This window comes from Saccopteryx bilineata, chromosome 1 (genome assembly GCF_036850765.1).
Source record: "Saccopteryx bilineata isolate mSacBil1 chromosome 1, mSacBil1_pri_phased_curated, whole genome shotgun sequence".
Taxonomy (NCBI): Eukaryota; Metazoa; Chordata; class Mammalia; order Chiroptera; family Emballonuridae; genus Saccopteryx; species Saccopteryx bilineata.
Window position 1 is genome coordinate 365,738,128 of NC_089490.1, and position 72,089 is coordinate 365,810,216.

The following is a 72,089-nucleotide window of genomic DNA, read 5'->3' on the forward strand; positions in this document are numbered from 1 at the left end:
GCTCCTTACTCAGGAATGTCTTTTGAGGGTTATATTTACCCTCCTATGGTATGTGAATCTTGAATGCTGTTGGTCTTTTCATGGGTGGAGTTAACTCTTCAGGCTGGCTGGCTCTAAGAATCAACCTTAGTCACGTGTGTTAGACACTGTATAATGTCTGTCCTATGGGGTGTATTTATTCTCCATGTTGTCTGGTGTCTGCTGGACACCTCCTTTGGGTGTGCCACTTGTATAGCTAGTTGAATCTAGTGTTGGTGTAGTTTGCCACCCACTACTGTTTGTGTTGGCTCTGGGTCTTCTTGGGCAAAGTTCTGGTACAGGTTGGTGTCAGATGTTTGTAACCCACTGTGGGCTACCTGTCTGAAGCTACCACTCTGTTCAATGTTTGTGTCTGCATTTTCAGTGCCTGGATATGTGTCGGTGGGCCAACTTGTGTATAAAGGTCAGCTTTCTCCTGCTTAGATTTGACAGCAGCTCAATAAAAGGACTCAAGGTCTTTAACAATTTGAGTAGTACAAACTGTTGTCATGTATGTCCTCGTTCATGGGGTTAACAAAAACTCACTCATCAAAGGGTTAAGATTTGCCTTCAGTTTTTAGCAGCTCCACCTCCTCTTACAGCTAGCTGCCTAGTCTTCCAAAGAGTCTTCTGTAGAAAGACTGTAAAATGGGCTCTGACTTGTCTCATCGCACCAAACCCTCCACAGGATGCAAGGTTGGTGGATTAAAGCAGCTGAGGTTGAGATGAAATTTGTGGAATGTTCTACTACATGGGTCTCTTGGTCAGGAGTTCAGTATGGGAAAGTGGCCCCTACTTCAGAGCCTAAGCCCTAAGCTGCTGCTGGATAATCCAATTCTGATTCTCCCCCATGAGGTGACCAGCAGGTTCAGGTTGGGTGGGGCCAATAGTCTCCTCTGCAGAAGTTCTTTCATCTGGGAAGCCCTGGGTCAGGGAGGAAGATTGAGAGAGTCTTCCACTGGGGCTGATTGTGACCTCCAGAAGGTGGCTAACCCCCATGACCAGTACCAACAATAGGCTCCAAGGAACTCACACTTTGAATGTCTGTGCTCTAAGCCTCTCTTCCTTCCTCTTGTGGATCTTAGAATGGTTGGGCAGGATATATGGGAGTTGGGCTGAATTACTCTGAAGCTGGACCTCATTCAATGCATGTAAGCTGCTCTGCAGGTGTTGACCACAGAAAGTGGAATTTGTGTCAGCTGGGTTTGATGCCTGATGAACTCTCCCTTTGGATATGCTGCTACTAAGGATAATTGGGTCCTGCTCTGATGTTCCTTGTAGCTGGCCACTGGATGTGTTGGTTCTGGGCCTCTTAGAAAGGAACCTGGTGCAGACCAGTGTAAATCACTGGCTGTGACTGGTCCTCAGCAACCTTTTTGGAGTTATAAGCTATCCAGTGTTTGTGGTGGCCTCTCCTGGGCTTAGGTGCACATGGAAATGCCAAGCTTCACACTTAGGCTGGCTTTTACCAGTACTAGGTCTGGGGTCAAGTTGGCGAAAGGCCCAAGGTTTCCAGAGATTGCTTACTGCTCTTTCTGTCTGCTGGTTGTTTCTTAGGCTTGGCTCCTGAAAAAAACTCTGGTAGAGCCTATAGACTGGAGCAGAGATTAGGAAAGATGATGGATGTGGCTCCAACACCAGGACTCAGGTATCAGTTCGTCCTAAATTTTTTCACAGACCTCAGGAGGGTGTGACCTCTGGAACCCAGAGATTTGGTCTTTCCATAGTGCAGAAGGTTTCTACTGAATCTCCCATGAGGCAGAAGCACCAGTCATAGTCTCAGAATGGGGGTGGGGATCTCCAGCACTACTGAAATACACAGCTGGAAAAAAAAAAGAAGAAACAGAGGAAAGAAGTATGGAATACCACCACACAAAAACAACTAACAAGAAACACAAAAGAGAAGACCCAAACAAGACACAGAGCTAACAGAACATTGAACATAAAATAGCTGTAGGAAATCCTCAAGTGTCAATAATTACCCTAAATGTAAATGGACTAAATTGACCAATTAAGAGGCACAGATTAGCAGGTTGGATCAAAGAGCAAAACCCAATTGTATACTGCCTTCAGGAGACACATCTAAACTGCAAAGACAAAAGTACACTCAAAGTGAAAAGTTGGAAAATGATTCTCCAAGCAAATAATATCCCCCAAAAAGCAGGTGTAGCCATACTCATATCTGACAATGCTGACTTCAAGACAACAAAGGTAACCAGAGAGAAAAATAAGTATTTTATAATGATAAAGGGGACATTGTATCAAGAAGACATAACACTTCTTAATATATCAGCACTGAACCAGGGAATACAAAAATATATGACATCTACTAACTGATCTAGGAATAGAGGCAGACAAAAACATAATCATACTTGGAGATTTCACACCATTGATGGCTTCAGATAGATCATCCAAACAGAAAATCAATAAAGAAATATCGGCCTTAAATGACACACTGTATGAAATGGACATAATAAACATTTACAAGGTATTTCATCCCAAAACATCAGATTATACACCCTTTTCTAGTTTGCATGGAACATTCTCAAGGATAGACCATATGTTGGGCCACAAAACTAACATCAACAAATTCAGGAAGATTGAAATTATACCAAGCATATTTTCTGACCATAAGGCTTTGAACTTAGAATTTAACTGCAAAAAGGAAGTAATGAAACCCCCCCCAAATGTGGAAATTAACATAATTCTAAAAAATGGGTCAAAGAAGAAATAAAAGCAGAGATCAAAAGGTATATACTGACAAATGACAATAATGTGACCAATCGTCCCCCTTTAGGGAGGATAGTCCTTTTGTAAGTTTCATCCTCCCTCAAAAAATGTCCTACTACATGTTCTCCTTTTTGATATTGAAAGACTAATGTGTAAATATCCGTATTTGATCAATGCAGAGTCAATCCATTGAGTGTGATGTGATGTATTTGTATCTAAGTGAATACTTTTTTCTTACAATTATTATTAAAAATTAATAAGCATGTAAGCACAATTACGATATAAATATTACAAATGTTTTAATTATGCATTTGTCATATTATAGTGTATTATTGTTGCAATGAATAAAATGTTTCTTTTATTTTTATTTTATTTTATTATTAATTTTAATGGAGTGACATTGATCAATCAGGGTACATAGGTTCAGAGAAAACATCTCCAGGTTATTTTGACATTTGATTATGTTGCATACCCATCACCCAAAGTCAAATTGTCTTCTGTCATCTTCTATTTGGTTTTCTTTGTGCTCCTCTCCTCCCCCCTCCCCCACTCCCCCCTCCCCCCCAGTAACCACCACACTCTTGTCTATGTCCCTGAGTCTCATTTTTATGTCCCACCTATGTATAGTTCTTAGTTTTTTCTGATTTACTTACTTCACTCAGTATAATGTTATCAGGGTCCATCCATGTTGTTGTAAATGATCCAATATCATAATTTCTTATGGCTGAGTAGTATTCCATAGTATATATGTACCACATCTTCTTTATCCAGACATATTGAAGGGCTTTTTGGTTGTTTCCATGTCATGGCCATTGTGAACAATGCTGCAATGAACATGGGGCTGCATGTATCTTTATGTACCAGTGTTTTTGAGTTTTGTAGGTATATACCCAGTAGAGGGATTGCTGGGTCATATGGTAGTTCTATTTTTAACTTTTTGAGAACCCACCATACTTTCTTCCATAATGGTTGTACTACTTTACATTCCCACCAACAGTGGATGAGAATTCCTTTTTCTCCACAGCCTTTTCAACACTTGTTGTTACCTGTCTTGTTGATAATAGCTAATCTAACAGGTGTGAGGTAGTATCTCATTGTAGTTTTGATTTGCATTTCTCTAATAGCTAATGAAGATGAGCATCTTTTCATATATCTGTTGGCCATTTGTATTTCTTCCTGGGAGAAGTGTCTGTTCATGTCCTCTTCCCATTTTTTTACATTTTTTTTTTCTGAAGCTGGAAACAGGGAGAGACAGTCAGACAGACCCCCGCATGCGCCCGACCGGGATCCACCCGGCACGCCCACCATGGGGCAACGCTCTGCCCACCAGGGGGCGATGCTCTGCCCATCCTGGGCATCACCATGTTGCGACCAGAGCCACTCTAGCGCCTGGGGCAGAGGCCAAGGAGCCATCCCCAGCGCCCGGGCCATGTTTGCTCCAATGGAGCCTTGGCTGCGGGAGGGGAAGAGAGAGACAGAGAGGAAGGCGCGGCGGAGGGGTGGAGAAGCAAATGGGCGCTTTTCCTGTGTGCCCTGGCCGGGAATCGAACCCGGGTCCTCCGCACGCTAGGCCAACGCTCTACCGCTGAGCCAACCGGCCAGGGCCTCTCTTCCCATTTTTTTATTGGATTGTTTCTTTGTTTGTTGTTGAATTTTATGAGTTCTTTGTATATTTTAGAGATTAGGGCCTTATCTGAGCTGTTGTTTGCAAATATCATCTCCTATTTAGTTGACTGTTTTGTTGTCAGTTTCTCTTGCTGTGCAAAAGCTTCTTAGTCTGATGTGGTCCCATTCATTTATCTTTACCTTCACTTACCTTGTCTTTGGAGTCAAATTCATAAAGTGCACTTTATAACCAAGGTCCATGAGTTTAGTACCTATGCTTCATTCTATGTAATTTATTGTTTCAGGTCTTATATTTAGGTCTTTGATCCATTTTGAATTAATTTTAGTACAAGGGGATAAACTGTAGTCAAATTTCATTCTTTTGCAGGTGGCTTTCCAGTTTTCCCAGCACCATTTGTTGAGGAGGCTTTCTTTTCTCCATTGTGTGTTGTTGGCCCCTTTATCATAAATTATTTGACTATATATATGTGGTTTTATTTCTGGGCTTTCTATTCTGTTCCATTGGTGTGAATGTCTGTTTTTCTGCCAATATCATGCTGTTTTGATTGTCGTGGCTCTATAATATAATTTGAAGTCAGGTATTGTAATGCCCCCAGCTTTGTTCTTTTTCCTTAGGATTGCTTTGGCTATTCGGGCTTTTTTATAGTTCCATATAAACCTGATGGTTTTTTGTTCCATTTCTTTAAAAAATGACATTGGAATTTTGATGGAAATTGCATTAAATTTGTATATCACTTTGGGTAATATAGTCATTTTGACTATATTTATTCTTCCTATACAAGAACAAGGAATATTTTTCCATTTCATTGTATCTTTTTCGATTTCCATTAACAATGCTTTGCAGTTTTCATTATGTAGATCCTTTACATTCTTTATTATGTTTATTCCTAGGTATTTTATTTTTTTGTTGCAACCATGAAGGGGATTATTTTTTTGAGTTTGTTTTCTGATGTTTCATTGTTGGCATATAGGAAGGCAATGGACTTTTGTATATTAATTTTGTATCCTGTGACCTTACTGTATTGGTTTATTGTTTTTAGTAGTCTTTTTGTGGAGTCTTTAGGGTTTTCGGTGTATAAGATCATATCATCTGCAAAAAGTGAAACCTTTACTTCTTCTTTCCCAATATGAATGCCTTTTATTTCTTTTTCTTCTCTGATTGCTCTGGCTAGAACTTCCAGCACTACGTTGAATAAGAGTGGAGAGAGTGGACAACCTTGTCTTGTTCCTGATTTTAGGGGAAAAGTCCTCAGTTTTATGCCATTTAATATGATGTTAACTGATGGTTTATCATAAATGGCCTTTATTATGTTGAGATATTTCCTTCTATACCCATTTTGTTGATGTTTTAAACATAAAATGGTGTTTATTTTATCAAATGCCTTTTCTGCATCTATTGATAGGATCATATGCTTTTTGTTTTTTGTTTTGTTGATATGGTGTATTACGTTAACTGTTTTACATATGATGAACCATCCTTGTGATTCTGGGATGAATCCCACTTGATCATGATGAATTATTTTTTTTAATGTGTTGTTGCATTCGATTTGCTAGCATTTTGTTTAGTATTTTAGCATCTGTATTCATTAGAGATATTAGTCTGTAGTTGTTTTTTTTTGTCTTGTTCTTGCCAGGTTTAAGTATGAGGGTTATGTTGGCCTCATAAAATGTGTTTGGGAGTATTGTTTCTTCTTCAGTTTTTTGGAAGTCTTTGAGTAGAATAGGAACTAAGTCTTTGAATGTTTGATAGAATTCACTAGTATAGCTGTCTGGCCCTGGACTTTTATTTTTGGAGAGGTTTTGATAGTTGTTTCTATTTCTTCCCTGCTTATGGGTTTGTTTAGACTTTCTGCTTCTTCATGACTCAGTCTATGAAGATTGTATTGTTCTAGGAATTTATCCATTTCTTCCAGATTGTTAAATTTGGTGGCATATAATTTTTCATAGTATTCTACAATAATTCTTTGTATCAATATATCTATGATATCTGTGGTGATTTCTCCTCTTTCATTTTTGGATTTTGTTTATATGAGTCTTTCTATTTTATTCTTAGTAAGTCTTGCCAAGGGTTTGTCAATTTTGTTGGTCTTTTCAAAGAACCAGCTCCTTGTTTTATTAATTTTTTTCTATAGTTTTTCTGTTCTCTATTTTGTTTATTTCTGCTCTGATTTTTATTATTTCTTTTCTTCTGCTGGTTTTGGGTTGCCTTTGTTTTTCTTTTTCTAGTTCTTTAAGATGTGAATTTAAGTGGTTTACTTGGGATCTCTCTTGTTTGTTCATATAGGCCTGTAGTGATATGAACTTCCCTCTTATTACTGTTTTTGCTGTATTCCAGAGATTCTGATATGTTGTATTGTTATTTTCATTTGTCTGTATGTAACTTTTGATCTCTGTTTTTATTTCTTCTTTGACCCACTCATTTTTTAAAAGTGTGTTGTTTAGTTTCTACATTTTTGTGGGTTTGTTTACCTCTTTTTTGCAGTTGAATTCTAGTTTCAAGGCTTTATGATCAGAAAATATGCTTGGTATAATTTCAATCTTTCTGTATTTGTTGATGTTATTTTTGTGGCCCAACATATGGTCAATTCTTGAGAATGTTCCATGTACACTAGAGAAAAATGTATACTCTGGCACTTTAGGATGAAATGTCCTGTAGATGTCTATTATATCCAATTGTTCTTGTGTTTCGTTTAAGGCCAATATTTCTTTATTGATTTTCTGTTTGGATGAATGATCTTGAGCCTTCAGTGGTGTATTGAGGTCTCCAATTATGATTGTATTTTTGTTGTTTTTGTTTTTAGGTCAATCAGTAGCTGTCTTATATATTTTGGTGCTCCTTGGTTTGGTGCATATATATTAAGAAGTGTTATGTCTTTTTTTTTTTTTTTTTAGAGACAGAGCGAGAGTCAGAGAGAGGGATAGATAGGGACAGGCAGACAGGAACACAGAGAGATGAGAAGCATCAATCATTAGTTTTTTGTTGTGGCACTTTAGTTGTTCATTGATTGCTTTCTCTTATGTGTCTTGACTGTGGGGCTACAGAAGACCTAATAACCCCTTGCTCGAGCTAGTGACCTTGGGTTTAAGCTGGTGAGCTTTGCTCAAACCAGATTAGCCCATGCTCAAGCTGGCGACCTCGGGGTCTTAAACCTGGGTTCTCCACATCCCAGTTTGGTGCTCTATCCACTGCGCCACCACCTGGTCAGGCGTGTTTTGTCTTCTTGATTTAATGTCCCCTTTATCATTATGATATGGCCATTTTTATCCCTGATTACCTTTGGTGTCTTATAGTCAGCATTGTTAGATATGAGTATTGCTACACCTGCTTTTTTTTGGATGTTATTTGCTTGGATTATTTTTTTCCAACCTTTCACTTTGAATCTGTTTTTATCCTTGTAGCTTAGATGTGTTTCTTATAGGCAGTATACAGTTGGATTTTCTTTTTAATTCATTCTGCTACTCTGTGTCTTTTTATTGGTGAGTTCATTCCATTTACATTTAGTGTAATTATTGACACTTGAGGGTTTTCTATTGCCATTTTATATATTGCTTTCTGATAGTTTTGTATCTTGTTTGATTCTTCTCTTGTTTTTCTATAATTTGTTTTTGTTTGGTTGTAATCCATATTTCTTTCTGCTGTTACTTCTTTTTTCAAGCCATGTGCTTCTGTGGTGGTTTTTTCAGGAGTGGTTACCATTAAGTAATGGAAAGGATACATATCATGTTCATTGTAGCACATTATCTCATGAGTGCTTCTGCACTTCATTTTCCTTTGCTACTGTTAATCTTTGTCCTCTCCCCTTTTCTGTTTCTGTTGTCACAGATTAAACTTGTTTTTATTGTGATCTTGATGGAGCTTTTACTTGTAATTTTGTTTTGTTTTGCTCTTTGTATCTGGTCGGAAAACCCCTTTTAGTATTTCCTGAAGTGGGGGTTTTCTGGTGATATATTCTCTCATCTTTTCTGTATCTGTGAATGTTTTTATTTCTCGTTTGTATTTGAAGGATAGCTTTGATGGGTATAGTATTGTTGTCTGGAAGTTCCTCTCTTTCAGAACTTTAAATATTGGGCCTTCCTTTATAAGTTGTATTCTTTTCCCTGGCTGCCTTGAGAATTTTTCTTTGTCATTGGTTTGTGCCAATTTCATTATGATGTGCCTTGGAGTAGGTTTGTTGTGGTTAAGATAACTTGGCGTTCTGTTTGCTTCTTGAATTTGAGGCTTTAGTTCTTTCCACAGGCTTGGGAAGTTCTCATCTATTATTTGTCTAAATATGTCCTTCATTCCATTTTTTCTCTCTTTTCCTTCTGATATACTCATTATTCTTATGTTGCTCTTTTTGATGGAGTCAGACAATTCCTGTAGAGCTTTCTCATTTTTTAAAGTTGGTGAGTCCCTCTCCTCTTCTCTCTGCAGTGCCTCTGGTTGCCTGTCTTCTATGTCACTAATTCTCTCCTCTACCTGGCCTGTTCTATTAGCTAAGCTTGTTACCTCATTTTTCAGTTCATGAATTGAGTTTTTCATCTCTCTTTGATTCGTTTTCATAGTTTCAATTTCCTTGGTGATGTATTTTTTTCTGTTCATTGAATTGTTTTTTGAGCTCCCTAAACTGCCTTTCTGTGCTTTCTTGTATATCTCTGAGTATTTTTAGGACTTCAATTTTAATTTCTCTGTCATTTAACTCCAAGGTTTCCAAGCTATTGAAATTTTTTCTATAGATTTTTTCTCATCTATCTGAGCTACATCTCTGTCTTTTGTATCCATGATATTCTATTTCCTTTTCCTTAATGGCATTTGAGAGTGGTATTGTTAATAACACTAATAAGAGTTGATAAAATATATAAATATAAATCTTTTTTTGAGAAAGTACAGTGAAAAATGGAAAATTCTATTGTTCTAAGTGGAACAAAAACTACATAGAACGGAGAGCCTGAGTTGGGGGGAAGTGACAAAGAGGCAAAAAACGAGGTAAGAACCCACAAAATGCTACAGGAAAAAATTTGGATTAAGAATAAAATAATTTGTTTGTAAATGATGGTCAAATGAGAGATTTAGTAAAAGAGAAAAGAAGAAGAAAAGAAAAAGAGAAAAAGGAAAAAATACAGTGAAAAATGAAAATTCTATTGTATTAAGTAGAACAAAAACTACCTAGAATGGAGAGCTGGAGTTGGGGGAAATGCTAATGATATGAAATGATGTAAAAAGCACACTAAATGCCACAAAGAAAAATTTTGAATTCAGAATAAAATAATTTGTGAGTGAGGATCGAATGAGAGAAAAAGTGAAAGAGAAAAGAAGAAACCAAAAGAGAGAGAGAGAAAAAAAAGAGAAAAAAAAGAGTTAAGGTTTTTAGAATGTAACCCTCATAGAAAAAAAAAAGAATGGAAAATGTAATACCTATGGGTAATGAATTTCAAAATGAAAAGAAAAGAATAAATGGAAAGAGGATGAAATAACCAAGGTGGGAGAAAATTAAGATGAAAATTGAAAAAAAATTGAAAAAGTTATAAAGACTGTGGATTTTTTTTGGTTTTGAGAAGTTATCTTCTTACCTTTTCTTCCTTCTCTCTCTTTTTGGCCAGTTGCACTGTACCCCAGGTTCTTCCCCTGTGGCACTCTTAGGCAGACATTTGCAGCTGATGTGTCACTGTGGTGATGACATAAACTAGGCCTCAGTCCCGTAGTTAGGCGGGGCTTGTTAGCGTTTGCAGGCTCTGACAATGGGAGAATCCATTTTCCTGGAACCTCTCCCCAGATCTCTCCTTCCTGAACCAGCAGCCTGGGGACCCAGCTGTGAAGTTGCCCCAGCCACTGCTGGAGAGCAAGAGGCTCTAAGAGCTGCCAAATGCCCCCTTTATCCTCACTCAAAGCAGGGTTCTGGGTAAGGCTTTGTCAGCCAGAGCCGCCAGCATAATCAGGCAGGGATGAGAGCTGATTGCTTTTCAGGTGTCTTTCTGTGAGCCTCCGGGCATATTTAGTATGCTTCAGCTCTGCACGGTTCTAATCTTCCCAGGCTTTTTGCACTTTATAACCTGTATCAGCTGGTAGGAAGATGCCCCAGTCACTGTCTGCAGAGCAAGAGGTCTTAAAAGCTGCCTGGTCTCTCTTCCAGGTTTGTTCAAAACACAGCCCTGGGTATGAAAGCTTTGTCAACCAGAGCCACCAGCTGAAGCAGGCAGGGCAGTGAGCTGACTTCTGGTCAGGCTCCTTTCTAAGGTTCCCTGGGTGGGTCTAGTTAAATTTGCCTCAGCGCTCTGTGGGTCTGCTCTCCACAGGTTTCTCCCTTGTTGGGAAGCCTACAGCCCAGCCCACCCAACTTCCGCAGCGTTCTCTGAGGTATGCTTTGTGGGACTGTGCTTTTTAACCTGTATTGGCTGGCTGGAAGTTGTCCCAGCCACTGCCTGCAGAGCAAGAGGCCCTAAGAACTATCAAGTCCCTCCTCTGGGTCTGCTTCAATCGCAGGCCTGGGAAAGAAGGCTTTGTCAGCCAGAGCCGCCAGCATAAGCCAGCCGGGCAGTGAGCAGACTGTGGTTTAGGCTCATTTCAGCATTCTGCGGGTCTGCTTTCCAGAGGCTGTCTGCAAGCTGCCTGTGTGCCCATCCCCCCACCACTTTCACAGTTCTCTTTTGCAGAAATGTGCTTTGTTAGCCTGTATGGCTGGCAGAGGTGCCCCGCCCGGACAGGTCAGGATGTAGGGAAGCTGGCTCTCGCATACTTCCCATGTGCCATTGTTCAGGGAGTGGGGATTATATAAAACTCTGGTTACAGCCCATGCAGAAGGCCACTGCTGACAGTCTTCGACCTGGCCCCTCCTGTCCGGGAACACGGGTGCCCACGCCTGAAGTGCCAGGTGGAACCACTCACACACTGCCTGCGCTTTCTGACTGCTGACTGGGAGACCGGGAGTAAACAAAGTGCAAAACCACTTTGGTATCAGTCTCAGTAGGCAACTACCCGCCCACCTTTGCCAGGGTTTGCTGCTGGCGTTAACTCTGTGTTGGCTGAGCCGCAGGCATGCTCTCTCCTCAGCTTGAATGCCTCTGCCCTAGCCAGCTTATTGCCTCTCCCCTAACGCTCCCTTCCTCTCAGTTCCAAGTGAAAGCAGCCCTTCCTCAGGTCAGTGAGGAAAGCGGAATACTCCATTCTCCATCTTATTTCCTTCAGAGTGGATTATATATTCAGCCACCTTTTTGCCCAATCGTACCTTTGTTTGATGCATGTGCATTTCAGATGGGATTGTTTTTCTATCTCTAGTTGTTGAATTTGTTGAAATTTCAGGGAGAGGTATTGGGAGCACCCCTCACGGTGCCATTTCTCTGATGTCACTCCTGTTTCTTTTACTTATGATATTGTTTTCTTCAATTTATTTTTGTCCTTCTTTTCATTGTAAAAACGTTGGTCACCTTAAGGACATTGACAAAATGACATATCAAAAGTTCTGGGATGCAGTGAAAGCAGAGGGAAGTTTATATCATTACAGGCCTATATCAAGAAACAATAGAGATCCTGAGTAAACAACCTAATATCACATCTTAAGAAACTAGAAAAAGAAGAACAAAGGTAACCCAAAGTCAGAAGAAGAAAGGAAATAGCACAAATTAGAGCAAAATTAAATGAAATAGAAAATAAAAACACTATAGAAAAAATACAACAAACAGCTGGTTCTTTGAAAAGATTAAACACTTGACAAACCACTGGCTAGACCAGTGGTTCTCAACCTTTCTAATGCCGTGATCCCGCAATACAGTTCCTCATGTTGCGGTGATCCAAAACCAAAAAATAATTTTGGTGGCTACTTCATAACTGTAATTTTGCTACAGTTATGATTCAGAATGTAGTCTCATTGCTTTAGGTGACCCCTGTGTTTTGGTCGTTTGACCCCCGCTGGGGTCACGACCCACAGGTTGAGAACTGCTGGGCTAGACTCACTAAAGAAAAAAACTAAAGACTCATATAAACAAAATCTGAAACGAAAGAGAAGAAATTACTATGTACATCATTAATATATAAAGGATTATAGAATACTATGAAAGATTATATGCCACCAAATTCAGTAACCTAGAGGAAATAGATATATTCCTGAAACTATACAATCTTCCTAGACTGAGTCACACAGAAATGGAAAACCTAAATAGACCTATAAGCAGAGAGAAAATAGAAACAACTATCAAAAACCTCCCAAAAACAAAAGTCCAGGACCTGATGGCTACACTAGTGAATTCCACCAAACATTCAAAGAAGATTTGGTACCTATACTTCTCAAAGTCTTCCAAAAAATGGAAGAAGCAATATTCCTTAACACATTTTATGAGGCCAAAATAACCCTCATACCAAAACCTGGCATGGACAATGCAAAAAATGAAGACTACAGACCAATATCTCTAATGAATACAGATGCAAAAATCCTAAACAAATACTAGCAAATGGAATACAACAGTACATTAAAAAAATAATACATCACCATCAAGTATGAATCAGTCTAGGAGTGCAAGGATAGTTCAACATTCAGAAATTGATCAACATAATACACAAAACAAAGGACAAAAATTATATGATCTTATCAATAGATGAAGAAAAGGCATTTGATAAGATACAATACACATTTATGTTTAAAACATTCAAGAAAATTGGAATAGAAGATAAGTACCTTAACATAATAAAGGCCATATATGACAAACCATCAGCTAATATCATACTAAATGTTTTAAAAAAAATGAAGGCTTTTTCTCTATCTCAGGAAGAAGACAAGGCTGCCCACTCTCTCCACTCTTATTCAACATAGTTCTGGAAGTTTTAGCCAGAGCGATCAGGCAAGAGAAATAAATAAAAGACATTCACATCGGGAAAGAAGAAGTAAAGGTATCACTTTTTGCAGATGACATGATCCTGTATATAAAAAGCCCCAAAGACTTCACCAAAAAGCTATTAGAAATAATAAAGCAATATAGTAAAGTGACAGAATACAAAATCAATATACAAAAGCCTATTGCTTTCCTATATGCCAGTGTTGAAACTTTGGAAAATGAACTAAAAAAACTGCAATTCCTTTACAGTTGAAACAACAAATACACCTAGGATTAAACTGACCAAAGGATGTGAAAACTACAAAACATTATTGAAAGAAATTGAAAAAGACACAATGAAATGGAAATATATTCCATGTTTATGGATTGGAAGAATCAACATAGTTAAAATGGCCATATTACACAAAGCAATATACAAATTTAATGCAATCCCCATCAAAATCCCAATGTCATTGTTTAAAGAAATAGAACAAAAAATCACCAGGTTTGTATGGGACCATAAAAAACCCCAAATAGCCACTTAAACCTAGGAGAAGGTTTGTCATGTTAACTGTCTTAATTTTGGGTTCCACAGGGCAGACACATTAAGGAAACCTCAAAAACTGATAGGGACAAAGCTAGCTGTCAAATCACATCTGTCTAAACAAAGCAAGGCTGAATCAGGACACCAGACTGCTTCTTGACATCGCCAGTGTCTCCTGAGGAGGGCTTTCCCCATGTTCATCCACTTCAGGAGTGTCCTGCAGAGCCCTCTGCAGAACCACCCTCAGATTCTGTCGCCGCTTCCACCATCGCTGCCTAAAGGAGCCAACGAAGAAGTAAATGATGGGGTTTGCGCAGCTGTTGACACAGGACAGGATAATTGGAACCAGGTATTTATCAATGCAGGAAATCAGATCATGTTGATACCAGGTAGTAAGGATGCCGATGGGCAGGCCGCAGAGGAGGAAGACCAGCACCGTGAGCATGACAGTCACATAGAGCTGGGTCAGCTGCACCCGCTGGGAACCACACAGCAGTCTGGTCAGCAGGGCCAGGCTGGACCCAGAGAGTATCACAAATAACAAAATCAGCCATGCAAAGGTGATAAGATAAATCACTTTACACACAACAGAAGTGTTACTATCCAGAATGTGACAGAACATCTCGTCCAGGAGGCTCAGCAGCAGAGAAAGAGCCCAGAGAAGGGAACACAAGACAGCTGACATGTGTTTGGGGCGGCGGCAGCGGTACCAGATGGGCCACAGAACAGACAGACAGCGCTCTGTGCTAATGGCACTGAGAATGCTCAGGCCTGTGATATACGCAGTGGTTGCCACACTGAAGAAAAAGTGCAGGATATGTGCGGAGATGGAAGAGAAATACCCAGTGAATCTATCCAGGGCATATGTAGTATAGCAGCAGAGGAAGAGGAAGTCGGCTGCTGCCAGGTTGAGGACGTAAACGGAGAAGGCCTTCCTTCGTATGCGGAAGCCCAGGAGCCAGAGCACGGCCACGTTTCCTGGCAGCCCAACCAGGGCAATGATGAATCCCAGAATGGTTGGGATCAAGGAGTTCTTGTCATATTTAGGAGTGGCCTGGTCGATTCCATTTGTAGGTGTGAGTTCGGTTCCCCAGGGTGTGATAGTCGTATTTTTGCTCAGACACTCTGCGATGGTGACCCTGAGAAAAAACAAAATTTGAGTACCTGGAAGCATCACTGATTTTCACAGCCACCTTCCTATGTGGCTATTACTATCCCGTGTTAAGGCTTCCAGAGATTAAGATAATTATGGAAGGCCACACAGCCTTGGAGTCCTAGGACCTGGATTCAAACCCAGGTCTTTGTCTGACTGTAGAGCCAGGGCTCTCTCTAGTGGAACACAGGCCCTCTACTGACATGGGAATAGTCTGTAGTCCCATCCTGCCCCACCCCCACTCCAGCTCCCACTCACTGTCCAGAGGTAATGTCCGGTCTCCAGACTTTTCTCAGGAAGGAGATCAATTTCTGTGATAGAATCTGAGAGACCAGGACAGAGTTATGGGCCCAAGTTTTACTTCTGTCCTGGGCTGGAATTTCCTTCTTGGCTGCATGAAGTCAGGAAGACACAGAGATGACCACATTTTGCCCTCATGACTAATGGGCCCATCCACCCAGCAGAAAGATAATGCTTTAGGGACATGAAAAGAATGTGATCTCCAGCTAGATGGCCAGGCCAGGTGGCTCAGAATGGCTTAGTGTGTCAGCTCTGTGAAGGAGAAGCACTTTTTATCCCCAGTGCCTAGTGTGTGGAGCACTCAGTATGTTCTCCATAGATATTTATTCAACGAAAGAATAAATCAATGAATGTTGTGGGAAACAGGCTGCAAGTTGACAGGGTCCTTGTTACCCTTCCCCTGCCTCATTTGGTGATTAAATTGCTAGAGGCTGTCGGAGACTGTAAGCTGACTAAGATCCTTGCAGTTTAAGGCTTAAGTTGCTAAAGGCTAAGCTCTTCCCACAGCCTCTGATTGTTTGATTAAGTTGGTAAAGGCAGTTTCCATGCCCTTCCCCACACTTCCATGTTAGCTGTGATGCTGATGGTTTCTACTCATCCCATCCCCCATGTCTCTTGAAGAGAATGGAGGCAGTTTTCTTTTTACACTTTGTGTTGTGAAGTTGCTGGTTAAAATGTTTTACATGGTGGAAGGTTTTTTGGGCTCTTGAGAGAATTCTTGGTTTGCCTCAGAAATGTGACTTTGTTTCAGAGATCTCTTTGTTTTGCAAATGGCTTTGCTCTCTGCACTATAAATAAAGTGTTTTGGAGGTGAAAGCTCACTCTTGCAAGCCATCAGCTTGGCAATGAGTCCTCCTGATCCCATCCCTTTTCTTTCTGTGTTTATTTTTTAACTCTCCACCGTTTGCACTTGAGACCTGCAAAATTACAGGTCGCAGTGGCTCATGACAGAATGTAATGGCAGTGGAAGGCTGAAGCTAAATGTATAAGAGAGTAAAAACACAATTAAAGGTGTCAGAACACACATGTGCAAGGAAGAGGGGGCCACCACCACCTCCATGAAGAAGGGTTCTCACTGTGAAGGGGGGGGGCAGCACCAGTCCTGGTCTCCTGGAGTCCTGTCACAGGCTTCCCCAGTGTTCTCTGTTACATTGTTTATTATCCCTGAGGAGGCCTTGAAAAATCTTTATGTGAACTCAAAATGTGAGGGAGAAGCAGGAGGTGCAGAGATCCTCTTTGGTTACATAATGATTCTGAGAGTTTTAAGACCAGAGAAAGGACCCCATTTTTCAACTCCCTTGATACTAATAACACCATATCACTAGGCCCAGGCCACTGGGAGGCGAGTGTAAATGAAATGATCAATCCTTGGGTTTGGCCTTTAATGTGAGCAGCGTGGCCTTCCCTTCTTTTCTTTCTCTGTCTGGGCCTGAGTGCTGATGTGTCTGGGAGCCACGTAGGACCATGGGGGTGAGGGCACACGTCCGGGATAGAGAGAAGCGAGTCAGAAGGAATGCTCACGTCTGAATGCCTTGGAGCCTCCGGTCTAGGACGAATACATTTTCTCTCTTGTTTAAGTCTTTATTTTAACAGGTCTCTGTTACATGAACCAACCATATACTCTAAACCTTAAAGGGTATGTTTTTCTTTTAAAATTACAGTCCAAAGGCAAGGCATTTTTAATGAACATAGGTGATTGATTCATAAAAGTGAAACTAGAGAAAGATGGTGCAAACAAGAGGAAAAAATAACTCCGAGGGTGATGAGATGAGAAACGAGTCAATGACATTGAAATAAAGAAAAACCCAGGAATTAGAAAATGGTGAGGAGGTCAAGGAGATGTGAGGGATAGTGTGCATGTGCCCTGAGGACCCCCTTTTCATCCTTCTCTACCCTATTTCTCATCCTTCTGATTTCCATTTGAATTGAGCTCCCAGGAGACTGCAGGGCAGGGAAAGAGAGATTTGGGCTTTTCGTCTCCTGGTTCTCGCCCTGCTGGGTGGTGTTGGCAGTGGCCCCGCTTGTCACCTGGCTGGTGGTCCTCTCCTATTACTACTGTAATGGTTACAGCTCCATTCTCTCTGTACCTGCCCCTTCCCTGGTCCCTTTAAGCCTTGGAGTGGAAACAGTGCTCCGTTGTTGCTTGTCTTAGGGTGCTATACCATGCGTTGTCACTTTCCTTTAAACCTGCTCACTAGTCCCCATGAAACACTCTTCATTTATCTCAGTTTGGGTGTTTACTCCTGATGCTTTTTGCACTCCTCATGCTTTTTGCCAGATCCACATGAGAAGAATTTTCAAGACAACGAAATCTGGGTTAATAGCAGTTCTGACTGGGAAGCAGTGCTTACATTTTACATTGCTCCCTAAATTAGTGTAAGAGACAGCATTCTCCCCATGACAAACAGATTTGAATGATTGGAATGAAGCGAAGCATATGGGGAGATGGATCAGAACAGAGATAGGTTTATTTTCATTTCTGACGGCCAGAGCTGCTACAGCCAAAGATGCTAGAGAAGAGCTTCGTGCCTTCTGCCTTTTCCTGGAGGATGCACCATGACTCCTACATGTAGCACCCAAAGAAGAATCATGCGGATGAGACCTTAGAGAAAAAACCATTACTGGCTTTGGACATAAACCAGTTCTGGGTGTACAGTCTTACCTTTCTTCCATTCTTCTGGCCACAGGTGGAAAGCTGTTCTGTGCTGAAAGGGTGAGCCTTTCTGGGATTGAGTGATGCCAGAGGACACTTCACTGTCCTATAAATTGGGAGATGTGTGCAGGAGCTGAGGTGAAAGCTGGCGACCAGGCAAGATTTATCAAGATACTGGAGAGATCTTGCAATTTCCTGTGCAGGGACTGTGGTCAAGTCAGAGATCAGAGCAGTTGGAGACGTGATCTCTCACCAAGATGTTTCTCATCATTTTCCCCCTTCCGCTCACATGTCAGCCACGCCCATCCTACCCCATCCGGTCATCCTGCCAGTGAGTAATCACTGTTGTGGAGCTCAGGTTGACAACTGTGAGCCTGAGAGCAATGTGAAACAATATGTTTGCATTGCTCTTTAACACTAAAGATGAAAGTATATCACAGAGTGATCGAAAGTTTATTGTGGCTTGAACCCACTTTTCTTGTTTGTTAGTTTTTATTATCATAGCAGTATCCATTCATGTGTATAATTTTCCCCCAAATGATAGAGAAGTGTGTACAAGGTGACTGTCTCCCTGAATCCCATTTTCCAGAGGCCAGCTATTCTAATTTTCTTTATTATTATAAGCTCTGAACCATAAACTTACAATTATATTTTTAATTTATCATCATTGGGAAGTGAATCCGTTGACTTCCTTTATAAAACATAAGTAGTTCTGCCTAACCAGGTAGTGGCACAGTGGATAGAGCATCAACATGCACACTGAGGACCCAGGTTCGAAACCCCAGGATTGCCAGCCTGAGTCATGTCAGAGACATGATTCCATGGTCGCTGCTTAAGCCCAAGGTTGCTGGCTTGAGCCCTAAGTCACTGGGTTGGCTGTAGCCTCTAATCAAGGCATATATGAGAAAGCAATCAATGAACAACTAAAGTGCTGCAACTACGAGTTGATTCTTCTGATCTCTCTTCCTTCCAGCCTGTCTTTGTTTCCATCTCTGTCTCTCACTCTCGCATGTGCACTAAAAACAAAACAAAAAACATAAAGAGTTCAGCACACTGAACACATTTTCTTCTTTTCTATTCCACTTCATATGATTAAAATAATTTTTTCATTTTGTGTAAATATTAAAAGTTTGTCTTATCATGTTTTTCTTTCATGTGCCTCATGCTACAGTTAAATTACTTGTTATTTTTAAAATGTCATTTGAATTAGAAAGTATTTCAGATATTCAAAAAAATTTCTCAATGGGTTCATGTGATAAAATGTCCTAGAATTATACACAATGAAAATATGTGCATGCAAAAATGTGTGTGATCTGAAAAAGTTGTGTAGTGTAGATACCTGTATCCTCCCCAGGTCCACTTCTTGATTTTGATAATGGACTAGGTTTGTGGAAGATGTCATCATTGGCAGAGGCTGGGTGATAGGCATAGAGGAACTCTGCACTAATTTTGCAACTCCTTGCAGGTCTATAATTAATTTGTAATGAAAACTGAAAGGCCAACTAAAAGGGCAGTTTGTTGGATTGGCTACCTGCATGGCTGTTGCAGTTATTAAGAATGAAGACAACGTTTATCCTGAACAGAAGTTTGTAAACCAGACACATAGGCCAGGGGAAAACATAATAAACATTCACAAAATCACCATTAATATTAAGCATATATTAAAACTTTGTCATATTTGCTTTGAATCTTTCTTTAAAATTGAACAAATAAAATTTTACAGATACAACTAAAGGCCCAACTTTCACTGAATGATCTCTTCAGAGCATCTGAAGTTGATATTCATTATTCTCTCACACATGAACCAGGATGTTGGAACAGTTTTGACCTACATCTTTAGAGATACTACATTTTGAAAGGAGTAAGAGATGACATGTAGAATTAGAGATCTGATAACTGGTTACCAACTCTTAAGCCAGGGGTTGGGAACCTGTGGCTCGCGAGCCAGATGTGACTCTTTTGATGGCTGCATCTGGCTCGCAGACAAATCTTTAATAAAAAAAATAATGTTAAAATAGCCTTTATTTATTTATTTATTTATTTATTTATTTATTTATTTATTACAGAGACAGAGAGTGAGTCAGAGAGAGGGATAGACAAGGACAGACAGATAGGAACTGAGAGAGATGAGAAGCATCAATCATCAGTTTTTCATTGGGACTCCTTAGTTGTTCACTGAGTGCTTTCTCATATGTGCCTTGACCGCTGGCCTTCAGCAGACCGAGTAACCCCTTGCTGGAGCCAGCGACCTTGGGTCCAAGCCAGTGAGCTTTTTGCTCAAACCAGATGAGCCCACACTCAAGCTAATCTCGGGGTCTCAAACCTGGGTCCTCCACATCCCAGTCTGACGCTTTATCCACTGCGCCACCGCCTGGTCAGGCAATATAACGTTAAAAATATAAAACATTCTCATGTATTACAATCCATTCATTTCCTACCGCTCATGTTCATAATTGCAGGTGGCTGGAGCCAATCACAGCTGTCCTCCCAGACAACACCAAATTTTTATTGGATAATGCGTAATGTACATGGGTCGTTGTATGGCTCTCACGTAATTACATTTTAAAATATGTAGCGTTCATGGCTCTCTCAGCCAAAAAGGTTCCCAACCTCTGTCTTAAACCATTGTCCATATCAAAGCTATAAACAATTAGAGTTGAATTTTTATGTGAGTCATAAAACATTGAGCTTAATTTAAAGATGAATCCTCTCTTCAGTTCCTTATGTGGCCTTTCACAGGCAAAAGACTGTTAGCCAAGAAGAGGGTGAATTCTTTTATTTTTCCCTCCAAATTTCTTCTTGTCCTTGTTCTACCTGCCTGTTGTTTCTAGATGCTGTTCCTGACACTGTCGAGTTGGGCATATTCCAGAGTCAGTGTCAAGAGAGCAGGATTTCCTTTTTTAGTTGTCCAGCTTGTGAAATTCACTGGCTATATCTGGACTTGACAGTATTATAGAGTTGTCTGCAACTCATTTTGTGAAAATTATGCCAACCTCCTAAAGCCTCTTAAAGGCCACAGCAGACATTGCTCATTGTTCACCACACTTCAGCCTATGATGCTTGTTAAGAGGGATCTAGCAACCATGACCATATATTTGGGGTTTCACAGAGAATTCATAAAATGTCCTCTATGGCCAAAGTCCATAAGTTTAGTACCTATGTTTTCTTCTATGTAATTTTTTGTTTCAGATCTTATGTTTAGATCTTTGATCCATTTTGAATTAATTTTTATTCACGGAGACGAGGTGTAGTCAAGTCTCATTCTTTTGCATATGGCTTTCCAATTTTCCCAGCACCATTTATTAAAGAGGCTTTCTTTTCTCCATTGTGTGTTTTTGGCTCCTTTGTCATAGATTTGTCCATATATATATATATGTGGTTTTATTTCTGGGCTCTTGATCTGTTCCATGGGTCTGTATGTTTCTCTGCCAATAGCATGCTGTTTTGTTCATTGTGGCTCTGTAGTATAATTTGAAGTCAGGTAGTGTGATATCTCTGACTTCATTCTTTTTCCATAGGGTTGCTTTAGCAGTTTGGGGTTTTTTATTGTTCCATACACACCTGGTGATTTTTTGTTCTATTTCTTTATTTTTTAAATTATTATTATTTTTTATTTTTATTTTTCTACAGAGACAGAGTCAGAGAGAGGGATAGATAGGGACAGACAGACAGGAACGAAGAGAGATGAGAAGCATCAATCATTAGTTTTTTGTTGCGACACCTTAGTTGTTCATTGATTGCTTTCTCATATGTGCCTTGACGGGGGGCTACAGCAGACCGAGTAACCCCTTGCTCAAGCCAGTGACCTTGGGTCCAAGCTGGTGAGCTTTGCTCAAATCAGATGAGCCCGCGCTCGAGCTGGCGACCTCAGGATCTCGAACCTGGGTCCTCCACATCCCAGTCTGAAGCTCTATCCCAGGGGTCGGGAATCTTTTTGGCTGAGAGAGCCATGAATGTCACATATTTTAAAATGTAATTCCGTGAGAGCCATACAACGACCCCTGTACATTAGGCATTATCCAATAAAAATTTGATGTTGTTCCGGAGGACAGCTGTGATTGGCTCTAGCCACCTGCAGCCATGAACTTGAGCAATAGGAAATGAATGGATTGTAATACATGAGAATGTTTTATATTTTTAATGTTATTATTCTTTTTATTAAAGATTTGTCTGTGAGCCAGATGCAGCCATCAAAAGAGCCACATCTGGCTCGTAAGCCATAGGTTCCCAACTCCTGCTCTATCTACTGCGCCACCACCTGGTCAGGTTGTTTTATTTCTTTAAAATATGACATTGGAATTTTGATGGGGATTGCATTAAATTTGTATATTGCTTTGGGTAATATGGCCATTTTAACTAACTTGTTTCTTCCAATTCATGAACATAGAATATTTTTCCATTTCATTGTGCCTTTTTAAATTACTTTCAGTAATGCTTTGTAGTTTTCAGCATATAAGCTCTTCACCATTTTTGTTATGTTTATTCCTAGGTATTTTATTTTATTTTTTTGTTGCAATTGTAAAAGGAATTGTTTGAGTTCATTTTCCAAAGTTTCATCATTGGTGTAAAGGAAAGCAATAGACTTTTGTATACTGATTTTGTGTCCTGTGACTTTACTGGTTTATGGTTTCTAATAGTTTTTTGGTGGAGTCTTTGGGGTTTTCTATAAACAAAATCATGTCATCCACAAAAAATGATACCTTTACTTCTTTTCTGATATGAATGCCTTTTATTTCTTTCTCTTGCCTGATTATCCTGGCTGAAAATTCTAGAACTGTGTTGAATAAGAGTGGAGAGAGTGGGCAACCTTATCTTGTCCCTGATTTTAGAGGAAAAACCTTCAGTTTTTTCATCATTTAGTCTAATATTGGGTGATGGTTTGTCATATATGGCCCTTCCATAGATGGAAAGGAAAGTTGAGGTAATTTCCTTCTATTCTATCTTTATTGAGTGTTTTAAACATAAAAGGATGTTCTATCTTATCAAATGCCTTTTCTGCATCTATTGATAGGATCATATGCTTTTTGTCCTTTATTTTGTTGATGTCATGTATTACAGTGATTGATTTACATATGTTGAACCATCCTTGTGTTCCTGGACTGAATGAATCCCACTTGATCATGATGTATTATTTTTTAATGCATTGTTGTATTTGATTTGCTAGTATTTTGTTTAGGATTTTTGCATCTGTATTCATTAGAAATATTGGTCTGTAGTTTTCTTTTTTTTTTTTTTATTCTTGCCAGATTTTGGTATGAGGGTTATGTTGACCTCATAAAATGTGTTACGGTGTATTGCCTTATATTCTCTTTTTTGGAAGACTTTGAGAAAGTATAGGTACCAAATCTTCTTTGAATGTTTGGTATAATTTACTAGTGTAGCCATCTGGTCCTGACTTTAATATTCTGGGAGTTTTTGGTAGTTTTTTTTTATTTCCTCCCTGCTTATGGGTCTATTTCAGTTTTCTACTTCTTTGTGATTCAGTCTAGGAAGATTGCATAGTTCTAGGAACTTATTAATTTCTTCTAGTTGTTAAATTTGGAGACATATATCCTTTCATAGTATTATTGTATGCTCTTTGTATATCTATGATGTCTGTGGTAATTTCTTTTCTTTCATTTCATATTTTATTTATATGAGTCATTCTCTTTTTCATTAGTGAATCTAGCCAGTGGTTTCTCAATTTTATTGATCTTTTAAAAGAACCAGCTCTTTGTTGTATTAATATTTTCTATAACTTTTTTGTTCTGTATTTCATTGAGTTTTGCTCTAATTTTTACTATTTCCTTTTTTCTGCTGACTTTGAGTTGCCTTTGTTCTTCTTTTTCTAGTTCCTTAAGATATGATGTCAGGTTGTTTTACTTGGGATCTCTCTTATTTCTTGGTTTAAGCCTGTAATGATATAAACTTCCTTCTTATTACTGCTTTCGTTGCATCCCAGAAGTTTTGGTATGTCATGTTGTCATTGTCATTTGTCAGTTATATCTTTTGATTTCTGCTTACATTTCTTCTTTGACCCAGTCATTTTTTAGAATTGTGTTGTTTAATTTCCACATTTTTGTGACTTTCTTTGCTTCCTTTTTGCAGTTGAATTCTCATTTCAAAGCCTTATGGTCAGAGAATATGCTTAGTATGATTTCAATCTTCTTGAATTTGTTGATATTCGTTTTTTGGCCCAACATATGGTCTATCCTTGAAAATGTTTTATGCACACCTGAAAAAAAATATAATCTCATGTTATGGGATGAAATTTTCTGTAAATGTCTATTGTGTTTGTTTGGTCCAGTATGTCACTGAAGGCCAATATTTTTTCATTGATTTCTGTTTGGGTGATCTATTTCAAGCCATCAACGCTGTGTTGTGATCTCTAACTATGGTTGTGTTTTTGTCTGTTTCTATATTTAGATCTTTTATTAAATATCTCATATATTTTTGCGCTTTTTCATTCAGTGCCTATACATTAAGAAGTGTTATTTGTTCTTGATATCATGTCCCCTTTATCATTAAGAAATGTCTATATTTGTCTCTTGTTACCCCTGTCATCTTGAAGATAGAATTGTCAGCTATTAGTATGGCTACTCTTGCTTTTCTTTGGGTATTATTTGTTTGGATAATCATTTTCTAATCTTTCATTCTGAATCTACCTTTGTCCTTGCAGCTTAGACGTGTCTCTTGAAGGCAACATATGGTTGAGTCTTGCTTTTTGATTCAATCTGCTACTCTATGCCTCTTTATTGATGAGTTCAGTCCACTTACATTTAGGGTAATTATCGACATATGAGGATTTCCTATAGCCATTGTGTGTTTTGTTTTCTGGTAGCTCTGTGTCTCCTTTGGTTCTTGTCTATTGTTTTTCTGTCAGTGTTTTTGTTTGGTGGTATTTCATACTTCTTTCCTGTTTCTTCTTTTTTTAAGCTATGTCATTCAGTATTGTTTTTTTTGTGGGTAGTTAAAATTAGCTTATTAAGAGAAAATTTTTATATATACAAGCAGCCTTTGACTTATGAGTGCTACTGCACTACATCTCCCTGTGCTACTTAGATCTTTATCTTTTCCCCTTTTATATTATTATTGTCCCAGATTATCCTTGTTTATAATGTAAACTTGTTGGAGATTTTACTTTTAGTTTGTTTTGTTTTATACTTTGTATCCAGTGGAATAACCCCTCTGAGTATCTCCTGCAGTAGAGGTTTTTTGGTGATAAATTTACTCAGCTCCTTTATGATTGAAAAAGTTTTTATTTCTCCTTCATATTTGAAGGATAACTGATGGATGTAATATTTTGGCTGGTAATTCCTCTATTTCAGTACTTTGATTCTTTGTGTCTACTCTCTTTTAGCTTATAGAGTTTTTTTTCTGAGAAGTCTGATGATAATCTAATGGGCCTTCCTTTATATGTTATATCTTTTTGTGTGTGTGTGTGACAGAGACAGAGAAAGAAACAGAGAGAGAGAGAGGGACAGATAGTGACAGACAGACAGAAAGGGAGAGATGAGAAGCACCAATAATTCTTCATTGCGGCTCTTTGTTGCAGCTCCTTAGTTGTTCATTGATAGCTTTCTCATATGTGCCTTGACCGGGTAGCTATAGCAGAGTGAGCGACCCCTTGCTCAAGCCAGGAACCTTGGGCTCAAGCCAGTGACCTTGGGCTTCAAGCCAGCGACCTTTGGGCTCAAGCCAGCAACCATGGGGTCATGTCTATGATCCCACACTCAAGCCAGAAACCCCGTGCTCAAGCTGCTGAGCCAATGCTCATGCCAGATGAGCCTGAGCTCAAACCGGCGTCCTCAGGGTTTTGAACCTGGTCCTCTGTGTCCCAGTTCAACTCTCTTTCCACTGCGTCACTGCCTGGTCAGGGTATATGTTATATTCTTCTTTACCCTAGCTGCCTTTGGATTCTTTCTTTGTCATTAATATTTTGACAGTTTTATTACAATGAGCCTTGGAATAAGTCTGTTTGGGTTGAGCTAACTCAATGTTCTGTTTGCTTTTTGGATTCAAGGATCTAACTCCATATGCTTGGGAAGTTTTCATCAATTATGTGTTTGAATAGGCTTTTCATTCCCTTTTCCCTCTCTTCTTCTTATGATATACCCACTGTTCTTATATTGCTCTTTTTGAGGGAGTCAGACAGTTGTTGCAGGGCACTATAATTTTTTAAAAAAATTCTTGAGTCTCTTCTTCTTTCTGTAGCATCTCTGGCTGCTGTCTTCGATGTCACTGATTCTCTTTTCTATCTGGCCTGTTTCATTAGCTAACCTAGCCACCTCATTTTTAATTCATGTATTGAGTTCTTTATCTCTGGTTTCAAAGTTTCAGTCTTCTTGGTGAAGTACTTGTTTTGTTCATTAATTTGTTTTATAGCTCATTAAATTGGCTATCAGTTTTTCCTTGCATCTCACTGAATATTTCAGAACTTCAGTTTTGAATTTTCTATCATTATATTCCAAGATTTCCATGTGATTAAGATTGCTCTCTGGTGATTTTTTATTTTTTTTCTGAACTACTTTTCTTTCTTATGTAGCCATGGTATTAGTTTTCTTTTTCCTTGATGGTATTTGAGAGTGGTATTGTTAAGAAATCAAACAAAAACAATTACAAAAAAAGTAAAAAAATAGAAATAAAAGTACAATAAAATAAGGATTAAAAAAATTAAAAATAATAAAAAGCAAAAGAGAAAAAACACAAACAGAAAAGAACAGAAACCAAAACCCAATAATAAAAAATAAACCAACATCACCCTGGTCTGGCTGTGATGTGCACATGCTCCTTCTCAGGTGAGCCAGCTCAGGGTCCCTCAGCAACAAAATGGTTCAACAAATTCCTGAAAACATCAATATTCAAGCTGAAGAGTAGAAACTATTGTAGTTCTGGTTTAAATTTAATTGTTTTCAAGAGTGCTTAAAGGCCCTGGCCGGTTGGCTCAGCGGTAGAGTGTCGGCCTAGCGTGCGGAGGACCCGGGTTCGATTCCCGGCCAGGGCATACAGGAGAAGCGCCCATTTGCTTCTCCACCCCTCCGCCGCACCTTTCTCTCTGTCTCTCTCTTCCCCTCCCGCAGCCAAGGCCCCATTGGAGCAAAGATGGCCCGGGCGCTGGGGATGGCTCTGTGGCCTCTGCCCCAGGCGCTAGAGTGGCTCTGGTCGCAACATGGCGACGCCCAGGATGGGCAGAGCATCGCCCCCTGGTGGGCAGAGCATCGCCCCATGGTGGGCGTGCCGGGTGGATCCTGGTCGGGCGCATGCAGGAGTCTGTCTGACTGTCTCTCCCTGTTTCCAGCTTCAGAAAAAAAAAAAAAAAAAAAAAAAAAAAAAGAGTGCTTAAAGCAGTATAAATATAGGCCAATATTTACTTTCTACAGTGGGCCTCCTTTTGCAACTGGACTGCCTCACTACCTCACTGTGGACATATACTTGCAGGAACAATTAAAGATATAGCTACAAGATAAATTCACCAAAGTAGGTTTCATGTTGACAGAAGATTTGGGTGGGATTGTCATAGCTTACCTGTGGAATATGAAATTGATATGATACTGGTAATCAGAAGATCAGAGGATATTGCCAAAATAGGGATTGTAAGATATAACTATCAGTGCTAGGCAATGGTGATGATATATGCTAATGAGTCAAAGTGTACTGTTACCAGACTTGGCCTATAGATTGACTGTGACAAGAACTATAAAACTATGTATCCACAATTCATGGAATCTGTCTGGTGAGTCTCCAAAACAACATTTTGATAAGGCTTTGATTATAGAGGTATGAAAATCATGCTATTTTCCACTGCATCTAACACTCCTGTCCCAACTTTGAATCTCACAAGAATTACATGAATATTCCAGATTCTTCAATATTTGTAACCTTCCCTTTGGAGGAAGATGAAAATACATCTTTGGTTGCTTGGGAAACTACTCTTGGAACTCTACCTAGTAACCTTGCCCTCTGTGTTAATCCAGATATGCAATATGTAAAGATTAAAGATGTTGTAAGAGGAAAATCACTCATTTTAATGAAAGCCAGATTATCAGCCCTCTATAAATTAGAGAGTGACTATGAGAACCTTGAAAGATTTCCTGGTGCCTATCTCAAAGGCAAGAAATATAGGCCCCTGTTTTACTATGTTGTGAAGTGTTATGAGAATGGTACTTTTATTGTGCTTTTTGACAACTATGTAAGGGAGGAGGAAGGCACTGGGGTTGTACATCCAGCTTCTTACTTTGGTGCTAATGACTGTCGGGCCTGTATAGACTTCAACATCATTGAGAAAGACTCTCTGCCTGTTTTTCCTGTGGATGCTTTCAGCTGTTTCATAGTAGAAGTGACAGATCTCAGCCCTGGTTGGTTGGCTCAGTGGTAGAGTGACATACCAGCATGTGGAAATCCTGGGTTTGATTCCCAGTCAGGGCACACAAGAGAAGTGACCATCTGCTTCTCTACCTATCCACCTCTCCCCCTCCCTTCTCTCTCTCTCTTTCTCTCACTTTCTCTCTCTTTCTCTCTCTCACCCTCTCACAGCCCTGACTCAAATGGTTTGAGCAGGTTGGCCCTGGGCACTGAGGATGGCTCCATGGCCTCCCCTCAAGCACTGAAATGGCTTGGTTGCTGAGCAGTGGAGCAACTGCCCCAGATGGGCAGAGCATTGCCCTGTAGGCTACTGAGGGGTGAATCCTGGTTGGGGCACATGCAGGAGTCTGCCTCTCTGCCCCCTACCTCTCACTTAATAATTAAATAAAGAGAAGAAGTAACAGATCTTATAGGGCATTATGTAGAGGATGCTGACAGAAAATTCATTGGGACCCTGAAGGAACAGGCCAACTTCTTGTTGCTAGCACCTTCACTCATAGCTATGCCTTCATTTACAAAGCAGTACCTAGCTGGTTTGTTCAGGTTGAACACATGGTAGACTAGCTGCTGAGAAACAATGATCTGTATTACTGGGTCCCATATTTTGTATGAGAAAAGCAATTTGGAAATTGGCTGAAGCAATTTCCAGAAACAGATACTGGGCCACCACTCTCATACTGGAGTCAACAAGGACTTCAGGAAGATAGTATTCTTTGGGTCAATGGCAGAGCATGAAGAACTGTCAGGAACAAAGGTCTCAAATCTCCACAGAGAGAATATTGACCATCTGAACATTCCTTCATGCTGTGGGAAGGGTTTACTGCATTGCATCTCTGAAGTGTTTTTTGTTTTTGTTTTTGGTTGTTTTTTTTTGTGTGTGTGTGTGGCAGAGACAGAGAGAGAGAGTTAGAGAGAGGGACAGATAGGGACAGACAGACAGGAACGGAGAGAGATGAGAAACATCAATTCTTTATTACGGCTCCTTAGTTGTTCATTGATTGATTTTTCATATGTGCCTTGACCGGGGGCTACAGCAGACTGAGTGACTCCTTGCTCGAGCCAGCAACCTTGAGCTCAAGCTGGTGAGCCTTGCTCAAATCAGATGAGCCTGTGCTAAAGCTGGCAACCTCGGGGTCTCAAACTTGGGTCCTCTGCATCCTAGTCCGATGCTCTATCTACTACGCCACTGCCTGGTCAGGCATCTCTGAAGTGTTTGACTGTTGGTTTGAGAGTGTCAGCATGCCCTATGCTCAAGTTCATTATCCATTTGAAAATAAGAAGGAGTTTGAAGATGCATTTCCTGCAGACTTCATTGCCTTCATTGATCAATTGCCTTTGATCAAAGGCATTGATCAAACCAGGGGATGGTTTTATACCCTGCTGGTGCTGGCCACATCTCTCTTTGGACAGCCACTTTTTAAGAATGTGGTTGTGAATAGACTTGTCCTTGTGAGTGATGGCCAAAAAATGAGCAAATGAAAAAAGAATTATCCAGATCCACTTTCATCATCCATATATATGGTGCTGATGCCTTCAGATTATATCTGATTAACTCCCCTCTGGTGAGAGCCGAAAACCTCCACTTTAAAGAGGACAGTGTGTGCAATGTCCTGAAGGATGTGTTATTCTCTTGGTACAATGCCTATTGATTCTTAATCCAGAATGTCCTAAGGCTGCAAAAGGAGGAAGAAATGGAATTTATCTACAGTAAAAACAGTTTAAGAAAGTGCCAACATCACAAACTGGTGGATCCTGTCCTTCATGCAGTCAATCATTTTGCTCTTTATGACCAAAATGGCAGCTTTTAGGCTCTATACTGTGGTGCCTCACCTGGTCAAGTTTGTTGATATTCTGACCAATTGGTATGTCAGAACTAACTGCAAAAGATTAAAGAGTGAAAACAGGATGGAGGATTGTATTATGGCCCTGGACACCTTGTTTCGTGTTCTGCTTTCTCTGTAGAAACTTACTGCCCTCTATACAGCTTTTCTTACTGAATTGATGTACTAGAATTATAAGATGCTGATTGACCCTGTTTCTGTCCAGGACAAGGATACACTCAGCACCCACCACCTCATGCTGCCCCATGCTCAAGAGGAATGGATTGACAAGAAAACCGAGAGTGCACCATTTCGAATGTAGTCTGCAGTTGAACCTGGGCAAGTGATTGGAGACTGCAAAACTATTTGAATGAAGTATATTTTCAAGGAAATTGTGGTTATCCATCAAGATCCAGAAGCTCTTAATGTTATTAGGTCTCTGGAAATGTATATCATTGAGGAATTTAATGTTCATAAAGTTACACTATCTGCAGACAAGAACAAGTCTGATAGTTTTGGCCTAAGAACAGAACCAGATCACCTGAACCTTGGGAAGCATCTGAAAGGAGCCTTCCAGGCAGTGATGACATCCATCAAGCAGCTGAGTGGTGAGAAGCCAGAGAGGCTCCAAAAGACTGGGACCATTGTTGTGGGAGGGCATGAGTGGCATGAAAAAGCCAGTTGCCTCATGTATACCATTTATTTATTTATTTATTTATTTATTTATTTATTTATTTATTTATTGTATTTTTCTGAAGTTGGAAACGGGGAGGCAGTCAGACAGACTCCCGCATGCGTCCAACTGGGATCCACCCGGCATGCCCCCCAGGGGGCGATGCTCTGCCCATCTGGGGCGTTGCTCTGTTGCAACCAGAGCCATTCTAGCACCTGAGACAGAAGCCATGGAGCCATTCCCAGCGCCTGGGCCAACTTTCCTCTAATAGAGCCTTGGCTGTGGGAGGGGAAGAGAGAGACAGAGAGGAAGGAGAGGGGGAGGGGTGGAGAAGCAGATGGACGCTTCTCCTGTGTGCCCTGGCCGGGAATCAAACCCAGGGCTCCTGCATGCCAGGCCGACCCTCTACCACTAAGCCAACCGGCAAGGGTCCTCATGTATACCTTTGTTCAAGCTACAGGTGGGACAGTGAAGTTTGAAGTACATTCAGATGCTCAGGCTTTGGTTTTCTTAGATGTCACCCTTGGCCAGTCAATGGTGGATCAAAGAGTGGCTCTAGAAGTCATCAATTGCATGAAGAAACTTTGCAAAAAGTGCAACCTGGTTCCAACTGATGGAATAACAGTTTATTACAAAGCAAAGACTGAAGAAAAGTATTTGAGTACCATTCTTCAAAGCCACATGGAGTTCATATTTGCTGCCATAAAGGCTGTCTTTTAACCATATCCAGTTCCTGCATCAGATGCAATCCTTATTCAAGAAAAAATGCAATAAAGGTATCTGACCTTGAAATTACACTCACTGAAGGATCATACAAGCCTGGCTCTGCTTGTATAGATGTCCATCTTGACTTTGTGCAAATGGGACCTCGCAGGTTGGCTCGTGGATGAAGGTCGACCTGGCATATGGATGTCTCCGGTTCAATTCCCAGTCAGGGCACACAAGAGGAGCAACCATCAGCTTCTCTCTCCCTTTATCTCTCCCTTCTCTGTCTCTTCCCCTCTCTCAGCCAGTGGCTTCATTGGTTTGAGCATTGCTCTGGGCCCTGAGGATGGCTCTGTTGGTCCTAGCACATCAGCCTTAGGTGCTGAGGATAGCTCAGTTGATTTGAGCATTGTCCCTAAATGGGGGTTGCTGGGTGGATCCTATTCAGGGTGCATGCAGTAGTCTGTCTCACTATCTCCCATTCTCTCACTTAAAAACAAACAAACAAAAAACATTTGTGCCAATGGCAGTGAGCAAGGTGGAGTATTGCTTCTGGAAAACCCAAAAGGCAATTATAGGTTAGACCTTTTAAAGTTAAAGAGTGCTGTTACAGGCATTTTTGGTGTGAAAAATACAGAGCAGGCAGTCTTCCATGGTGAAACAGAAATACAAAACCAAACTGAACTGACTTACAGAATTGTAGTGAAAAAAACACCATGCGTGACTGCAGGATCAGTTCCCTCTCTGATCAACAATCCTAGTACTCTTCTCTGTCAATATATCATCCTACAGCCCCTGAATACAAACCCACAAGAGTGCCTAGTGGGGACAGTGGGCACTCTCTTGCTTGAAAACCATTTGGGCAGAATGGACTCACTTACGAAGGTCTTCTGTATGAAGGAGCAGAGGTGTTTGGCCTTCACAGAAGGAAGCTAAAGCTGTTTCTGAATAAGACACAAATGGATGAAATTGTAAAAGAAATCCCCATGAAGACTCTGAACACAAAGACTGTGTGTGTTTCTGTATTTCCAACAGTGACTGACTTCTAACATTCTGTTATCAGTGTGGTTCAGTCAATGTTTCCCTGACATGTATTTGTCCCTACACACACACACACACACACACACACAGACAGACACACACAGACAGACACACACACAGACACACACACAGACACACAGACACACACAGACAGACACACACACAGACACACAGACACACACACACACAGACACACACACACAGACAGACACACACAGACAGACACACACACAGACACACACACAGACACACACAGACACACAGACACACACACACACAGACACACACACACAGACAGACACACACACAGACAGACACACACAGACAGACACACACACACACACAGACACACACAGACAGACACACACACAGACACACAGACACACACACACAGACACACACACACAGACACACACACAGACACACACACACACAGACACACACACACAGACACACACACACAGACAGACACACACACACACAGACACACACACACACACACACGTATTAAAGATATTTCTTTCAGGTACATATATAATATGTTTCTTTTGGTCTAAAAATGAAGAGAGATTGATTCTTCGAGTGTATTGAGACCTCAGAGCAATAGTCACAGTTAACCTTAGACACCTATGCAGTCCTGTTGGGAGAAGGGTACGTTGTTACCTCAGCACTACAGAGTTTATTTTTTTACTTGAATTCTTAAGTATAGAATGTATAAGTGATTACAATACCATAATATATATTATTCTATGATCTTTTAAAACTTATTTAAGATCTTGAAGGAAAGAATAATTACATGAACTTTTCTGGGTAATTTGATGGAATATTTTATTTCATTAAAGCAAAGAAACCCCACATAAATAAATAGACTATTTTTCTCTCAAATATAAAACAAACATCCACCAGAGAAGTAAAAATAAAAAATAGAAAATTAAGAAAAATAAAATTTTAATAGAAAAAAAGAGAAAAACAAAAACTGTTAGTTCCAAGAGGTTTTTCTGTTTGTTTGTTTTTTTCCCAGTAGGAATCCTTGCCACTGGATTACAAGTTTCAGCTCTGAAGTTCCTGGGCTGGCCCGTGCTGAGATGTTACTGTTGTAACGATGTAGGCAAGGCGGCAGTCCTGATGGTGGGTGGGATGTGTTAAGAGGGCTTTATCGCTTTAGCAGTGGTGATCTCAGGCCTCTGGGTGCTCCTCTCCACATCTCAACAGGCCAGGGGACCAGACACAGTACTTCTGTTCTCAGGGGAAAGAGTGGCCCTGTAGACCTCGCTCTTGGGTATGTCTCTGCCACTCTCCATTCCCAGGAGGGGGGAGGTGGGAACTGGGACGTGTGGGGCCGCACTTTGGTTTCCCTTGTCTCTGCCCCCAGTGTGGGGCCGCACTCTGGTTTCCCTGTCTCGGCCCCAGTGTGGGCTGCTGGCAGACTCCTCGTTCTGCCGCCGCTTTGGCTAGCTTTCTCCCCAACTGCTCCCCAATCTCTCCACGCTCCCCACAGAAAGAGACCCAGTCACTTTGGGGTTCTCTCCTTTTTTTGGAGCCCTACGGCCAGTGTGTCTTATCTCCTTCCCCTGCTTCTCAACCCCTTTAGACCATGCCCCGTGTGGAACCTTCTTGGCAAACCTGTGAGCCCAGCTGGGCTTCTTTCACTGTTAGAGCTGCTCAATTTGTTCACATTCAAGGGGGAAAGATCAAGGGTATCTTTCACATTGCCATTCCTCTGACGTCATCCAGAACAAATTTATATACTGATTTATCTATTTAATTTTTATATTATTAATTTCCAGAAGTTCTACTTGATATTTTGTTTTTAAATTTGTTTGGTCATGGTTTAGTCTCTTGATGCTGGCTCACATGATCAGTTCTCTCTTTTATGTCTTTAACCGTATTAAGCATGGCAATATTATAATTCTCTGTTAATTCCACTACTGACATCTGCATATATTTGATTTTACAGTCTTGTTTTTACCCCTTCTTCTTTTCCAAGAGTGAGGAGGGAAGATCAACAGTTTCCTACGTGTGCCCTGACTGGGATCCACCTCGTCTGAGGCTAGGCTCCACACCGAGCTTTTTTCAGTGCCTGAGGCGGAGGCTCCGGAGGCTCCATGGAGCCATCCTCAGCACCCCGGCTGGGCCAATACACTTAACCATGGCTGTGGGAGGGAAAGAGAGAAAGAGAGAGAGAAGGGGAGGTGGATGTGTGGAGAAGCAGACGGTTGCTTCTCCTGTGTGCCCTGACTGGGAATCAAACCCAGAACATTTACATACAGAGCCAGTGGTTCAGGGCCTATGGTGTTTTGTTTTTTTATCACTCTCATATGGTGCCTTGTTTCTTTGTGTGTTTGTGACTTTTGGCTATGAACTGCTCCCTTTCCTTGGAACTTTATTTGTGGGAGTATTCGAGGCCTAAATACAGCTGGGTTCCTCCAGAGACGATTTGTGTTTCCTTTCGCTAAATGGCTGAAGGAACTTCCCAGCATGGTTTTCATCTCCCAGACACCATATCTGTCATCATCATTATTATTTTTTTTACAGAGACAGAGAAAGAGTCAGAGAGAGGGATAGATAGGGACAGAGGGACAGACAGACAGGAACGGAGAGAGATGAGAAACATCAATCATTAGTTTTTTGTTGCGACACCTTAGTTGTTCATTGATTGCTTTCTCATATGTGCCTTGACCGTGGGACTATAGCAGACCCAGTAATCCCTTGCTCAAGCCAGAGACCGTGGGTCCAAGCTGGTGAGCTTTGCTCAAACCAGATGAGCCCACACTCAAGCTGGCGACCTCGGGGTCTCAAACCTGGGTCCTCCACATCCCAGTCCAATGCTCTATCCACTGTGCCACCACCTGGTCAGGCTCATTTTTAGTTATAGGGAAACCACAGGTTTTGTGAACTTGGAGCACAGTGTGATACCAACTTATGGCTATGAATTCTCAAAGGAGAATTTCTCTTCACCCATAGCCAAGCTTGAACAAGTAATTTCTTGAAGTTATTATTATTATTATTTTTTACTAATGATAATTTCACTAAAGAATTAGTCTTTTTAGGTCGTAACTTCAAATGGAGCTCTCTTGTTAGAATTTTCACCTTTGGTCGGGTTGTTCTAAAACTCTGTCTTCTACCCTTGCCAGATCATGCAGGGCTTGTAGCCATAATAGGAAATATGTATCTCTTCTAAGAGCAAAGGGGATCTGGTAAGGAATTTGATCACGTAGGAACCTGATTATCTTTATGCTTCAGAATTGTCCCAGGGTCTGCTGAGCAGATAGTACATGGAGTATAGCTAAAAATATCAATGTCTCGTTATCCTTGTATCTACATAGGAACGATTGCATGAATACTTTGATATATGCACCCAAAATTTTCAACTATTTATGGTGTTTTGTAATAGGTAGTATATATTCAATTTGATAATTATTAATTGTGGGCCTGTTTGGCCTCACTTTCTCAGCTGCAAAATGAGATGCTTTTTAAATTTTTGAGGATTCTAAAACTAAGAAAGCCCTGGTGCCTGAGACGGCCTCTCTCCTTCATTGCTCGTTTTCTCCCTTGGGTCTGTTTTGTACCAGAGAGAGTGATCCCTGGGGGACTCTCACTGATCAGGTCCTTAATGGTTCAGAGGCTCCCAGTTCCATCACTGTGATACAGTGATCAGTCTAGGTCTCTCTCCATGGCCCAAAAACTTGTGTTATAAATTCTTCCCATTTTAATTGAGAATCTAAGGCAATGCCACTTAGAAAGTCTCCATATAGAACAGTTTTGTTTGTGGAGTGACTGTGAAGTGGGTGTGTTTATTGTTTCTGTATGGAGCTGATATTATTACATGAACTTGCACAGATCTGTTTTTGAGAGTGTGCTGCTCACTCCTCTGTCTGGACCTCTTATCCTTCCACTCCATGTGGCCATGACCAGCAGCTGAAAGCCCAGCTGATGCAATGAAAGCAGAAGAAAGGGAGCATGCTATTGATGTCATTTGACCTCTGGATCCCACTGTGCTTGAAGCCAGCCTGTTTGGCAGACTCAGTTATTTGAACCAATAATATTTCATTTCTATTGAAATTAATTTAATTTGGACCTTACCTTTTCTCACACAGCCACAAATATATTGATATGAAACCATTTATCACCTAGTATCTTAAACATCTCTGCATATACTCTCTCCCCTTGCCCTGTGCACATTTTGAGAATAATGAAAGTGACTATATGTCTCAATGCCTAGAATAATGTCTAGCCCAATGATCAGCAAATTTTTTTTTTTAGTGCACACTTTGTGTCTACAAACATGAGTGAATTAATGATTGAATAGATGACGTGGAGATTGTGGGACGGGAAGTCATTCTGGGCAAAGAACTTTTAGAGCAGGGGTCCCCAAACTTTTTACACAGGGGGCCAGTTCACTGTCCCTCAGACCGTTGGAGGGCCGGACTATAAAAAAAAAACTATGAACAAATCCCTATGCACACTGCACATATCTTATTTTAAAGTAAAAAAAACGGGAACAATTACAATATTTAAAATAAAGAACAAATAAATTTATTTATTTTTTATTTTTGCTCATTACAACCATTGTTCTTCCATTTTATTTCCTTAGTTACAACTGTAATTTTATTTATTTTATTTTATTTTTTTAGAATTTTATTTTTTTAATGGGGTGACATCAATAAATCAGGATACATATATTCAAAGATAACAAGTCCAGGTTATCTTGTCGTTCACTTATGTTGCATACCCATCACCCAAAGTCAGATTGTCCTCTGTCACCTTCTAGTTTTCTTTGTGCCCCTCCCCCTCCCCCTCTCCCTCTCCCTCTCTCCCCTCCCCCCGTAACCACCACACTCTTATCAATGTCTCTTAGTTTTACTTTTATGTCCCACCTGCATATGGAATAATGCAGTTCCTGGTTTTTTCTGATTTACTTATTTCACTTTGTTTAATGTTATCAAGATCCCACCATTTTGCTGTAAATGATCCGATGTCATCATTCCTTATGGCTGAGTAGTATTCCATAGTGTAAATGTGCCACATCTTCTTTATCCAGTCATCTATTGATGGGCTTTTTGGTTGTTTCCATGTCCTGGCCACTGTGAACAATGCTGTAATAAACATGGGGCTGCATGTGTCTTTACGTATCAATGTTTCTGAGTTTTGGGAGTATCTGCCCAGTAGAGGGATTGCTGGGTCATAAGGTAAAGAACAAGTAAATTTAAATGAACAAACTGACCAGTATTTCAATGGGAACTATGCTCCTCTCACTGACCACCAGTGAAAGAGGTGCCCCTTCCGGAAGTGCGGCAGGGGCCGGATAAATGGCCTCAGGGGGCCGCATGTGGCCCGTGGGCCATAGTTTGGGGACCCCTGGTTTAGAGCTTATCAGTCAATAGAAGAGCAAAAAGAAAGAATATTTGACAGGATAAAGTCTACTTTATTTTTATTTAGGAAGTAATTTTTTTTAGGATAAAATCCACTTTAAATTTACCCAACAAGTAAGAAGCACAGCCCGTTTGGAAATAGAGCACATCTGCCACGGTGCTACATTAGTTTCTCACTTCCTATACAGTTTAGGAGTGCTGTATTGAAGGAATGGGGAGCAGGTCATGTGACACAGAGCATCACTGGGGAGTGTGAGAAAGTGAGAGCAACATATGCTGGGGTTGGGGTGGGGACAGAAACGTCACTGGGTTACAGGATGCTTTCTCTAGAACCACCTCTTTTACAATCTCTTGTTTCTTCTTAGGCTGGAAGACTATGGCTGCGTGATCAGAATGAGAGTTGACTTCGGGTGGCCCAGCCATGGGAGCCAGAGCAAATGGTTCAAGGTTAGCCTGACATGGCTGGATGGAGGGCAAGACAGTCACAAGGCTTCAGGAAGGGAAAGAGGAGTCAGACTGGGCGAGCTGAGGAGGCAGGAGGTAGGAACTGCCCCATGAGAACACTGTGCCCCTTCTCACTGAGTATGCTTGTGTGCCGTCCTTGCACAAGAAATCACATGGCTTCCTAGACTCCTGATGACAGAAGATAAGGCAGCAACTTCTACAGGGCTTACCCTGCCAGAGGCCCGGAAGTTCATGTCAGAGTCAGGAGCTCCAGGAAGACCACCTGCTCCAAGGCAGCTGTGAGCAGACTTTCCATTGGAGTAGAGGAGAAGGAAGGTAAAGGCTGATTGAATTTCTTTCTTTCTTTCTTTCCTTTGGTTTTTAGGTCAAAGTTCTGTTGTTTAGAGAAAAGCCATGTTACTCAGAAAGTCAGGGGATCATGGAGACAGGAGCTCTTGGACTTCTAGCAGCTGTGTGGTGAGGGAAGCCTGTAGCCATGTTCCTCTGACAGGGAGGAAACAGGTCCTGTCTCCACCTGGTCCTTCCTCTGGATTTGTTCTTTCATTCTGTGTCCTCCCATCTATCATTTACTTTGATCTGCTGTCAGGAACATGAGGTGTGAGTCTGGGGAGACTAGAAATGAAAAAGCTGGAAAAACAAATACTTGTTTTTCTGGTTAGAATATCTTTTTCCTCCAGGTACCACATAAGTTGATTCAATATCTTATTATTGAATGTCTGTCTTGTGCTAGGCACTGTTATAGGTTCTAGAGCAGGCATGGCCAACATGTGACCTGCGGGCCAGATCCGGCCTGTGTAATGAGTTTATGCGGCCTGCGATTACATTTTTAATATCCTCCACATGATTCACTGTGGAAATGAAATAAGTGGTACTTTTAAATCATTATACATAAACTACGATATCTAACAATGAAAGTTAAAATCTCAGCTACTCAGAAGCAGAAGCGTCTTTGGTTATTGGAAATCGAGATATTTAAGAAGATAGTGATATGTGGAATAGAGTTCCGCGTGTGACTAATCTAGGGTTAACTTCCAATAATTGGTTGAATGGATTTGTGATACTTCTTTATTTAAAAAAAAATTCCATTATAAAGATTTCTTTTTGTTAATTTGTTGTACTAAATTACTTATTTATTCATAAACAAATTACATAATAAAATTTTGTTTACTTAAACAAATCGTTTTTTTATTTAACATTTTTTCATTTTAATATTTCGTCTGAAAAAAGTTTTCTTTCTAATCTGGCCTGGGGGCAAAAACTGTTGGCCATGCCTGTTCTAGGGAATCAGGATTGAACACCAGAAACAAAAATCTGAGTTCCTGTTAAAATTGCCTTCTGGAAATACATGTATGCACAGCTAATAAGCTTGGTTGGATTGAGTGAAAGTCTGCTTGATATGCCTTATTATGATTGTATTCAATTATTAACAAACTGCCATGAGTGGCATGTGTCTACTGTCCCTTGGTGTTCTGTCCTTTCCAGCATTGTGCTGACCCATACTGGTTTCTTTCACTTTGTCAGCATCTCTTCAAAGTTCATAGATATCCAGATTTCCTAGGAGGGGGGACCTTAGTCACCACATTACATAAAATCTGAGAGTCAGCGAGAGCATGTGCACTGTCAAGGTCATATACCCGACAGACACCAAGCAGGGAGCAGAACATTAGACTTCCAACCTATTGTGTGCCTTTGTCTCACGAAATTCCTTCCTTCAACTCCTTCTCCTTTAGGTGATTTTGTTGGGATGGGAACTGCACTGATACTATTCTCACCTTTTTCAAAAAAAAGAATGTATTTTCCAGGGGATGCTGGGGTACTGTCTGAGGCTGACCAGTGGAGACACTGCGACCAGCCCCCAGGTTGGTCATTTGTGATAGACAGTAGTATCCAAACTGCTGCTTTGACAGACCCTCTAGGACACATGACCAAGAAGAATCTTCTGTCCCTGGCAAGGTGCTGGCTCCCTGCCCACACCGTTCTGCACCAGATAGGGCTCTCTCTGTGCCTCTGTCTGCCCGTTTCTCTGTCTCCCTATCGCTGACTCTGTTTTTTGCTGTCTTTATCTCCTCCCTGTTTATGTCTGCATGCCTCTACTGCTTTTCCTCTTTGCATCCTGGGTTTTATCTGTCACTCCTCTCTCTAGGCCCCCACTCCCCACTCCTAGGCCTTCACAGCACCATTAGCAATTTGAGGGTCATCCAAAAAGGGGCTCATTAGGAAATCAATTCTTTTTTAACAGCTCAATCTGGGGGGTCAGAGGTGTGTGAGGATCATGAGTGAAGCATGAAGGAGAAAGGTCTCTGGAGAGTTTGTGCTGGAGCCAGGGCAGGAGGACAGTGTCAGACACTGTCCTGAAGTTGCTGTCAGCTCCCGGTGGACATTCATGCCAATAACGTTAACAAACCACAGAGCACCCACCTGCCATATGCCAGGCCCCGGTGGGAAACTGAGCATGCAGGAGTGAAGGCAGTGGGCATGTGATGCTTTGCTAGCAGTAATGTGGGGGCAAAGGGGAAAAGGGTTGTGCAGAATAGGTCCCAGTAGCTGCTCACTCTGGAGGATCAAATCATTGGTGCTGGTCAGAGACACTAGTAGGACCAGGGTTTTTTGAGCAAAAGATGTTAGTAAGTCTAATGTTTATACAGTTAATCCTTGAGCAACAAGGGTTTGAACTGCTCGGGTCCTGTTATAGGCAGTTTTTTATAAAATAGAATGAACATATTTTCCCCTTGCTTACAATTCTCTTCATAACATTTTCTTTGCTCTAGTTTACTTTATTATAAGAATACAGTACATAGTATATAATATATAATATATAATAAAGTTAGTTAACTGTTTATGTTATTGCTAAGGCTTCTGGCTAACAGTAGACTCTCAGTAAAGCTTGTGGGGATCAAAAGTTATATGCAGATTTTGAAATTGGAGCCTTTAATTTCTCCTTTGTCAAAAGTCAACTGAAAATACCTTCATATAGTTGTGATGATGGTCACAAGCACATTCTGGTGCATATTTACATGTTTTGTATTCTAAGGGATGTCCAGGGAGAGCGAGGTGGTCCCTGACCATGCACCCAGCCACTCTGGATTCTCTGATCTCTCTGATCCCAAGGAGAATGCCTTCTGATGGCTTTCCAGAGATCTGCAGTCCTGGATTTCGCTGACTCAGCTCATTGCCTTCTGTGTTCAGGGGACAGGGAGTGAGTTTCTCCATCCTCCATCTGCATCCTCCACTGACAGCATCCCCTGTCCCTGTGTGTGTTCTCCATTTAACCCTGAGCTCTTGGGTGGAGTCTGTTCTCATAGTGCCTCATGTTGTCATCCAGGCCACCTTCTTCTCTTGTACTCTTCAATGTGTCAGTTCAGGCCAATATTTCCTTATTGGTTTTCTGTCTGAATAATCTATCTCTTAATGTAAACGAGACATTAATTTCTCCACTATTACTATGTACTGTCAATTTCTCCTTTTGTAGTTGTTAATGCTTTCTTAGTATATTTAGGTGCTCCTATTTTGGTCCATAAATATTTATGAATATTATATTCTGTTGTTGGATTGACCCCTTTATCATTATATAATGTTCTTTGTCTTTTGTTACAGTCTTTGTTTTTCAGTCTATTGGGTCATATATGATGAGTATTGCTATTCCAGCTTTTTTTTTACATTTATATTGCATAAAATATCTTTTCCATCCCTTCACTTTTAATCTGTAGGTGTCTTTCTATATGAAGTAAGTTAATTATTGATAGGTATGTATTTATTGCCATTTTGTGCATTGTTTTCTGGTTGTTTTATAGGTCTTCTCTGTTCCTTTCTTCTTCCCTGGTGTTTGATGGTAACTTTAATGTAATGTTTCTGTTCCTTTCCCTCTATTTTTTTGTGTATCTAGTGCATGCTTTTAGTTTATGGTTATTACCATAAGGTTTGAATATATTCACATAAATTCACAGAAATTATATATAAGGTGGCTAGGCATTTAAGTTCTAACACACATTCTAGACATTTTACCTCTCACCCTCCACCCATGTTTTATGTTTTTAACATCATAATTTAGATATTTTTGTTTTGTGTATCTTCTACTTATTTTAGTTATCATTGCCTTTGTTATTTTTGTTTTGTAACCTTCACACTAGCTCTTTTGGTGCCAATACACTGCATTTACTTTATTTGCCTTTGCCAGTGAGTTTTTTCTTTAATATGTTTTCTTTTTTCTGGTAGGACCTTTGTTTTCCAGTTAGCTGAGACCCTTTAACATGTCTTGCAAGGCCAGTTTAATGGTGATGAACTCCTTTAGTTTTTGCCTGTCTATAATTATTTATTGCTCCCTCAATTCTGAATGATAACCTGCTGGATAGAGTATTCTGGGCAGTAGTCCTTTCCCTTCAGCACATTAAATGTATCCTGCCACCCCCTGCTGCCCTGCAGAGTTTCTGCTGAGGAATCAGCTGATGGCCTTATGAGGTTTCCCTTTTATGTGGCTTGTTTTTCTCTTGCTGCCTTTTAGATCTCTTTTTATCTTTAACTATTGCCATTTTAATTATAAAATAACCTCATGTGAATCTCTTTGGTTCCTCTTTTTTGGGACTTTTGTACCTTCTGTATCTGGATATCTGTTTCCTTCCTGAGTTTAGGGAAGTTTTCAGCCATTACTTCTTCAAATACATTTTCTGTTGCCTTCTCTCTCTTTTTTACTTCTAGGAACACAATATCTGAGAGATAGAATTCTTGATATTTTCCCCAAGGTCCCTGAATCTATCGTCCTTTTTAAATATCCTTTCTGTTGTTCTGATTGGGTGATTTCCAGTATTCTGTCTTCCAGATCACTACTCCTGATACATTTCTTCTGTATTGTATTTTTCAGGTCTGACTGGTTCTTTCTTATATTTCTATTCCTTTGTTCAGGTTCTCATTGTGATTCTTTATTCTTGCTCTGAGTTTGGTGAACATTTTTATGATCATTACTTTGAATTCTTTCTTAGGTGAATTACTTACCTTTATTTCATTAAAATTTGTTTCTGGGGTTTCTGTATAGTTTTTCATTTGAAAGATATTTCTCTGTCCTCTCATTTTGTTTGACTTCCTGTGTTTGTATGAAGCAGCTCCCTGTCTTGGCCTTGAATGTGTGGTTCTGTGTAGGAGCAAGCCCTCAGAGAGTGTGTATGCCTGTGGCTTTTGCAGGCCAGCTGGGGCTGGAGAGGGTGGGGGCTGAGGGGACCTCAGGTGTGTAGCTTTGGGGCCCCCTTGGCAGGTAACTGCTGGGGCAGCTGGTTGGAGCTGGAGTGGATGCTGGACAAAGTGGCTTCAAGTGTGCTCTGGTAGACAGAGTAAAAACTAGAGTTGGTACAGGCTGAGGTGTTCCAGGGTCCATGCCTGTGAAGCTACCCTGGCACCATGGCTGTTGGGAGCTGATGTTGGTCTGGTCTGGGGGTCTGAGGCATGCTCGGGTCACTTTATAGGACGGCTAGAGTGTTTGGACTGAGCTCCCAAACATCCCGTCCAAGTGGAGGAGGAACATAAACAGTGCTGCTCTCTGGCGCCTTAGATCCTGGAACATACCAGCAGTTCTCCCCATTTAGCAAGTACTTCAAGGTTAGTAAATGGATTTCCTTCATGTATAGTTTCAGTGCCTTTCAAACTGCTATTTTCTTCACTGTCTTATAGGATAAGCAAGAATTCACCAGGCCCTTTTGAAAGTCCCCCCTTCTGCAAGTCCAGCGTGGAGTTCCATCCTGACTATGTCTTTCTTCTCTGGTCTTCATGTGGTCACTCTGCCATTTGTTGTGCAGAAGCTGTTCAATCAGCACTTACTTCCTGTTCAAGAAGAATTGCTCTATGTGGAGCTGTATATTTAGTATGTCTGTGGGGAGGTGAGTTCAGGGTGTTCCTATGCTGCTATGTTAGACCCCCTTCATCCTCCATACTTTTTCTGTAGCACAGTAGTAACTCATGAAGGCTTACATTTTGTTTCCAATTTACAAAGAAGTCTATCAAATTAATGGTTAAATTCTTCCTGAGCCTTAATCTCCAGAGGTAACAACTTGTTTCAGTTATTTTCCTGAGTTCTTTTAATAGTTATGATTATGGGCTTAAATAATAAATTAATATTCTATTTTTTAATATTTCAGCATTAGCAACAGAATCAATCAATTCCCCACATAACATGTAAAGTATTCAGCATATGGCTGATAATATGAAATGATCAGACTGATAATTTATATAACTGTGATCAATATGCTAAGGATTCTAATGGGAAACAAGGACAATATGCAAGAGTAGATGAACAATATAAGCTGAAAAATGGGAACTCTAAGAAAGTGTATACACTAGAAATAAACCACTAAAATAGAGGTGAAGAATGCCTTTGATGAGCTCATCAATAGATGAGATGCAGCCTTTGTAGAATCAGTTAAACTCAAGATATGTTCATAGAAACAGTGAAAAGCAAAAATAATCGAATACTGAAAAAACCAGAACAGATTATTCAAGAGCTTTGGATGATTATAAATGATATGACATACATGTAATGGGAATAACATAGGAGGAAGAAAGAGAAACAGGAAGAGAAGAAATACTTGAAGTAATAATGGCTGAGAATTTTCTGAATTATTGACAGGCATCAAACCACAGATCCAGGGAGCTTACACAACACTCCACAGTATAAAAGTAAAAATCAAAATGAAACCAAACAAAGAACAGAACTAAAACAAACTTAAAAAAACAACAAACCATACTAAGGTATTTAATGTATTTTTGAGACATAGAAAATACTGTATATGATACTATAATGGTAGATACATGGTAATCTGCATTTGTCAAATTTATTGAACTATGCAACAGGAAAGGGTAAGTGGTAATGTAAACTATGAACTTCAGTTTACAATAATGTATCCTTGTTTTAATTTTAGTAAATGTGCCACATTAATAGAAGATGTCAGTAATGAGAGAATCTGTGTGGGGAATTAGGGATGGGAGAAGGAGTGTATAGAAACCCTCTGTACTTTCCATGCAGTTTTTCTTTAAATCTAAAAGTTCTCTAAAATATAAAACCCATTAAAATAAATAGGCAAGGCAGAAAAATGGATAAATATTTACAATACACATAACAAACACTCATTTTGTATATATTAAAACTCCTACAAAAATAATGAAAAAGAGCAACACAATAAAAATGGGCAAAACTTAACAGACACTTTAAAAAAATAAAATAGCCAATAAGCTCTTTAAAAAATACTCAAGTTTATCAGTTATTTGTGAAATGCAAATTAAAATGCAAGGAGATACCACTTAACACTTACGAGAATGGGTAAGATCCATAGACTGGCAGTACCATGTGTTGGGCAGCACATGGGGCAGCTGGAACATGCATAGGTTGCTTGAGGGAAGGTGAGATGGTACAACCACTCTAGAAAAGAGTTTGCCAACTTCTCACAGAGTTTATGATCCATCTTTGTATGATCCAACAACTTCTCTTCCGGTTATTTATCCAAGGGAAATGAATTTATACATCCAAAAAAACACCTGAATATGAATGTTCACACCAGCTTTATTCACAATAGCCCCAAACGAACTGCTACTTATATATCTATCAATATGAAAATAAACAGTGGCATATACATACAATGAAATAGTACTCAGCTTTAAAAATAATTTTTAGTTGACTTTAGAAAGACAGACTAAATAAAGGGGTGGAGGCTGGGCAATGGAGGTACCGAGATAGAGGGGGAAAAAGGACAAAAAGACAAAAACCCCCACTTATGGTCAGGGACAACAGTGTGGTGACTGCCGGGAGTGGGGGAGGTGGAGGTGAACATGGGGGTAAATAGTGATGGACGGAGACTTGACTTGGGGTCTGCACATAGTACAGTGTATAAAGATGTGTTGTGCAATTAGGAACATGAAACCTGTATCATTATCCTAACTAGTATCACCCTAATAAATTCAATAAAAAAATTGATTTTAGAGAGAAAGTGAGGAAGGGAGAGACAGAAACATCAATTTGTTGTTCCATTTGCTCATGAATTGATTGATTGATCCCCTGACTGGGGATTGAACCTGCGACCTTGGTGTACTGGGATGATGCTTCAACCAGTTGAGCTACTGGGCCAGGGCCGAAGTGCTTTGCTTTATAAAAGGGATAAACTCCAGATATACACAATTCAACGACATGGCTAAATCCCAAAAATATTATGCTGCATGAAAAAAGTAGGAACAAAAAAGTACATTTTATCATCCTAAGAATATGAAATCAAAGGTCAGGCAAATTTACCTTTGGTGACAGATGTAGGAACGAATGCAGCCTCTGAAGCAGGAGGAATAACTGGGAGAAATATTAGGGAACTTTCAGAGGTGATGAAAATATATCTTGATTGGGTTTTGAGTGTCATTGCCTAAACTCATTGAACTGTACACTTACGATTTGTACAATAACTCTGTTAATTATACCTCTATTAACAATAAAAATATTAAGAGTGAAACAGTTTATATATTTGTTTATATTATGTAATTTAAAATATGTAACTAAAAATTATTTTTATATAATGAGATTAATAAATATTGAGGGCTTTTGGGAGAAAAAAAGGCAAATATGACTTAGCTCCAGTCTTCAGAGAACATAGAGTTTACTAAGACCCATAGGGACAAAGGTGGCCATGGAGGATTGGAGAGCACCCAGGGGCGGGAGTCAGGGCAACGGCAAGGGGCGGGAAAGAGAGGGAGCGCGTGGGAGTCCAGTAGAGGGCTTGCGACAGGAAACTCAGGAAGACAACCTGCCTCAAACCTTCACTACACTTTGATGTTGATTCCTCTGGTTACAAAAGTTCACTTCATGCTTGAAAAGGTTGAAAATGGTGAAGACAGTGAACTTAAAGATGGTGACTCAAATCTGGCAAATGGAGATTTAGCACAAACTTGCCTAGAAACTCATCATTTGTTCATTCATTAATTCATTATTCAATCACCATATATTATGAGAGGGAGCTAGTCTATGGCTGGCCAAAATCAAGGAAGACTGCTCATTGGGGTTCGATTGAAATTTTTTTGAGTGTGTGAGAGAGAGACAGAGACACAGACAGAGACAGACATATAGGAAGGGAGAGAGATAAGAAGCATCAACTCATAGTTGTGATACTTTTAGTTGTTCATTGATTGCTTCTCATACATGCCTTGACTTCTTTAACTTATAGGGACAGATTGTGGGAGTGACCATAGAAACTTGTCAAAATGTAAGGTTCACATAGTTTCTCTCAAGGGCAGTGATGAAAGAAATTTAGACTTCTCTTGAACGGCTTTCATCTTTTGCTGAGATGGGATCTTCAAAAGTGGGGGCAGTCCTGGACCCCAGAGTGGGCAGAGTGCCCATGGGGATTGGGAGAGACCCCTGGGCGAGCAGTCCTTCAGACACTGCACTCAGTGTTGGTCTCATGGGCACCATCTCACTTACAGCTAGGAGCAGGATTATTACATTAACTGTTTTAATTCCAGGGTACAGAGGACAGACACATTAAGGAAACCTCAAAAACTGATAGGGATAAGGCTGGCTGTCAAATCACATCTGTCTGAACAAAGCAAGACTGAATCATGACACCAGACTGCTTCCCGACATCTCCAGGGTCTCCTGAGGAAGGCTTTCCCCATGTTCATCCCCCTTGGGGGTGTCCTGCAGAGCCCTCTGCAGAGCCCTCTGCAGAACGAGCCTCAGGCTCTGTCGCCGCTTCCACCATCGCTGCCTAAAGGAGCCAACGAAGAAGTAAATGATGGGGTTTGCGCAGCTGTTGACACAGGACAGGAGACCTGTAACCAGGTAACTATGAACATAGGCAGCGAAATCTTCTTGAAACCAGATAACGAGGAACCAGTGGATACCGAAGGGCAGGCCGCAGAGGAGGAAGGCCAACACCGTGAGCATGACAGTCACATAGAGCTGGGTCAGCTGCACCCGCTGGGAGCCACACAGCAGTCTGGTCAGCAGGGCCAGGCTGGTCCCACAGAGAAGCACAAATAACAGAATCAGCCATGTGAAGGTGATATAATCAATCACTTGACACAAATCATCATGGTAATTCCTAATCAGGAAGCCACAATAGTTCCCTTCCAAGCAGCTCAGGATCAGGGACAGGGCCCAGAGTAGGGAACACATAACCCCTGACATGTGTCTGGGGCGGCGGCAGCGGTACCAGATGGGCCACAGGACCGACAGGCAGCGCTCTGTGCTAATGGCGCCGAGAATGCTCAGGCCTGTGACGTAGGCAAAGACCAACATAATGATGAAAAATTGCGGGATGTGTATGGAGAAGGAAAAGAAGGACTTGATGAGCATCTTCACGGCATGTATAATATAGCAGCAGAGCAAGAGGAAGTCGGCTGCTGCCAGGTTGAGGACATAGACGGAGAAGGCGTTCCTCTGTATGCAGAAGCCCAGGAGCCAGAGCACAACCATGTTTCCTGGCAGCCCAACCAGGGCAACAATGACTGACAGTAATTTTAAGATTCTGATCTCCATTTCGAAAGCTTCTTGAAGGGTCTGTTCACTTCCATTTATTGATGTGCGTTCGGTCTGCACAACAGTGACAGATGGAGTCACACTTGGAAACCCTTTACTGGTGCTGCTGGAACAGAAACAAGAGTTGAGCCCCTAGTGCATGATTATTGGGTCTCATGGCCACCTGGCTACGTGGGAATTACTGCCTGTGTTACAGGGAAATGGAGGCTCACAGAGATGCAGACACAGAAGGCTTCTCAGCCTTATTGTTCTGGAACCTGTATTCAAACCCAGTTCTCTCTGATTCTAGAATTGGGGGTTTCTCACTGCAACACAGACCCTGCACTCTCTATCGAAATATCCTATGGTCTAAATGCCTCTATTCAAGTGTAAGTTATGTCATGTTGGCAAAAATCAGGAGGAGAAGAGTCTGGACAGGTAATGTGGAATGACAATAGGACTCTGAGCTCAGCATTACGTCTGCCCTGAAACTAAGATTTTCTTTAAAGGGCTGGAAGTTGGAAGCCCCAGACATGACCTCTGGACTGTCTCAGTGACTGAGAATGTCCATCCCCCAGAAAGGAGATCATGATGTAGGATTATGAATGGAACAGATCTCTTGCTATTAGGAGTGTGAGTATGGCGAGTCTGTTTTTACTGTAAATGCCCAGATTTTCTTCTTTATAAAGACAAGAGGTACTTCTCTCTGGTAGAGTGGTGTGTCTAACCATGTTGGGGGAGACAATTTAATTCACTCTTATAATGGATTTTTTCCTAGAGCAGCCAAGATCATAAACATAAAATACATCTCAATATCATTGTACTCAAACATTTTTTAAGCTACATTTTTACTCTCAAGGCATTGATGATGATAGTGAAGATTATTCCAAAGAAGTGACACCCAGTAGAGAAGTGCAGAGTCAAACTAAGGAACCGGGGAGATACCGTGAGAGACTGACATGATCCCATGGAAAGAGAGAGTCCAAGGAAAACAAACTGTTAGGAGGTGGTAAGAAGAGATGAATTTTCTTCATTTGCAGTCACATCTCATTTCAACTTTCTCTAGTCTCCGCTGAGTCCTGGGAAGTCACCTCGCAGCCTCGCCATTGGGCTCCCTTCCCCTCTGGGTCCTGGTTGCTCAGGGAAGGGGACACTGACGGGTGATTGGCGGGCAGGAGGAGGGTGATGAGGGTTGTTACTCCTCGGCTCTCTCCCGCCAGGCTGTGAATTGGCAGTGGTGGTGTTTCTCTACATAAGGACACAGCCCCTCTTTGGTGGCCTTTCTTACAGTCACAGTGACAACCACACCACAGCCACAGCCCTCCCAGGTTCTCATAACTTATCTTTCCCTTCACCCTTCAGGATGCCCGTGCCAGTATCTCCCTACAAGGACATGTTTGGGGGCCTCTGCATACTTTGTCGATTTCTCTGAGCCCTACTCTCCCCTTTATTCACAGTCCCTTCATTAAGCTCTTCTTCATTATCTCATTAGATCATGCCCTGTGTTTTTTGCTGGGACAAACCAGTTATGAGGTGACAAAAAACAATTGAAAAATCCCAAATCTTTGAACAGTAAGGTAATTGGTGAAACCTGAGATTATTAGCAACAATGAGGTTTGACAGCCAAGTCTGTGAAGCAGAGAGGACCTGGCTGGCTCTCGGTCTAAGCTACCAGCATCCAAAGCTTCCCTGGGGAGCCTCATGTCTCTGGACTCTCGCTGATGGGTGCCCACGGCTTCCTGTGTGCTCCACCCCAAGGCGTGACTGTGAGCATGTGGACTAAGAGAGAGAAAACAAAATTGCATTTGAGAGAAGACAGCTCTGAGCTGATCTTACCTTAGCATCATCTTCAGGTTGCAGGTGGTGAGTAGAAAAGGAAGAGCTTCTCAGGGAGCAGAATACCAGAGGAGGCTTTCCTATCCCCTGGGTAGGAGGTTCTGCAGGAACAGGAGTGAAACCTGATGACCCAGAGTGGCTTATCAAGATGCTGGACAGCCCTGTGACTTCCTGCACGAGGGGCTCTGGCACATGAGACTGGGGATGTGAGACAGGGACTTCATGAGATGCTTCTCATTTGCCCAGATCCAGTGGCTTATCTCTTTTAGTCTCCATCTTACCCCATCCGGTCCCCCACCCTACGAAGAAGGGCTGCCCTGGAGCCTGTAGTTGACCCATGTGAGCCTGTGCCGGAAACCTCCCCACCAGGCGATGTGAGCTTCCATAGATAAAGAGGAGTTTGCTTGGCATTCAGGACCCTGATGGCATAGCTTATCTGATCTTTTTCCCTTTGCTCAGAAGTAATGAATGCAGAGTACCTTATTTCACGGGACACCCGAGTATATGAAATGAAATGTAAAGTCTCTCCTAACCTCATTCTCCAATAGCAACTGGTGTTTACAGTTCCCATTTTTAACTCTTTTGCAAGTTATATTGTAGCTTTGCATAATAAAACAATATTCCTAGTTTTTATTTATGAATATCCACAACTGTGCATGTTGAGTTCCTTTAGAAAGATGAAGAATTTAACATACCACGTGCACTACCTGTCACCTTTCTCTCCCTTCCTATGATATTTGTTAGCTAGATTATTTTTAGATGATCTACTACAGTCAACTAGTATTTTAAGCTTATCTTCTATGGCTTCCTTTCATGTACCCATACCACAGCCAAATTCGGTTATGTGGCATTTCCTTTAAGAACTTAACTATGAAACTTGTAAAACAATCAGAAAAATGTATTCACCCATTTCTGCATGTACTAACTCTACTGTGTGGCTATGCCATGCCAGGCTCCGTTCCAGGCAGGGAAGATGCAGTGATGAAAAACACACAGGACTATGCCTGTGCACCCCTGACAGGCTGGATGAGCTCACCCTGTGGTGAACATTGATGGTGGAGAGTTTTGAGACTCAGCAATAGGGCCTCCACCCTGCAGACCCCAGGAAGAAGAGGAAGACCCAGCCATGGCAGGAGTAAGAAGCACCTACAGAAGGAGGGGGCAAAGAAGGAGAGCACAATGTCCTGAAGATGAACTGGGAAACTGATCTGAGAAGATGGGAGTGAGCAACGGCTTCAATCCTGCTGGAGAAACTAAGATGAAGACCAAGAATCACATTTTGGATATGCAAAATAGAGTCATTGCTGATCACGACAAGCATGGTCCCAGTGGATGGCGAGGCTGGAAAATTGAGGGTGGATTGAGGAGGACCAAGAATCACACTTGGGATATGCAATATAGAGTCATTGCTAATCACAACAAGCATGGTCCCAGTGGATGGCGAGGCTGGAAGGTTGAGGGTGGGTTGAGGAGAGAATGGCAGGTGGTGTGAGCGTCCACCTGGAAAACTCCAGTCAGCTGAGAATCACCACAGTGAACGACAGCTCAGAAAGGTGCCTCGGAACAAAATTCCTCTGCAGAAAACAATAGCTGCTTTCCCACATTTAAAGAAGAAAATGACAAAAGTCACGCAGTTAAAGCTCACCACTTCTCAAGAAAATAGGGATTAATGAGGACTGATCAACCCTAACTGATAGAAGAGGCTTTCTAAAGCATGCGTGCAAACAACAATGTTGTGTTAATACACAAACAGGTAGAGAGATAGATAGCAAGTCTCAAGAATCAAACCTAAATCCATATAGAATTCATATTTATATACACAGCCTCTTCTACTTTGTTAAATTTTAAATAGCTTGTATATTTAAATATGTGTAAGGAAATCATAGAGAATTAGAAAGGAAAGAAGAGATTTCATTTGTAACCTTGATTGGAGAAGTTCTTTCTAACCTTGACACAAAACTGAACTGTCATAAATGAAACTATTGATTAGAAAACAATTGAAAAATAATAATATTTTTTCATGATCTAGACTATCAGCAAGTCAAACAAGAAACAAACAAACAAAATACTTACAATGCCTGTTTGGATAAAACCCTAATATAGATGCATAAACTTTAAAATATTCATTATACATAAAAATAAATATTGATACCTGTTCTCTCCATTCCTAGAAAGAATCCTAACAACAAATAAGAGTTAGACCAATATGGTTTCTAGATAATCTTTTTAAACATGAACAAAAATACTAAAACATATATATGATGGCAAAGGGTAAAGTTCACTGAGAGGGGGTGGGGGCAGGGAGAAGATACAGGGAGGATAAATGGAAGGAGATTGACTGGGGTGATGAACACACAATGCGTTGTACGGATGATGTCCTATAGAATTGTACCTCTGAACCTATATTATTTCATTAGTCCATGCCACCCCAATCAATTCAGTTAAAGAAAACACCTGCAAAACAGACTCATAGTTACAAAATAAGTAACTTCCGGGCATGTCATATAAAACATGATGATTATAGTTAATAATACTCTTTCGTACATTTGAAAATGATTGAGAAGGTAAATCTTAAAAGTTCTTCTGACATGAAAAAAAATGTAACTATGTGTGATGATGGATGTTAACTAGACATATTGTGAATATTTTGCAATATATACAAGTATTGAATCATTTTGTTGTACACTGGAAACTAACATATTAAAAACATCTCAATAAAAAGCAGACAAAATCATTTTCCAAAAATACAAAAAAAACCCCAAACAAACCAGTCATGCCCACTGAGATATCTTCACTTTCAGGTTTTCATCCATCCCATAAACCTAATACCCCGTGTTTCAGGGGCACACGAGGAAAGGGGCAAGCTCACATGATCAGTTGTCCCAAGTGAAACTTTGCCCAAAAAGGGAGCTACTCACATGTGGCTCTTCACAGACCCACACTGGTAGGAGATGCTGCCACAGCCCTGCAGGTGTACTCAGCAGGCATTACAATCTTCATGCCACCAGAAACAAGTCTCTAACCTTTCTATTGTTGGCATTTCATCAAAAAAAAAAGGGGGGGAGTGGAAATAGGAAGTTCTTCTGCACTGCGCAGAGCGTCTGTGGCTTTACGGAGCATGGTTTTCTCACCTCGACTTGTCTGGAAGTTTTACACTCTTTGTGTTTTCCAGTTATTTGCCCTAGCTATTTATCACACTTTTGTAAAGTCTAAAAAAAATCAGCCTTTTAAACTTTTTTTTTTTAATAATTTTATTTTTTTAATGGGGTGACATCAATAAATCAGGATACATATATTCAAAGATAACAAGTCCAGGTTATCTTGTCGTTCAATTATGTTGCATACCCACCACCCAAAGTCAGATTGTCCTCTGTCACCTTCTATCTTGTTTTCTTTGTGCCCCTCTCCACCCCCTATCCCTCTCCCATTTCCCCCTCCCCCCCGTAACCACCACACTCTTATCAATGTCTCTTAGTTTCACTATTATGTCCCACCTATGTATGGAATAATACAGTTCCTGTTTTTTTCTGATTTACTTATTTCGCTTCGTATCATGTTATCAAGATCCCACCATTTTGCTGTAAATGTTCCGATGTCATCATTTCTTATGGCTGAGTAGTATTCCATAGTGTATATGTGCCACATCTTCTTTATCCAGTCATCTATTGATGGGCTTTTTGGTTGTTTCCATGTCCTGGCCACTGTGAACAATGCTGCAATAAACATGGGGCTGCATGTGTCTTTACGTATCAATGTTTCTGAGTTTTGGGGATATATACCCAGTAGAGGGATTGCTGGGTCATAAGGTAGTTCTATTTTCAGTTTTTTGAGGAACCACCATACTTTCTTCCATAATGGTTGTACTACTTTACATTCCCACCAACAGTGTATGAGGGTTCCTTTTTCTCCACAGCCTCTCCAACATTTGCTATTACCTGACTTGCTAATAACAGCTAATCGAACAGGTGTGAGGTGGTATCTCATTGCCGTTTTGATTTGCATTTCTCTAATAGCTAAAGAAGATGAGCATCTTTTCATATATCTGTTGGCCATTTGTATTTCTTCCTGGGAGAAGTGTCTATTCATATCCTCTTCCCATTTTTTTATTGAATTGTTTGTTTGTTGTTGAGTTTTATGAGTTCTTTGTATATTTTGGATATTAGGCCCTTATCTGAGCTGTTGTTTGAAAATATCATTTCCCATTTAGTTGGCTTTCTGTTTATTTTGTTATCAGTTTCTCTTGCTGAGCAAAAACTTCTTAGTCTGATGTAGTCCCATTCATTAATTTTTGCCTTCACTTCTCTTGCCATTGGAGTCAAATTCATAAAATGCTCTTTAAAACCCAGGTCCATGAGTTGAGTACCTATGTCTTCTTCTATGTACTTAATTGTTTCAGGTCTTACGTTTAGATCTTTGATCCATTTTGAGTTAATTTTTGTACAAGGGGAGAGACTGTAGTCCAGTTTCATTCTTTTGCATGTGGCTTTCCAGTTTTCCCAGCACCATTTATTGAAGAGGCTTTCTTTTCTCCATTGTGTGTTGTTGGCCCCTTTATCAAAAATTATTTGACTATATATATGTGGTTTTATTTCTGGACTTTCTATTCTGTTCCATTGGTCTGAGTGTCTATTTTTCTGCCAATACCATGCTGTTTTGATTGTCGTGGCCCTATAATAGAGTTTGAAGTCAGGTGTTGTTATGCCCCCAGCTTCATTCTTTTTCTTTAGGATTGCTTTGGCTATTCGGGGTTTTTTATAGTTCCATATAAATCTGATGATTTTTTGCTCTATTTCTTTAAAAAATGTCATTGGAATTTTGATGGGAATTGCATTAAATTTGTATATTGCTTTGGGTAATATAGCCATTTTGATTATATTTATTCTTCCTAGCCAAGAACAAGGTATATTCTTCCATCTCATTATATCTTTTTCGATTTCCCTTAACAATGGTTTATAGTTTTCATTATATAAGTCCTTTACATTCTTCGTTATATTTATTCCTAAGTATTTTATTTTTTTTGTTGCAATTGTGAAGGGGATTATTCTTTTGAGTTCCTTCTCAGTTGTTTCATTGTTGGCATATAGAAAGGCTATTGACTTCTGTATGTTAATTTTGTATTCTGCGACCTTACTGTATTGGCTTATTGTTTCTAGTAGTCTTTTTGTGGATTCTTTGGGGTTTTCGATGTATAGGATCATATCATCTGCAAAAAGTGATACCTTTACTTCTTCTTTTCCGATATGGATGCCTTTTATTTCTTTGTCTTGTCTGATTGCTGTGGCGAGAACCTCTAGTACCACATTAAATAAGAGTGGAGAGAGTGGACAACCCTGTCTTGTTCCTGATTTAAGGGGGAAAGCCTTCAGTTTAGTGCCATTTAATATGATGTTAGCTGATGGTTTATCATATATGGCCTTTATCATGTTGAGATATTTTCCTTCTATACCCATTTTGTTGAGAGTCTTAAACATAAAATTGTGTTGTATTTTATCGAAAGCCTTTTCCGCGTCTATTGATAAGATCATGTGGTTTTTGTTCTTTGTTTTGTTGATATGGTGTATTACATTAACCGTTTTACGTATGTTGAACCATCCTTGAGATTCTGGGATGAATCCCACTTGATCATGATGTATTATTTTTTTAATATGTTGTTGTATTCGATTTGCTAGTATTTTGTTTAGTATTTTAGCATCTGTATTCATTAGAGATATTGGTCTGTAGTTTTCTTTTTTTGTGCCATCCTTGCCTGGTTTTGGTATGAGGGTTATGTTGGCCTCATAAAATGTGTTTGGAAGTATTGCTTCTTCTTCAATTTTTTGGAAGACTTTGAGTAGAATAGGAACCAAGTCTTCTTTGAATGTTTGATAAAATTTGCTGGTATAGCCGTCAGGGCCTGGACTTTTATTTTTGGGGAGGTTTTTAATGTTTTTTTCTATTTCTTCTCTACTGATAGGTCTGTTTAGGCTTTCTGCTTCTTCTTGACTCAGTCTAGAAAGGTTGTATTTTTCTAGGAATTTATCCATTTCTTCTAGGTTGTTGAATTTAGTGGCATAAAGTTTTTCATAGTATTCTACAATAATTCTTTGTATATCTACGGTGTCCGTGGTGATTTCTCCTCTTTCATTTTGGATTTTGTTTATATGAGTTCTTTCTCTTTTTTCCTTGGTAAGTCTTGCCAAGGGTTTGTCAATTTTGTTGATCTTTTCAAAGAACCAGCTCCTTGTTCTATTAATTTTTTCTATAGTTTTTCTGTTCTCTAATTCATTTATTTCTGCTCTGATTTTTATTATCTCCTTTCTTCGGCTGGTTTTGGGTTGTCTTTGTTCTTCTTTTTCTAGTTCCTTAAGGTGGGAAGTTAAGTGGTTCACTTGGGCTCTCTCTTGTTTGTTCATATATGCCTGAAGCGATATGAACTTCCCTCTTATCACTGCTTTTGCTGCATCCCATAGATTCTGATATGTCATATTGTCATTTTCATTAGTCTGTATATATCTTTTGATCTCTGCACTTATTTCTTCTTTGACCCATTCATTTTTTAAAAGTATGTTGTTTAGTTTCCACATTTTTGTGGCATTTTTTTCCTCTTTTTTGCAGTTGAATTCTAGTTTCAAGGCTTTATGATCAGAAAATATGCTTGGTACAACTTCAATTTTTCTGAATTTGCTGATGTTGTTTTTGTGGCCCAACATATGGCCAATTCTTGAGAATGATCCATGTACACTGGAGAAAAATGTATACTCAGTCACTTTGGGATGAAATGTCCTGTAGATGTCTATCATATCCAGGTGCTCTAGTGTTTTGTTTAAGGCCACTATGTCTTTGTTGATTCTCTGTTTGGATGACTGATCTAGAGCCGTCAGCGGTGTATTGAGGTCTCCAAGTATGATTGTATTTTTGTCAGTTTTTGTTTTAAGGTCAATAAGTAACTGTCTTATATATTTTGGTGCTCCTTGGTTTGGTGCATATATATTAAGAATTGTTATGTCTTCTTGATTCAGTGTCCCCTTAGCCATTATGAAATGGCCATTTTTGTCTCTGAGTACTTTTCCTGTCTTGTAGTCAGCATTATCCGATATGAGTATTGCTACACCTGCTTTTTTTTTGGATGTTATTTGCTTGGAGTATTGTTTTCCAGCCTTTCACTTTGAATTTGTTTTTATCCTTGTTACTTAGATGAGTTTCCTGTAGGCAGCATACAGTTGGATTTTCTTTTTTAATCCATTCTGCTACTCTGTGCCTTTTTATTGGTGAGTTTAATCCGTTTACATTTAGTGTAATTATTGATACTTGTGAGTTCCCTATTGCCATTTTATATCTTGCTTTCTGTTAGTTTTGTGTCTTGTTTGATCCTTCTCTTTCGTTTTTCTATCTTTTGTTTTTATTTGGTTGTATTCCATACATCTTTCCTCTGTTGCTATCTTTTTTATCTCATGTGCTTCTGTGGTGGTTTTTTCAATGGTGGTTACCTTTGAATAATGAAAAGGGTCCCTACCCTGTTCATTGTAGCGAACTATTTTGTGAGTACTTTTGCACTCCATCGTCCTTTGCTACCGTTAATCTCCATCTTCTCCCCCTCTTTCTTTTTGTTGTTGTCACAGTTTAAATTTGGTTTTATTGTGTTCTTCTTGGAGCTTTTACTTGTGGCTCCGGTTTTTTTTGTTCTTTGTATCTGATTGGAGAACCCCCTTTAGTAATTCCTGGAGTGGGGGTTTTCTGATGATAAATTCCCTCATCTTTTCTGTATCTGTGAATGTTTTTATTTCTCCTTCGTATTTGAAGGATAGCTTTGATGGGTATAATATTCGTGGCTGAAAGTTCCTCTCTTTTAGGACTTTAAATATTGGGGGCCACTCTCTTCTAGCTTGTAGAGTTTCTGCTGAGAAATCTGATGATAATCTAATGGGCCTTCCTTTATATGTTGTATTCTTCTTTTCCCTGGCTGCCTTGAGAATTTTTTCTTTGCTGTTGGTTTGTGTCAATTTCATTATGATATGCCTTGGAGTAGGTTTGTTGGGGTTAAGAAAACTTGGAGTTCTGTTTGCTTCTTGAACTTGAGGCTTTAGTTCTTTCCACAGGCTTGGGAAGTTCTCATCTATTATTTGTTTGAGTATGTTCTCCATTCCATTTTCTCTCTCTTCTCCCTCTGATATACCTATTATTCTTATGTTATTCTTTTTGATGGAGTCAGATAATTCTTGTAGGGCTATCTCATTTTTTTTAATTTTTGAGTCTCTTTCTTCTTCTCTCTGTTGTGCCTCAAGTTGCTTATCTTCTATTTCACTAATCCTCTCTTCTATCTGACCTGTTCTATTAGCTAAGCTTGTTACTTCGTTTTTCAGCTCGTGAATTGAGTTTTTCATCTCTGTTTGATTTGTTTTTATAGTTTCAATTTCCTTGGACATATATTCTTTGTGTTCATTGAGTTGTTTTCTGATCTCCCTAAATTGCCTTTCTGTGTTTTCTTGTTTATCTCGGAGGATTTTTAGGATTTCTATCTTAAATTCTCTGTCATTTAGCTCCAAGGTTTCCAATATATTAAATTTTTTCTCCATAGATTTTTCCTCATCTAGCTGTGTTACCTCTCTTTCTTTTGTATCCATGATATTTGATTTTCTCTTCCTTAATGGCATCTGAAGGTGGTTTTGTTGATAGTATTAATGAGATTTAATAAAGAATAAAAAGTTAAAAAAATAAAAAAATAAAAAATCGAAGAGTTGTTTTTTTTAAAAAAAAAAATTAATAATGAAATAAAGAAAAATAAAATAAAATAAAAATTTTAAAGAAAGGAAATTATTCCCCCCCTCCTTTTTTCCTCTCCTCTCCTCTCCCCTCTTTCTTGAGAAAATCTTGTGGTGGACTTTGAATCATAACAAACAATGCCTGTGATGGAGGGCCTGAATTGGGGAAAAGTAATAAAGGGGCAAAAAAAGAAAAAAAAAAAAAAGGAAATAAAAAAAAAAAGAAAAAAGAAAAAAAAAGAGCGTATGGACCCACAAAAAGCAAATAAGGAAAAAATTTGGGTCAAGAATAAAATGATTTGCTTTTAGGTGTTGGTTGTCTAAGAGTTATGATGAGAGGAATAAGAGGAAAATGGAAAAATGGGGGGACAAATTAAAAAATTACTATTGTATTTAGTGGACAAGAACTAGATAATATGGAGAGCCAGGGATGGGAGCACTGCTAGTGAGTTAAAAAGATGAAGTAAAAAACCCCCAAAATGCCACAAACATAGGTTTGAGCCCCAGATAAGATAATTTGTTTGTTATTGAGGTTTGAATGAGAGGAGATGTAAAGGAGAAAGGAAGAAACTAATATAGAGGGAGAAAAGAAAGAGAGAGAGAGAAAAAAAGAGGGAACCACTAAAAGAAGAAAAAAGAAAGGAGAGAGAGAGAGAGAGAGTTAAGGGTTTTGGAGTGCAACCCTCATAGAGAGAAAGGAAGAGAAGAGAAAAGATAATGGGAGATGTAACACTTATGGGTAGTGTAGTTCAAGGAGAGGAGAGAGTAAGACCGGTAGAGAGTTAATCGGCCAAATTGGAGGAGGAAAAAAAAGTATCAAGAATGAAGATAAGAGAAACAAACGAACAAATATAATAAAATGGGATAGGTTATAAAGTCTGCAGATTATTCTTGATTTTGAGAGGTTATCTTCTTGCTTTTTCTTTTCTCTCCCTCTTCCTGGTCGGTGACTCTGTACCCCGGGTTCTGCCCCTTTGGCACGCTCAGGTAGAGGTTTGCAGTTGATAAGTCTCTATGGCAATGTCATGTATTGTGCTTTATTCTCGTTGGCAGTCGAAGTTCATTAGCATTTATAGGCTCCGACAGTGAGAGAGTCCGTGTTCCTGGAGCCTTTCTCCTAGTCTTTCCTTCCTCAATTAGTAGCCTGATAATCCAGCTATGGGGTTGCTGCTGCCTCTGCCTGGATAGTAAGAGGCTCAAAGAGCTGGCAACTCCCCACTCTATTTCCACTCAGCACAGGGCTCTGGGTAAGGCTCAGTCAGTCAGAGCTGCTAGCATAATCAGGCGGGCTTTCCGCCCACTCAAAGACCTCTGGCTCTGCCACTCTATCCGGTAACACAAGCGGGCGCCCACTTCCGGGGCGCTTGGAGGAAACTCTCACTCACTGTCTGCGACCAGGATATCCGGCCAGCAGTCTCACGCTCTGAGTGAAACCCCCAACCGCAGGGAAAAGTTGCAGCGTTGGAATTGAGTCTCGCTCCGTCCCCGTGCGTGGCTTTTGCAAGGCGCTGGGGCGGCCCGAGATTCCGCTTTGGCCCACACAAAGGCCCCTGACTCTGCCCCTCTGTGCGATAACACGGGCGCGCACTGCCGAGGCACTCGGAGGAATTGCTCACTCCTTATCTGCGCGCGCACACCAGGATATGAGGCCGGCTGCGTTTCCCTCTGAGTGAAACACCCTCCAGCACGGAAAATCTCCACCGTTGGAATTAGTTCTCACTCCCTCCCGTGCGTGGCTTTCCCAGGGTGCTGGGGCTGCCCAGAGACTCTGCCCTCGGCCCACAGAAAGGCCTCTGACCCTGCCTCTCCGTGGGGCAACACGGGCACCCACTCTCGGGGCCTAGGAAGAAATTCTCGCCCACTAACTGCGCACCGACCAGGAGACCGGGTAAAATGGCCGCTCCGCTTGTCTTTCTTTGTTTGGGTTTGGCGCGAGTGTTAGCTTGTATTGCCCGGGTTGCCACAGGATCAGATTTTCCTCGGCTTGGATCCCCGTGCCACAGCCTGGTTCGGCCATTTGTGCCGCGGCGGCCTGGATCTATTCACCCCCTTTGCCCGCCTCAGTTTCTATATTCACAGTTACCAGAGAAAGCCGCCCTGTTTAGGTTAGTGAGGAAGGCGGAGCATTTCTTGCTCCCTATTTCCTTCGGGGTTTGGTTATATATTTAGCCAATTTTTCACTCAATCATACCTTTGGGTGTATTGCGAAGCACCTGGAAGCTCCAAGTATAGGTTTTTCTGTTTCTGGTTGAAGATCTTGTTGAGTTTTGGGGGAGATTTATCGGTATCGCTTCCTACCCCGCCATTACTCTGACCCTTTTAAACTTTTTAAAGGGTCCACTTCTAGTACCTTTTTGCTGATTAGGAGAAGCTGTGCTTTCTGAGCTGATGCAGCCCTGATCTTGCCTTTGTGTGGAAAAAAAATCTGTGCCCCTTCCTTCCTAGTAGTCACAGCCCTGCACCTGGACACAAACCTTAACCAGGAACTGTAGTCAGCCTCTTTCCCTTGTCTGCCTTTGTTTGGTGCAGTGTGCAAACCGTATACTTGTCCCCAGAAGACTGCCCTCCTCGTGAACAACACCAAGACCTTAGAAACTTCCAACCTTCTTCCTGTTCCCAACCTACTGTGCTCCAGGACTTCGTTCTGATTCTGTTTTCCCCCAGAAGTTCAACAGTTATTGTTTTCAACAGTGCTTGTTCAAATGTACTCCCATAATCACCAATGTTTTTGCCCACCTTCCCCTTTTATGTCTCAAATCCTCTGATCCTCTAAGCATGTTCTTTAGTTTCTTTCACAAGAGTCTGGGTGAAAACGTCTCCAGTTTTTCTCTGTCTGAAAATGTCATAGTTTCAACCTCATTTTTTTTTTTTTGTATTTTTCTGAAGCTGGAAGCGGGGAGAGACAGTCAGACTCCCGCATGCACCCGACCGGGATCCACCCCGCACGCCCACCAGGGGCGATGCTCTGCCCACCAGGGGGCGATGCTCTGCCGTGACCAGAGCCACTCTAGCACCTGGGGCAGAGGCCAAGGAGCCATCCCCAGCGCCCGGGCCATCTTTGCTCCAATGGAGCCTTGGCTGCGGGAGGGGAAGAGAGAGACAGAGAGGAAGGAGAGGGGGAGGGGTGGAGAAGTAGATGGGCGCTTCTCCTGTGTGCCTTGGCTGGGAATCGAACCCGGGACCCCTTGCACGCCAGGCCGATGCTCTACCACTGAGCCAACCGGCCAGGGCCTCACCCTCATTTTTAAAGATGGTGTTTCCAGTCTTAGCTTTGAAGGGGGACAATTTTTTCCTCCAGCACATTGAAGATCCACTTGTCTTTGCTACCCATGTTACTGTTGTGAGTTGAGTTTCCGTTCACTTGCAATGATGTGTCTTCTTTTTCTAAGACCTTTCTCTTCTCTCTGATTGCTGTATTTTTACCATTGTGTGTCCAGTGGCTTTATTTTCTTTTTCTTTTTTTTTTTTTTTTTTTCATTTTTTCATTTTTTCATTTTTCTGAAGCTGGAAACGGGGAGAGACAGTCAGACAGACTCCCGCATGCGCCCGACCGGGATCCACCCGGCACGCCCACCAGGGGCGACGCTCTGCCCACCAGGGGGCGATGCTCTGCCTATCCTGGGCGTCGCCATATTGCGACCAGAGCCACTCTAGCGCCTGAGGCTGAGGCCACAGAGCCATCCCCAGCACCCGGGCCATCTCTGCTCCAATGGAGCCTTGGCTGCGGGAGGGGAAGAAAGAGACAGAGAGGAAAACGTGGCGGAGGGGTGGAGAAGCAAATGGGCGCTTCTCCTGTGTGCCCTGGCCGGGAATCGAACCCGGGTCCTCCGCACGCTAGGCCGACGCTCTACCGCTGAGCCAACCGGCCAGGGCCAAGTGGCTTTCTTTTTCATCACGTTTAGAATCTGTGAAGTTTCCTGGAATTCAAGATTATTGCCACTTAATATTTTGGAACAATTTTCTGCTATTATCCCTTCAAATATTACATAGTGGTTATGACACTAAGTCTGGAGCCAGGCTGCGTGGTTGACATCCCTAAGTGGACTTAGACAAACATCAATCATTACACCTTTCTGTTTCAGTTTCCTTAGCTGTGATGAGGATGGCATTATTACCTGCTTTAAAGTTTTTATTGTAAATATTAAGGAGATAATTATATAGTAGTTTAGAACAGGGACACTTAGTAAGTACTATATTCTTGTTAGTTTTTTTATGATGACGTTATTCTTTCTTTCCAGAGGTCTAATTCAACATATGTTAGAGTTTCTTTTTCTTTTTTTCCATATTTCTTAACTTCTCTTTCTTATCTTTTTGTCTTCAAGGTAGCCTGCTGAGTAATTTCTACATATGTATCTTCTAGATTTCTAATTCTTTTCCACTGTGTCTAATATTGTTTAATTCATCCACTGAATTTTTTTTTTAACAGAAAGAGAGTCAGAGAGAGGGATAGATAGGGGCAGACAGACAGGAACGGAGAGAGATGAGAAGCATTAATCATCAGTTTTTTGTTGCAACACCTTAGTTCAGGGGTAGTCAACCTTTTTATACCTACTGCCCACTTTTGTATCTCTGGTAGTAGTAAAATTTTCTAACCACCCACCGGTTCCATAGTAATGGTGATTTATAAAGTAGGGAAGTAACTTTATAAAATTTATAAAGCAGAGTTACAGCAAGGTAAAGCATATAATAATAATTACTTACCAAGTACTTTATGTCGGATTTTTGCTAAGTTTGGCAGAATAAATCTTTATAAAACAACTTATTATAGTTAAATCTATCTTTTTATTTATACTTTGGTTGCTCTGCTACCGCTCACCATGAAAGCTGGAATGCCCACTAGTGGGCGGTAGGGACCAGGTTGACTACCACTGCCTTAGTTGTTCATTGATTGCTTTCTCATATGTGCCTTGACCCCAGGCCTTCAGCAGACCGAGTAACCCCTTGCTCAAGCCAGTAACCTTGGGTCCAAGCTGGTGAGCTTTGCTCAAACCAGGTGAGCCCGCGCTCAAGCTGGTGACCCAGAGGTCTTGAAACTGCGTCCTCTGCATCCCAGTCCAACACTCTATCCACTGCGCCATTGCCCGGTCAGGTTTGGTCATGGGCTTTTGAATCTAGCTCAAGTTTTCAATTCTTTTTTAAATGTCTCTAACCCTATTAAAGCATAGCAATTTTTTTTTTTTTTGGCAGAGACAGGGAGAGTCAGAGAGAGGGACAGATAGAGACAGACAGACAGGAAGGGAGAGAGATGACAAACATCAATTTTTCGTTGCAGTTCCTTAGTTGTTCATTGATTGCCCTCTCATATGTGCCTTGACCGGGGGGCCACAGCAGACCGAGTGATCCCCTTGCTCAAGCCAATGACCTTGGGCTGTAGCTGGTGAGCCTTGCTCAAACCAGATGAGCTCGTGCTCAAGCTGGCAACCTTGGGTCTCTTACCTGGGTCCTACACATCCCAGTTCGACTCTCTATCCACTGCGCCACCGCCTAGTCAGGCTAAAGCGTAGCAATAATTTAATTCTCAGATAATTCTAATGCTGAAGCTCATATATGCCTCTATTTATGGTCTGCTGTTCTTTCACTTTCATATGTTGCGTTGTGTCTTTGTGTGTTTGGGATTTTTGACTCTGAGCTGCTCGCTTGCCTTGGGACTTTATTTGTGGGGATTCTTTGAGGTCTGAATTATGGTTGAGTTCCTTCAGAAAGATCTTTTGTTTTCTCTTAAAAAAAATTTTTTTTTATTTATTAACTTAGTGAGAGAGGAAGGTAGAGAGAGAGAAAAACATTGATCTGTTCCTGTATGTGCCCTGACTGGGGATAGAACCGGCAGCCTCCATGTTTCTGGATGATGCTCTAACCAACCAAGCTATACAGCCAGGGCGAGAGATCTTGTGTTTTCTCCTGCTAAATGACTGAAGGAACTTTCTAGCATAGCTTTCACTAGCAGGATGTTGGCAGAAATCCCCATCTGTCATTTTCAGTTTTAGGGATACCCCAGGTTTTGTGAATTTTTACCACAGTGTGATACTGACTGTGGCAACAAATTCTCAAGAGATTTTTTCCCCTCATAGCTAAGCTTGATAAAGTTATTTGGGGGGGCTTTTTTCCCTAATAAAATATTCACTAGGCTCTGTCTGGTGGCTCAGTGGATAGAGTGTCAGCCTGCTATATGGACTTCCCGGGTTCGACTCCCAGTCAGGGCACACAGAAGAAGCGACCATCTGCTTCTCCCACCCCCTCTCCTTCCCTTTCCACACCCACTGGCTCAGTTGGTTCCAGCATGGCCCCAGGCACTGAGAATAGCTCCATTGGAGCTCAGGCACTAAAAATATTTTGGTCCTCAAGCATCAGCCCTAGATGGGGTTGCCAGGTGGATCCTGATCAGGGTGCATGCAGGAGTCTGCCTCATTGCCTCCCCTCCTTTCACCTGAGAAAAATGGTTTGTCTTTTGGGGTCCCAACTTTTTATGAGGCATTCCTGTTGGACTTCTCTCCTTTGGGTTCTCCTAAAACTCTATCTTCTATCCCTGCCAGATCATGCAGGGCTTGTAGCCATGATAAAAAATATGAATCTTCTTTTGAGAGCAAATGAGATCCATGTTAAGAACTTAAGGTAGAAATTTGATCATCTCTTTACTTCAGAATTGTCCCTCAGGCTGACTGATGAAAGGAGAATATATAGAATATAGATAAAATATAAATAGTCACAAATCTATATAAACTAATAGGACAAATAATTTAATATGCACATAAATTTCCAACTATTTAATGGTGTTTATAATAAGTAATATATTTTCAATTTCATAATTATTAATTGCACCACCTGTTTGGCTTCAGTGTTTCATCTGCAAAAGAGATGCATTTTTATTTGTGACGAATCTAAAACTAAGAAATTCCTGGTGCCTGGGAAGCCTTCTCTCATTTATTACCCCACAACTCCCCTTGGATCTGTTTTGTACCCAAGAGAAGGGAGACCTCAATTAAGGCTCTCTCTGAGATCAACCTTGTTTCCCGGATGACTGTCATTGGTCAGGGCCTTAATGGTTTCAGCAGCCCCCGTTTTAATCACTGTGATAAACTCATCAATTTTGGTCTCACTCTATGGCCCAAAAATTTGTGTTATGAACACTTTCCATTACCGTTGAGAATGCAGGACTGGGTCATTTAGAAAGTCCTCATAAAGAACAGTTTTGTGTCTAGAATGTGTATGAGTGTGGGTGAATGTGTGTGTTTAGCTGATTTTACTGGATAAGCTTGCTCAGATATATATTTGGAGGGTGCTGCCCACCCCTGTGCCTGGTTCTGTTCTCATTCTACTCTGTGTGGTCACGAACAGCAGCTGAAAGCCCAGCAGAGGCAATGATATCAAAAGAGTGGGAGTATTCTTATGATGTCATTTGACCTCTGGATTCGCTGTGCCTGGAGCTGGCTTCTCTTGCAGATTCTCGGTCATCTGGATCAATAACAACCCATTTCTGGAAAAACTAATGTAATTGGGCTCTGTCTTTTCATCACACAGCTGTGAGTATATCCAAAGGAAACCATTTAATACCTAGTACTTTAAGCATCTCAGGGCATATTTCTTCCCATTTGCTTTGTTAGAGCTTTGAGATAATGGACATGTCTTTGTGTCTCAGTGCCTGGCCCAATAATCAACCTGACGTGGCTGGATGGAGGGCAAGACAGTCACAAGGCTTCAGGGAGGGAAAGAGGAGTCAGACTGGGCGAACTGAGGAGGCAGGAGGTAGGAACTGCCCCATGAGAGCACTGTGCCCCCTCTCACTGAATATGCTTGTGTGCCGTCCTTGCATAGGAAATCACATGGCTTCCCAGGCCCCTGATGACAGAAGATAAGGCAGCAACTTCTACAGGGCTCACCCTGCCAGAGGCCCGGAAGTTCATGTCAGAGTCAGGAGCTCCAGGAAGGACCACCTGCTCCAACGCAGCTGTGAGCAGACTTTCCACTGGAGTAGAGGAGAAGGAAGGTAAAGGCTGATTGAATTTCTTTCTTTCCTTCCTTTGGTTTTTAGGTTAAAGTTCTGTTGTTTAGAGAACAGGCATGTTTCTCAGAAAGTCAGAGGATCATGGAGACAGGAGCTCTTGGACTTCTAGCAGCTGTGTGGTGAGGGAAGCCTGTAGCCATATTCCTCTGACAGGGAGGAACCAGGTCCTGTCTCCATCTGGGCCTTCCTCTGTACTTGTTCTCTCATTCTGTGTCCTCCCATCTGTCATCCACTCTGATCTGCTCTTGGGGGACATGAGTGTGGTTCTGTGTAGGAGCAAGCCCTCAGAGAGTGTGTGTGTCTGTGGCTTTTGCAGGCTGGCTGGAGATGCAGAGGTTGTGGGCTGAGGTTGTAGCTCTGGGACCACCCTGGCAGGGTGACTGCTGGGGCAGCTGGTTGGAGCTGGAGTGGATGCAGGACAAGGTGGCCTCAGGTGTGCTCTGTGGACAGAGTTAAAACCGGAGTTGTGATGGGCAGAGACCTGATTTGGGTGGTGAACACACAGTATGCTGTACAGGCTGAGGTGTCCAGGGCGCTTGGCTCTGAAGCTAACCTGGCACCATGACTGTTGGGAGCTAAAGCTGGTCTGGTCCAGAGGCCTGAGGCATGCTGGGGTCACTTTACAGGTTGGCTGGCGTGTTTGGACTGAGCTCCCAACCATCCTGTGCCGGTGGAGTGGGAACACCCACAATGCTGCTCTCTGGAGCTTAGATCCCGAACATGCCAGCAGTCCCCCTCCCGCCCCACCCACCGGTTTAGCGGTTTCTTTAGGGTTAGGAAATGGACTTCCTTCATGGGTAGTCTCAGTGCCCTTTAAACTGCTGTTTTTTCACTGTGATCCAGGACAAGCAAGACTAAAACGGGCTGCTTTGAAAGTCCCATGTCTGGTATGGGCTTTCCATATTTTCTGTCTCTGTATGTTACCTCCTCTCTGTGGTCCCTCTGTCATTTACTGTGTAGAAGCTGTTCAAGCAGCACTTCCTTCCTCTTCAGAATGAATTGCTGTATATGGAACTGTGTCTCTATATGGAGCTGTGGGAAGAGGTGAGTTCAGGGTGTTAGTAACCTGCTACCTGAGACCGCCTCATCCTCCATACTTTTTCCTTAGTACTGTAGTAATGCGTGCTGGTTTACATTTTCTTTCCAGTTGACAAAGAAGTGTACCAAACTACTGGTCAAAGTTTTTCTGAATCCTCTTCTCCAGAAGCAATAAATTGTTTCACTTTAGTCCTTAATTTTTAAAAAAAAAATTTTTTTTAGTTTATTGTGTTGATATGGTTTAAAGCCTCCCACTCAATATAACACCCTTTACACACCGCATTGTGCCCGCCACCCCATGAAAGGTCTTTTTCTACCACCTGTTTCACCCCCTCTGGCCCCACCTCTTACCTCCGTTGCTGCGCTGTTTTCTGTATCTATGTGTTATGTATATAATTTGACTAATCCCTTCACTTTCTTTAATGCTGTCCTCTCCTCCCCATTCCCTCTGACAGCTGTGACCCTACCTCCATTTCTATTTTGTTTCTCAGTGTATTGTGTTCATTTGATTCTGCATATAATTGAGATCATATGTTATTTGTCTTTTTCTGCCTGGCTTTTTCACCGAGCAAAATAATCACCAGGTTCATCTATGCCATCACAAATGGAAAGATCCCCCCTTTTTAATGGCTGCGTAGTATTCCATTGTGTAAATGTGCCACAGCTTTTTTGTTCACTTGTCTACTGATGGATGCTTTAGCTGTTTCCAGATCTTGGCTATTATAAACAATGCAAAATGCACATGGGAGTGCATGTCTTCTTTCAAATTAGTGTTTTGGGTTTTGTGGTATATATTCCTAGAAGTGGGATATCTGGGCCATAAAGCAGTTCCATTTTTAATTTTTTGAGGAAACACCATACAGTTTTCCACAGTGGCTGCACCAGTCTGCATTCCCACCAACTGTGCAGGAGGGTCCCCTTTTCTCCACACCCTCACCGGCACTTGTTGTTTGTTGATTTGTTGATGAGCGCCATTCTGGCAGGTGTGAGGTGATATCTCATTGTGACTTTAATTAATGACTAATGATTGAACATTTTTTCATATGCCTATTGGCCATCTATATGTCCTCTTGGAGAAGTGTCTGTTCAGGTCCTTTGCCCATTTTTAAATTGGATTGTTGACCTTCCTGATGTTGAGCTTTATAATTTCTTTATAAATTTTGGTATTAACCCCTTATCAGACATATCAGTGAATATGTTCTTCCATTGAGTAGGTTGTCTTTTTATTTTGTTAATGGTTTCTATCTATGTATTTCTGATGCTGTTTATTTTTATTTAGAAAGTTAAATTTAACAGGGTAAGGTGACATTGATTAATAAAAGTCATTTTATAGCTTTGCATAATAACACATTTCTAGTTTTGATTGAATAACATAAACAAGTGTTTATGTTGATTTCCCTTATAAAAGATACGCAATTTAGCACGCCACATGTACGATCTGTCTCCTTTATCTATGCGTCATATTTGTTAGCTTGATAATTTCCAGATGACCAGAGGACAACCACTATTTTCAGCCTTAGTGCCTCTGTCACCCTTTCATGTACCCATGCCACAGCCCAATTGAGCTACTTGGCCTTTCCTTGAAAAACTTTCCTATAAAAAGTTTTTAAAAATCAGAAAAACTTAACTCATTTTTTTTTTATTTATCTAACTCTATATCTATGCTCTGCTGTTTTCTATTCTGATCTGCTGTCAGATAACATGAGTTGTGGGTCTGGGGTGATTTTAGAAATAAAATAGCTTGAAAACCAATATTCTAGTTTTCCTGGTTGGAATATTTTTTTTCCTCTCCAAGTACCACAGAGTTTGTTTAACATCTATGTATTGAATGTCTACTTTGCTCCAGGCACTGTTTTGGGTATGAGGAAATCAGGAGTGAACACCAGAAACAAAAATCCCAGTCCCTGCTGAAATTACGTTCTGGAGGTTTATGTATGCCTAGTTCATAGGCTTCATTTGATTGAGTGACAGTCCGGTTGACATGTCCTGTTTCATAGGATCGTATTCAATTATTAGTGAACTCTGCCGTGGGAAGTATCTGTTCGCACTGTCCCTTGGTGTTCCTTTCTTTTCTGAAGCTCCCACATTGTGCTGACCCATAATGATTTCTTTCACTTCATCATCATCTCTGCAAAGCTCACCGATACCCAGATTTCATAGGTAGAGGGCACCTTGGACCTTAACCCCCACATTACAGATGGGAAATCTGAGAGCCTTGCCCCCTCCACCACAAAGTTTCTCCCTTTGATGCCTTCTCCAGTGGTGATGTTGGGGTGGGAACTGCACTGACAGTGTCATCGTTTCCAGAAAATGCCCGTGCTGTTCTCCACTGGGCGGGGTTCTCTCTGTGCCTCTGTCTGCCCATTTCTCTATCTGCCTATTTCTGACTGGTTTTGCTGCCTTTGTCTCCTCTCTGCTCATGTCTGCATGGCTCTATGTCTGCTCTTCCTGCTTGCCGCCTTCATTTTATATGTCCCTGCTTTTTCTCTGTGCCCCACTCCTCGGCCTTCACAATACTTTCAACAGTTTGAGGGAATTAGCTCAAGAAGGGCCTCATTCAGGCCTCAGTGCTTGTTTAACAGCTCATTCTGGGGGTCAGGAGTATTTGGGGACCATGAGTGAACCAGGAGAGACAAATCTTTCTGGAGAGTTTGTGCTGGAGCCAGGGCTGGAGGACAGCGTCAGACACCTTCCTGAAGTTGCTGTCAGCTCAGGGTGGACATTCATGCCAATAATGTTAACAAACCACAGAGCACCTACCATGTGCTTGGTCCTGGATGGGAAACTGAGTATGCAGGAGTGAAGGCAGTGGAGAGAGTAGGTCCCAGTAGCTCTGCTCACTCTGGAGGACCAAATCATTGGTGTCGGGTCAGGGACACCTGTAGGACCAGGGTTTTATGAGCAAAGGGTATTAGTACATGTCATGTTCATAAATACTTCCATATACATTGTAAAGTTGGGAACAAGAAGATTCTGGTGCATTTCCATATTTTTTGCTCTAAGGGATGTTCAGGAATAGTAATAAGGTTCCTGACCATGGACCCTGCCACTGTGGACTCCCTGACCACTCTGGTCCTTTAATAAAGGCTCCTTCTGGTGCCTTTCTAGGGGTCTTGAGCCTGGATTTTTGCTGACTCAGCTCATTGCCTTTTTTTTTTTTTTAATTTAGAAAATTAAATTTAACAGGGTGACATTCATCAATAAGAGTACATAGGTTTCAGAAAGACATTTCTATAGCATTTGAACTGTTGATTATGTTGTATACCCATCACCCAAAGTCAAATTAGTTTCCATCACTGTATATTTGTCCCTCTTTATACCCTTTCTGCCACCTCCTCCTCTACCTACTCCTTCCTCTGTTAACCATTTCACTTTTATCTATGTCCATGAGTCTCAGTTTCATATCCCACCTATGTATAAAATCATACAGTGCTTGGCTTTTCCTGATTTACTTATTTCACTCAGTGTAATGTTCTCAAGGTTCGTCCATGTTGTCATAAATGGCAATAGGTCATCATTTCTTATGGCTGAGTAGTATTCCATTGTATCTGTGTACCACATCTTCTTTATCCAATCCTTTATCGAGTGACATTTTGTTTGTTTTCATGTCTTGGCCACTGTGAACAATGCTGCGATTAACATGGTGGTGCATGTGTCTTTATGTACAAATGTTTTTGAGGTAGATGCCTAATATCAGCATTGCTGGGTCATATGGTAGTTATATTCTTAATTCTTTGAGGAACCACCATACTTTCTTCCATAATTGTTGTACTAATTTGCATTCC

At 40.9% G+C, this 72,089-nt stretch overlaps 2 protein-coding genes and 1 pseudogene across 2 annotated transcripts; 1 reads left to right on the forward strand and 2 right to left on the reverse strand.

The window, feature by feature from the left end:
• Positions 1–13,835: 13,835 nt before the first annotated feature.
• LOC136320703 (mas-related G-protein coupled receptor member X2-like) lies at positions 13,836–14,873 on the reverse strand. The gene has a single exon (XM_066253861.1). The coding sequence runs from the start codon at positions 14,871–14,873 to the stop codon at positions 13,836–13,838; it is 1,038 nt and encodes a 345-aa protein (XP_066109958.1).
• Positions 14,874–26,613: 11,740 nt separating this feature from the next.
• LOC136320704 (isoleucine--tRNA ligase, cytoplasmic-like) lies at positions 26,614–32,393 on the forward strand (annotated as a pseudogene).
• A 15,397-nt stretch (positions 32,394–47,790) lies between these two features.
• MRGPRX2 (MAS related GPR family member X2) lies at positions 47,791–48,855 on the reverse strand. The gene is given in 1 exon segment (XM_066253862.1): positions 47,791–48,855. A coding segment is annotated over 1 exon segment (1,065 nt).
• Positions 48,856–72,089: the final 23,234 nt, after the last annotated feature.

What these genes read in the sequence shown, in the direction of transcription:
- LOC136320703 (XM_066253861.1), bottom strand. Translation starts at nt 14,873, where the DNA reads ATGCTTCCAGGTACTCAAATTTTGTTTTTTCTCAGGGTCACCATCGCA.